This window comes from Suncus etruscus, chromosome 19 (genome assembly GCF_024139225.1).
Source record: "Suncus etruscus isolate mSunEtr1 chromosome 19, mSunEtr1.pri.cur, whole genome shotgun sequence".
Classification (NCBI taxonomy): Eukaryota; Metazoa; Chordata; class Mammalia; order Eulipotyphla; family Soricidae; genus Suncus; species Suncus etruscus.
Window position 1 is genome coordinate 19,118,920 of NC_064866.1, and position 72,089 is coordinate 19,191,008.

Consider the following 72,089-nt stretch of genomic DNA (forward strand, 5'->3'; position numbering starts at 1 on the left):
TACCTTTCTATGAATTACCAAACACACATATATGCATTTCTCATAAATAATAATGCCTTGTCTACATGCAAATACCCTGGAACCTCAGTATCCTCAAAGGTACCACAGACTGATATTGCATCTATTTTGCCCCTACCATTTTTCTCTGGTTAAGGCAAAATTCAAATGTAGTGTGAATTTAGTATTTTTAAGGAAAATAAAAATGAAAATTTAAAGCTCAGATTAGCAGTCAAAATTCTTCTTGCATAGAGACCCAAACCACAAATACCTATACACAAAAGGGACCTATACACAAAATACCTATACACAAAGGGTGGAGATGGGATGCATGCTGAGAACAGTGTTGGAGGGAAGTCATCACTGGTGGTGGAAATTTTCCTAATTCACTCTCACTATGTACCTTAAATATAACTGTAAAAGAGAGAATGGGAAAAACTATTCACCCAATACCCATCAGTAAGGGGCTAATATCTACGATATACAAGGTATGGACAGAACTTAACAAGAAAACAACATCTAACCCCATCAAAAAATGGGGGGGGGGGAGGAACTGAACAGACAATTTCTTAAAGAAGAAATACAAATGGCCAAAAGGAGCATGAAAAAATGTTCTACATCACTAATCATCAAAGAGATGCAAAGTAAAACAATTAGGTACTATCTCATGCCACAGAGACTGGTACACATCACAAAGACAAAACAAAAACTATCAGTGCTGGTGGAGATGTGAGGGAAAAGGAACTCTCATTCACTACTGGTGGGGATGCCATCTAGTCCAGCCTTTATGAAAAACAATATGGAGAGTCCTCAAAAAAACTGGATATTAAGCTCCCAAATGATCCAGCTACACCACACCTAGGGATATACCCTAGGCACACAAAAACACAATACAAAAATGCCTTCTGCCTTCATTGCAGCACTATCTAAAATAGCCAGAATTGGAAACAACCAAGATGCCCTTAAATAGATGAAAGGCTGAAGAAACTGTGGTACATATACACAATGAAATATTATGCAGCCTTTAGGAGAGATAAAGTCATGAATTTTCCTATACATGGATGAACATATAAACTGTTATGCTGGCCCTGCTGTGCCTTTGTTCACTCTGAGGACTTCAAGGGAAACTTTTCCTATGCCTGTCAGCCTGTGTTTCTGAATCCCTGAAGGTTTCCTCAGAGGCCTAGGGAGAGCACACCCAAAAAACTGCATTTTGAAGCTGCCAACTGAGAACATTCTGGCTGTGGGGGTCCATGTCCAATAAGCTGAACTCTCTGGCCTGTGGAGGCTCCTCCCTGCTGTGCCTTTGTTCATTCTGAGGACTGTTAATTAGAGGCAGCAGAAGAGAGCTGCCACTTTGCTTCGCGAGTCATGGCCACGCACTCCTTCTAACCAATGAACCCCACCACAACACGCAGGAAAAACCACACTGCAATCATGAAAATGGGAAAACCTCACAGGCAAACACCCCACAGAGAATGAAAACTAAAGCTTGGATGACCTAATATATTCCAACCACCTGATTAAGCTCTTGGATAAGGAACTTAAAATAGCAATATGGAAGATGTTTGAAGAACTCAAAGAAAGCACAGGTCAATCTGAACAGAACACAAAGACAGTATTCAAAAAACTCCAAAATGTAATAAGAGATCTGAAAAACATGGTAGCTCAACTGAAAAACTCAATGGATATCCTCACCAACAGGGCATCAGCAGCTGAGGAGAGAATCGGAGTACTGGAAGATGTGATGCAGAAAAATTCAACACATCAGAAGAAATTGTAAAAGAACTTTAAGACAAACGAACAGGCAATGGAAAAAGTACTCAAGGAATATGAACAGATGAAAGTAGAATTCTTTAATAAACTCAACAGAGACAACATAAGAATCATTGGAGTCCCAGAGACCCAGGTAGGAGATCTCCAGGAAGAATCAACTGTCAAAAACATCATCAAAGAGATACTCCCAGAATAAAAACACTACATGCAATCAAATCCTGCATGCCCGAAGAGTACCAGCTAAAAGAGATCCAAAGAAAAACACCCCAAGACACATCCTCGTTACAATGACAAATCCCACAGATAGAGATAGAATACTGAAAGCAGCAAGATCAAAAAGGGAAATTACATTCAAAGGAGCATCCCTATGACTTATAGCAGACATGTCACAAGAAACTCTCAAAGCCAGAAGACAGTGGTGGGATATTGTGACAAGACTGAATGAAATGAATGCCTCACCGAGAATACTGCACCCAGCCCGACTCACTTTCAGGTTTGAAGGAAGAATACATAGCTTCATGGATAAACAACAGCTCAGAAACTTCACAGATGATAAACCAGCCTTAAGGGAAAAACTGACACGTCTACTCTAAGACATGAGAGACCAACAAACACAGCAAACTTATCTACAAAGATGACATTAAATCCTATGACAATCATCTCCCTCAATGTCAATGGACTAAATTCACCAATTAAAAGACACAGAGTGGCAAAATGGGTGAAAAAGATGAATCCAACTTTCTGCTGCCTACAAGAAACACATCTGAATAGTCAGAACAAACATAGACTCTAAACCAAAGGCTGGAGGAAAATCATCCAAGCAAACAACAACCTCAAAAAAGCTGGGGTGGCCATATTCATATCTGATGACATCAACTTTATACTCAGAAAAGTGGTAAGGGACAAAGATGGACACTATGTACTAATCAAGGGATATGTGCAACAAGAAGAAATCAGACTATTAAACATATATGCACCCAATGAGAGACCAGCAAATTATCTAATACAATTACTGACAAATCTGAAAGAAGACATCAATAATAACACAATAATTGTGGGAGACCTCAACACGGCCCTATCAACACTTGATAGGTCAACCAGACTGAAACCCAACAAAAACATACTAGCCCTGAAAAGAGTAATGGAACAAAGAGGACTAGTAGATATATACAGGACACTCCATCCCAAAAAACCTGGACAGACATTCTTCTCCAATATACATGGGTCATTCTCCAGAATAGACTACATGATTCTCCATAAAATCAAGAGGATAGAAATTTTGCAGGCTACCTTTGCTGACCACAAGGCTCTGAAATTAGATGTGAACTACAAAACCACACAGAAGGAAAACTTTAACAATTGGAAATTAAACACCCTGCTAATGAACAACCAGTGGGTTCGAGATGAAATCAAAAAGGAAATCAAAACTTTCCTGGAAACAAATGATAATGAAGACACAAACTGCCAGAATCTATGAGACACAGCAAAAGTGGTCCTGAGAGGAAAATTTATAACTCTACAAGCACACATCAGGAAGGAAGAAGGGGCATACCTGAATAACTTAATGACGCAGCTCAAAAAATTAGAAAGCAAAAGGAACCAAAGATAGGGAGACAGAAGGAAATAACAAAGCTGAAAGCAGAAATCAGTGAAGTGGAAAACCAAAAAGCAATTCAAAAGATCAACGAAAGCAGAAGTTGGTTCTTTGAAAAAATAAACAATATTGATAGACCATTGGCAAAACTCACAAAGAAAGAGAAAGAGAGAGAAATCTGACAACCCATATTAGAAATGAAAAGGGGGAGATTACGACAGATATTGCAGAGATCCAAAGGGTAATCAGAGACTACGTTGAGAAACTTTATGCTACTAAACATGAGAACCTAGAAAAAATGGAAAAAAAATTGGACACTTATAACCTTCCACATTTAAGTAAGAAGGATGTAGCATGTCTAAACACCCAATCACTACTGAGGAAATTAAAACTGTAATCAAATATCTGCCCAAAAAGAAAAGCCCAAGCCCTGATGGATTTCTTAATGAATTTTTTCAAATCTTTCAAGAGGAGCTATTACTAATTCTAGCCAGGCTCTTCCATGAAATTGCAAAAACAGGAACACTTCTAAACAGCTTTTATGAAGCCAACATCACCTTGATACCAAAACCAGACAGAGATGCTGCCAAAAAAGAAAATTACAGACCAATATCCCTGATGAATGCTGATGCAAAGATCTTCAACAAAATCCTGGCAAATGGAATCCAATGCATCATCAAGAATATCATACACTATGACTAAGTACGTTTCATCCCAGGAATGCAAGGATGGTTTAACATCCGTAAATCTATCAACATCATACACAACATCAACAACAAGAAAAATAGAAATCACATGATCATATCAATAGAAGCAGAGAAAGCATTTGATAAGGTCCAACACCCATTCTTTTTTTTTTTTTTTGGTTTTTGGGTCACACCCAGCAGTGCTCAGGGGTTACTCCTGGCTCTATGCTCAGAAATCACTCCTGGCAGGCTCAGGGGACCATATGGGATGCCGGGATTTGAACCATCGACCTTCTGCATAAGAGGCAAATGCTTTACCTCCATGCTATCTCTCCAGCCCCCCAACACCCATTCTTGATCAAAACTCTCAGCAAGATGGGAATGGAAGAAACCTTTCTCAATCTAGTGGAAGCCATCTACCACAAGCAAGTGGCAAGTATTATCATCAATGGAGAAAAAAAAAAACCTTTCCTCTAAATTCTGGTGCAAGACAAGGCTGTCCGCTCTCACCACTTCTCCTCAACATAGTACTGGAAGTTCTTGCTATAGCGATCAGGCAAGAAAAATATAGCAAGGGAATCCAGATAGGAAAGGAAGAAGTCAAGCTCTCATTGTTTGCAGACGACATGATACTCTACTTAGAAAACCCTAAAGACTCTACCAAAAAGCTTCTAGAAAAAATAGACTCATATAGAAATGTGGCAGGCTACAAAATCAACCTACAGAAATCAATGGCCTTTTTATACCCCAATAATGATAGGGAAGAGATGGATGTCAAGAAGGCAATCCCATTCACACAAACTCAAATATCTTGGAGTCAACTTGACCAAAGACGTGAAGGACCTATACAAAGAGAACTATAAATCTCTGCTCCAAAAATAAGAGAGGACTCACAAAAATGGAAACACATACCCTGCTCATGGATTGGCAGAATTAACATCATTAAAATGGCAATACTCCACAAAGCATTATGCAGATTTAATGTGATTCCCTAAAAATACCCATGACATTCATCAAAGAAGTGGATCAAACACTTATGAAGTTCATCTGGAACAATAAACACCCTCAAATAGCTAAAGCACTTCTAGGGAAAAGGAAAATAGGAGGCATTACTTTCCCCAATTTTAAACTGTACTACAAAGCAATAGTTATCAAAACAGCATGGTATTGGAATAAAGACAGACCCTCAGATCAGTGGAATAGGCTTGAGTTCTCAGACATTGTCCCCCAGACGTACAATTACCTGATTTTTGAAAAAGGAGCAGGGAAAACCTCTTCAACAAGTGGTGCTGGCAGAACTGGTTAGCCACTTGCAAAAAAGTGAACATAGACCCCCAGTTAACATCATGTATAAAGGTAAAATCCAAATGGATTAAAGACCCTGATATCAGACCTGATACCATAAGGTATATAGAACAACACATCGGTAAAACACTCCATGACATTGAGACTAAAAGCATCTTCAAGGAGGAAACTGCACTTTCCAATCAAGTGGAAGCAGAGATCAACAGATGGAAATACATTAAACTGAGAAGCTTCTGCACCTCAAAAGAAATAGTGCCCAGGATACAAGAGTCACCAACTGAGTGGGAGAAACTATTCACCCAACACCCATCAGATAAGGGGCTAATATCCAAAATATACAGGGCACTGACAGAACTTTACAAGAAAAAAATCTAATCCCATCAAAAAATGGGGAGAAGAAATGAACACTTTGATAAAAAAGAAATACAAATGTCCAAAAGGCACATGAAAAAATGATCCTCGTCACTAATCATCAGGGAGATGCAAATCAAAACAATGAGATACCACCTCACACCACAGAGATTGGCACACATCACAAAAAATTAGAACAATCAGTGCTAGCGGGGATGTGGAGAGAAAGGAAATCTTATCTACTGTTGGTGGGAATGCTGTCTAGTCCAACCTCTATGGAAAGCGATATGGAGATTCCTCCAAAATCTGGAAATTGAGCTCCCATTCGACCCAGCTATTCCACTCCTAGGAATATACCCTAAGAACACAAGAATACAATAAAAAAAAACCCTTCCTCACACCTATATTTATTGCAGCACTATACACAATAGCCAGGCGCTGGAAAAAAACAAAGATGCCCTTCAACAGATGAATGGCTAAAGAAACTGTGGTACATATACACAATGGAATATTATGCAGCAATCAGGAGAGATGAAGTCATGAAATTTTTCTATACATGGATGTACATGGAATCATTATACTGAGTGAAATAAGTCAGAGGGAGAGAGAGAGACACAGAATAGTCTCACACATCTATGGGTTTTAAGAAAAATAAAAGTCATTTTTGCAACAATCCTCAGAGACAATGAGAGGAGGGCTGAAACTTCCAGCTCACTTTATGAAGCTCACCACAAAGAGTGGTGAGTGCAGTTATAGAAATAACTACACTGAGAACTACATAACCATGTGAATGAATGAGGGAACTGGAAAGCCTGTCTAGAGTACAGGTGGGGGTGGGTGGGATGGAGGGAAATTTGGGACATTGGTGGTGGGAATGTTGCACTGGTGAAGGGGGGTGTTCTTTACATGACTGAAACCTAATCACAATCATTTATATAATCAAGATGTTTAAATAAAGAAAAATAAATAAATGAAATAAAAATTGTGTTTATTAATAAAAATAAAAAGAGGTAGGAAAAAAAAAGAAACTATTATGCTGAATGAAATAAGCCAAAGGGAGAGTGAGATACACAGAATAGTCTCATTCACTTATGGGTTTTAAGAAAAATAAAAGAGATTATTGTAATAATCCCCAGAGATGAGGACTTAAGGACCAGCTCATGATATGAAGTTCACCACAATGAGTGGTGAATGCAGTTAGAGAAATAACTACACTAATAACCACCATGACAATGGTAGTGAGTGAGAGAAGTAGATTGCCTGTCTCGAATACAGGCAAATGGTGGGGGGAGAAGGGAGATGGGGGCATTGTTGGTGGGAAGGTGAAGGGGTATTCCTTTTTATGACTGAACCCCAACTACAATCATGTTTGTAATCACTGTGTTTAAATAAAAATATTATTAAAAATAAAATTTAAAAATAACTGAAAGACTTGTAATTCACAAATAAAAATGGTCACAGTAAAAATGAAAAAATAACTCCTTGCATAATTTTACGTAGAGAAAAGCTTTATTGTGAAAGAAAACTCTTTTAAAGGTAAGAAACAAAGTTAGCAGTTTCTACCATAAAAAGCAAAATGAAAAGAAAAACGACCTTCAATCAACTAACATTTAGACCTCTCTGTAGGAGTCGAGTATTTCTCCTAAGTGGAGAAATCAGTGGGTAGCCTTGTAATATCTATTCAATCAGCTAGAACATTTTTCTCTTTAATATAATAAAGCCTGTAAATAAAACTGAGCTTTTAGTTGGCTCCCCAGGGGAAAATCATGCAGTTTGCTTTGGTGCAATGTCAAGACATAAGGGGGACAAAAAGAGAGATCATCAGTAAACAAACACATAGAACTGAATCATTCTATTCTTTTCTTCTGGACAAATCCTTCTCTATTTTGAACCCTATATTAAGAAGCACTGCTTTTCCTCTTTATAAATAACTTGGCATTTAGGGCCTACCATTTGCATGTAAGAGCCTCTCTGTACATTTCGCCAGTCATGTACCATTGTGTCCTTTTGATTTGTCCACATGTATCTCTGTACTTGGTAGAGTTGTGGGAAGTGTGAAAAGACCCAGCAGTCATACAAAGCTCAATACCTAACTAAAAGTGTTTCTTTCCATTGCGATGATGAAAGTGAGCCGACTGCCTTCAATAGCCCAAGAAACCTAATCTTCCATTTGGCCCATCATAAAATGCATTTCTTGCTATCTCACATGCACAGATTTTAAATTGGTAAATTCAAAGAAAGAAAAATGGATCTGTTCCCACACCCTAAAGAATGTGATTTTAAGGCATTCATATCAATTTCCAAAATAAATATAAAGGAGCAGGTTAGAATACCACTTTATAAAAACTCCAAAGTCAACTGGGCAAATCATAGTAAGTTAGTAAAGCATTGAACAAAATTAACTAGAGATAATCATCTAGTTTGACCTTTCTTTCTCAACTGAAATACTATTCTCTATTCAAGAACAGTCATTCAAAGACTGGCTATTATTGTCATACCAAATGGCTTAGAATTTCAATTTTAAAAATTCCAAGGTCCAGGAAAAAAACCACATCAACTATCTTTGGAATTTTACTAAGAAAAATTTTTTTCAGCTGCTTCCTATTTTTCTTCTAAAAATATTTTAAAAATATTAAAATTAAATACACATAAAGAAATTTTTATTTCAGTGATTTTTTAAATGGTGATAAGCAACTGGTATAGGTTAGACTGGCAGGTAATAGTGTCATTAATTTGAACTTAGAACTTCAAAGTTTATAGGAAATGGGAGCTCTTTTCTATCTCTAAGGGAGCTCCTTTATATCTGTCTGTGACAACTATATTTCTTGGAACTTTATGTTCCCTTAAATTCTCACCCCACCCACACCCCTTCATGACCACATAATGCAATTCTTTCCATATTTGCCCTGGGCACATATTAAGTAATCTAACTCCTACAATTAGAATCTCACCAAAATGAATTGTTGAGGAATGCGGAAAAGGGGAATAAGAGAGGGAAGAAGACAAAGGACAAAAAAAAAAGGAGCAGAATAATAAATTGAGTAATAAAATGAAGATCTTTCATACTATTCTAGGAGAGTAAAACTCATTGTAAATGTTGGGTTTTAGGTTACATTGTTAAGGATCTAGCATTCGATAATTTTTAGCCCTTATAAAGTCTCTGCCTCCTGCGAAGAAATAACCATTAAATGTTTTAGATGTCAACTTTTTTGCCTGGCATATTTCAAAACACTTATTTTTACTAAAAAAAATCAAGATAGAATTATGATTGTCTAGAATCCAATCTGTCAGTAAGTAAAACCTCAGAGTCCTCATTCTTGATAGATGAGACAGACACATTGACAGCTGGCTCATTTCTTGTCTTGCCATGTAAATCCACTTTAACATAACTGGCTCATACCCTGGCTTTCAGAGTGATGGCTCTGCTTAGAAGCCAATCTAATTGGCTTAGAAGCCAACCTAATTGGCAACCTAATATGCTTAGAGCATATTTTCATAATGGCAAAAAAACACAGACCAAGCCTTCTAATATTTCAATAGTCCATTTGATTAAAAAAAAGGCATGAAATGTTACCATTTAATGAAGTGGCTACCTGCCAAATCAGTCAATCCCTTTATGCCTCAGTTTCCCTATATTAAAAATTAACACATTTGATGGTTTCTCAACTCACATAGAAAGATAAAACTCAGACCTAAGCAATATCAATTATATTACTAAGACACATGTGTAGAAAAGTCATTCACACAAAATGATGCCTAAAAGAAATAATAATGTTAATGTGCTTATACCATTTGACAAGCACTCACTAAATTTCTATGATAAAATAATAAGTAACCATTTGTTTCTTTAAAAACATTTTTATTTCAAGACTTTTACCTTTGCCTTATTTATTATTCTTATGTAAAATAGTTAGGTGAACATCATTATAAATATAAAGAGAAAGTAGATACAAATATTTATAATATGTACATATAGAAATAAACAACACCAGTCTTACATAATAAACTAATATATTCCTGTGCATGGGTAATTTGGTAAGGAGATCAGACTACCATCTGCTAAGATAACTGTAACCTAGGTTATTCATTTTTCTTATTATGATCTAGAAAATTATGGGACACATTATACACTTTCCCCCTTGCTTCCCTACAGTGCACCTTCATTCTTTCTCTTGATTAACTCCAGATCCACATATAAAAGGTACAGACACTCAGTTTAGCTATCATCTCTGTTTGAATGATTTTTCTGACCTTCCAAGGGCCAGAGTCTGACTTTGTGACACAGTACTTTTGACATAGTGTTTATTTGTCTTCTATTTACCTTCTGTCTTTTCCATTAAAAAGAGTCCATTGTGTCATTTATCTGTTCTCTTGCACATAATGGCATATTTAATTACACAGTCCAAAATATTTCATCAATGTCAGATATATGGAAAAATGGACAAATGATCATATCTTGGAATATTTGAGTTTCCATTTAATACTGACACTTTTTCATAATTTCATTTCCAGTTCCAAATTACATCTCTGTGATAGCTAAGCTATTTTTCAAAACATCTTAGAAAATATAGGTATAAATAGGAATATCCTTGTCTAAATCCAAAGTCTAGCAGAATTGTGGAATCAATAGCTTTATGGAAAGGTTAGCTCATCAATGATCATTGTCAACAGGTTTACTATTTTGCTATACAAAACAAATAAGATTGAAACAGAGAAAATGCATGGAGTATACAATTACTTCAGAAAATAGCAGGGGCGCCATTTAGGAGTCTTTGTGAAAAATCTAAGGCAAAAGCATCCAACTTCTCAAATGTTAAAATGTTATGATAGTTACTCTTTTTTGCTGTTCTTGTGTTCTTTTTTTGGGGGGTGGGGGGACACCTAGTAATGCTCAAGGGTTACTCCTGGCTCTATACTCATGGATCAATCCTGATGGGATCTGGAGGACTATATGGGAAGCTGGGAATCAAATTCAGGTTGGCTGCAAGCAGACAAGCACTTTACCTGCTGTACTATCATTTAAGCTCTCAATTTTTTTTGTTTGTTTGTTTTTGTTTGTTTTTATTTGGGGGATTTGGGGCTTGATTTTTGGGGGGTATTATTTTTATGTTTTCCTTCCTTTTTCTTTTTCTTTCTTTTCTTAAACTGATTTTTATAGTCTCTAAAATGACTTCTGTTTTTTACTTATTTGAATTTTTGGCCCCCTTTTTTCTTTTCTTTTTAATTTTTTTATCTTACTTTCAAATAGAACCACGTAACTTGAACTATCTTGTTGTGTCTCACAAATTGAGGGGGAAATAATGGAGGGCACCAAGACCAAACAGTCGTATGAACATTGAGTAGAAATAAAAAATGATCAGATTTACACACAAAATCCAAAGCCAACTACAACAGAATCTATACCCAATCTACAACAAGCTAGACACAGAAGGGACCACTTATACTAGCAGCCCAGGGGGCAAAGGAGGGGCGATATGGAATCCATGCTGGGAACAAGGGTGGAGGGAGGACAACATTATAGTGGGAATGCCCCTGATTCAATGTCACTATGTCCCTAAAATACTACTGTGAAAGATTTGTAATCCACTTTGGTCAAAATAATAATTATTAATAAAAATAAAAACTAATATATATAAATAATTTTATATGTTAATGGTAGTATAAAACAATGTAATATACTGAAATTCAAGTGCAAAAAAATAAACTTCAGAAGAAAAAGAAAAAATTATCTTCAAAATAAAAAGAAACAAAAATACTCAAAATTTTCAAGTTTAAAAACCTAGACCCAGAAGCAATCTAAATAATTTTTAAACATAGTTTTGGTATGTGATATCTCTTATCTTGGCTGCCATTAAATATACTTTTTATTTATTCCCAATATTTAAAGTATGACATTAAATCAACTGGTTAAAAATGAGCTTCTAGAAAAGGTGTCATACTGGAAAAGAATTTTTGAAAACACCCACATCCAAAAACAATGCTTAGGGAAGGGCCATTTCCTTACACTGCTAACAAAGGAAGGAAAGTGAATAAGGCAAACTGTCCTCACTAAAAATTTATACTCAAAATAAGGAAGCATGCTTTGAGTTCAGTCTTGGTGGTCTTTTAATCCTCTATATAGTCACACTCTACAAAAGTATAAATATCACAGTCTGGACATGTGAACAGCAAGTTGATAAAGGAGGATATGCTATACTAAACACCCACCACAGTGATTTTGATAATTTTACTCTTTTAGTTATGTAAGAAGGGGAAACTATTGTTTAAGTTTATAGTATTGCAAGAAAGAATTAATGACTTCATCACCACCATAGTATATCCATGACCCTCTACCACTGTCTTTATGTCATCTTTGAACCAAATTTTCTTCTAGTCTCACCCCTTGCCCACTGTTTGTTAATAAATTTTGTAATCCAGGTATTGCTTGATACATATATTCCCTTGTTTTTGCTTGATACATATATTCCCTTGTTTTGTCTATTCATATTTCACAGATAAGTGAGATAATAATTTTAGACTCTAGCTTATTGCTCTTGCCTAATTTAACTTATATTTTGATGATGCAGGTCAGTGCATCAAAAAAAGTCTCAATTTCTTCAATAAATTTTTACTGTGTTTAGTTAATTAATGAGTTTTGTGGAGGCTATGGCTATTTTTAATAGGATATTGGGTAACATGTTATATTCAGAAAACAGCTGCGTCTCTTATCTCCAAAAAGTCCAACAATTGGTTTAACTTCTCCATTAAGTCCAGCAGTTGTTTGACCTCTAGGAGACTCGGCCTGAAAAAACTATGAAGTTCAAAGAGAGGGTAGTACATATTCTTCCACTCTGCAAACAGCATTTAAGGAAGTTGTGTATCTATTGCATATTTATCTTACAAAAAAAGTTAAAAGCTATAAGAAATTTTTAAGGAAAAAAAATGTATATACTGAATCCAATCTTTTCTTAATAATTACTTTATTTAAGCATTGTGATTACAAAATTGTTCAAGAATGAGTTTCTGTCATAAAATATACACTACCCTTCAACAATTGTACTTTTCCCACCACCAATGTTCCTAGTTTCACTCTCATCTACCTATCCCCACCTGTCTATGGGGCAGGCAGTGTCTGTCTATCTATCTATCTATCTATCCTTAAGACAAAGGGAAACAGAGGTCCGATTTTACCATCCATGATGAAGCAGAAGTCTTCTATACACCAAAAAAGCACCAAAGGGAGAGCAAATGATCATGCAAGGAATCTATAGTTAATCCCATGACAATATACTTCAGGGGTGGAGAAACCCTGTATCTCCTAGGCCAAGGGAATTCCCTCTATAATATCCCCCAATAGTTACTGTGCCTATGCAGGGAGAAAAAGAAAAAAAGGACAAAATAATCATTTTTCCACATATAAATTTATTGATTGATCGATTTTTATTGACGTCTTTATTTTGGTGTAGATATTGAAGTTGATGTCTCCAATTTTATTTTATTTTATCTTTCTCTTTCTTTTTGTACTCCGGCATGGTTTGATTTCAGAACCAAGATTATTGTGTGGTGCTTGTCTTTATTGCTGTAATGCTTACTGGATATTTAATTTGATATTTCTTTCTGTATTGATGTGGTGTTTCAATTACCTTTTTCATGTCCTCGCTCAAACTGAGGTTGAAAGCCTCTAGAAGGACTCCGCCATTTTCAGCTTATTTTATTTTATTTTTTTATGTTTTCTTATTTTTTACTCCATTCTATTGCTTTTCTTTCTTTCAAAAAAAACCACATAACTTGAATTATCCAGCTACACCTCTCAAATAGAGGGGGAAACAAAGGAGGGTACCAGGACCAAACAGATATATGATCACTAATAGTAAGCTAGACAAAGAGGGAACCACCTACTCTAGCAGCCCAGGGGGGTGATGGTGGGAGATATGATTGCAGGAAAGGAACGGGGATGGGGGTAGGACATATTTGGTGATGGGTATTCCCCTGATTCAATGTTAATATGTACCTAAAATACTACTGTGAAAGATATCTAAGCCAATATGATCAAAATAAAAATTAAAAAAAAAAGATAACAAGTAAGTGAAATAAGATGGAGCTATAGAACCTCACAGTCCTAGAGTTAAATGCTGGTTTTACTGTGTACTGGTTATATAACCTCTTGTGAGTTGTGTAAACTTTTCAAGTATCTATTTCCCAATTTATTAAATTGGACTATAAAAATGCCTGACACCTACTAGACAATCAAATGGAAAATGATAATAAACATCATTCAACAATTATTTATTAAATGTTTGCTTAGTATTGATGTTAGCAGTTCATATACAGACAAAATTCACTTTATAGAAGTCGCTTTTTAAATAGAAAGTAACTTTCATAAAATGAGGATATTCAGAGTTTTTTCAGTTTCCTTTTCAGTGAGAAGGAAACTTTATGCCCTTTCAATTCAGTCCTCTATAATTATGAAAAGTCATAAAAATTAAGAGAGAGAGATAGAAAGAAACAGATACAAGAGAGAAAAGTCTAGATCAGAGAGTATAGTAAGTCAGGAACTTACCTTCCAGGCTGACCTGGGTTCCTATCTCCTGCATCACATATGGGTCCTGTACACAGAAGTAAGGTATGAACTCAAAAAAAAGAGAGGTCAGAAAGAGAATGATTACTAACGTTTTTAAAATTTAATTTGTACAGTCACTACCCTCAAAAACTCTTTTCATATATGCAGCTAGGACTACTTACTTTGTATCTTTGATTCCTTCCATTTTCTTCCTGCTACCATTTGTTAAGATTTTATTTTTCCTGTGGTTTTCTATCAAAATCTCTAACCTAAGCCTCTGATTTTTACTTATTTTGAAATCAATCTAATTTTTATCCCTCTCTCAAAAAGGACTTTGTATTTTTCTGTTATAAATCACCCATCCAGCCATCACCATTAAAGTTGAAATAATTTTATTAGCACCATAACAACTCATCACTCTACTTTGTCCTGAATATTTATCTACTTCTTGGCCTCATAAATTCCAATTTTCAATCATTAAAAAGAGGATCTTTTTACAGTAACTCATACTTTATCTTTTCTACCTTAATAGAATATCTTCCTACCTAATATTTTCTCTTCTTACATGTTCTGATATGAATGAACAAGTTTAATTCTCCTAAAATATAAATGTGATCTTTCATCTACATCTCACTCAATTTACTTTTCATGAAGATCTAATTCTATGCATAGAATTTATAAATAAATAAATCACACTTAAAAATGCTTGACTTTTAAGTGCTCCCACAGTGGCTCTTATGTAACTCACAGTAATTTTTTATTAGGCCACACACACTATTACTCACAATTTAATATTAGTCTTGTTTCAAAGATTTGTGCAATAGTTAAACTTGTTTTATCAAAATACATTGAGCACAGACAGGAGTAAGCCCTGAACATCACTGGGTATGACCAAAAAAAAAAAAAATACATTGACAGTTATATTCTTATCCTAAAAATGTTTGATCATTTCTTTCCTTTTAGGTAGTAAACTTCACTTTTAAAAGGATACCATCTCAGAATCTCTTAAATTCTAAATTTTAAAAGTCAGACAGCTACTTTTAACACATTCTTGTTCACGAATTAACAATAAACTATGTATTTAGTAAATGTTGGAGACAGTATCCTGTCAGAGGATCAATTTTTCTGTCTTCTGTCTTTTATGCAGCCTTTACCTAAGGCTGCCCATCTGCTGATTTTGCTGTAAGCTGTTGGACTAACAGGAAAGGTATTTCACAGCTGAAGGAGATTTTTTCTTTGAAGCCAAAGGAAAAGTGAACACCCCCAATGCTAAATCCAGATCTAGACCACTCCCTTTAGCTTCTTTCCGGAGTTAATAGCTACCTTCAAAAACCTGCCCCCTTCACAAACTGATGTTAGCCCAGATAAGCGGCTGCAGATCCCACTTTGGAGACATAAGGTCTCCATCCCTTCTGAATATTTTACTGCCCTTTGTTCTAAAAACCTTCCCGCCAAAAAGTATGATTGACATGTTCTTTTTCCTGCCCATTTCTCCTCCTCTATATAAGAGTTGCTGAACCCAATAAATTTTGCCTCTGACCGGAACTTCGCCTGGGGTCTTCTTTACTAACCTCTCTCAGATTTTTTACAGGTGTGGTTGTTCTTTTAACTCAGCAAAATAAAGGTGCGGACGTCAGAGAGCTTCCCCAGCCTCTTCCCGCTGGCCGGGCCCCTTTGGGGGGCTCTAGGACCCCGCATTTTGGCGCCCAACGTGGGGCTCGAAGACCACCACACTCGGACGACCAAGAGAGCCGGGCGAGTCCGGAGCTGTTTTGTAAAACGCAAAAAAGGACCTCACCAAGGTAAGCGTATAAACAGTCAGCCCTTGATCAAAATAAACTGCAGTATTTTCGTCGTCCCCCTCGCCGCCCCTTAATTGGCTTTTGGGGGCTTCACCCAGTGAAAACGCCATGGGTGTCACGCTAAGTACCGAGCTTAAATTCATTAAAGAGATACAGTCTGAGTTAAAAAACAGACACGTAGAGGTTACCAAAAAAGATATTTGTAATTTCTTAATATATGTTTATAATGTATGTCCGTGGTTTGTGATTACCTGTCCAGAAATTGTTGCGTCCACTTGGGACAAAATAGGAAACGAACTGAGTGCTCATTTTACGGTTAACAAGGAACCCGAAACAGAGAAAATTGTATTACAATACTGGAGCCTGCTGCGTGACATCATTGTAGCTAAAAATACTGAGGAAAATGCCAAAGAAATTGTTTGCGCTGCCGAAACGCATCTCGAGCAAGTTTCCCGTGAGTGTTCCAGGCCTGCCACCCGCTCGAATTCCCTATCCCAACTCTCATCTCCCTCCTCTTTAGCTCCCGCCGCCAGTGCGGCGATGCCTGAAACGATTAACCCTTCCCTCGCCTCTATGCTACAAACTGCTCTCAGAGACCTTTCCGACATCTCCCGCCTCTATCCCTCCCTGGCTTCAGCTCCGCCCCAGCAACCCGACCGGACAGACGCTCTAGCCCCAAGGGAGAAAGCAGCTCTCTGCCAAGATTCTTCCACTACAAAACCTCCACCTTACGCTGTCCCTGCCCCCCCATGTCTTTCATCTCTGCCTCCTCCTCCTTCCGCCCTAGACACTCAGCTCACCACAATTACCTCCATGATCTCCCAACTAGCTCATGAAGTCCATAAAATAAATCCAACTTCACAATCCTTTTTCCCTGTTCTCCTTCCTAATGGAGAAAGCCTTCCTCCACCCCCCTCTCAACAACCCCCACCGCTCCACACTTACCGCCCCCCCCCCGCTCGCTTATGAGAATGCCAATGCTTCTTGCAAAGCCCTCTTAAAGGGACGCATGGCTAACAAAACCATACATGATATGATCGACCTTTGTCGTGATGTTGATCCCTTTGCCCACCGAGTTGCCCATGCTATGGCTGTCATACAAAACCAATCCTCAGGCAAAGTCTGTTATTCGTGTGGACAACCTGGACATTTTGCCTCTCAATGCCCTCAGCGCTTAGCCCCTGTCATGCAGACAGGTACAGCTACACCCCGTCCTCCATTTTGTCCATGCTGCCGCCGTGGCCGCCATTGGGTGGCGGAGTGCCATGCCGTTAAAGACATAGATGGCAATCCCCTGCAGCCTAACCACCGCCTTTCGGGTCAGGGAAAATCCACCAGGGGCCAGCTCCGGGCCCCGAGCCGTCAATTTCAACGCTTTGTTCCGGCTTCGGAGCCCAGCCAGCCGGTCCAACCCACCCCAGCTCCCCAGGCATATTACCAGCAGCAACAGCAGCCTTGCCAGCATCAGCCACTAGTCCCCCCCTCAATGCTCCCACCTCAGCAGCCTCCCTTATCAGGGCAACCCCGGGGAGCGCAGGACTGGACCTGTACCCCGCCTCCCCACACGTATTAACCCCTGAGCATGGTGTTTGTCAGATTCCCACAGGTGTTTTTGGTCCGCCACCACCCGGACATTTCTTTATGATTATTGGGCGTGCATCCATGACTATCAGAGGTCTAATCATACAACCTTCCATAGTAGACAATGATTATACTGGAGAAATTATACTTCTCGCAGTCGCCCCCTATTACCCTGTCCAAGTACTGCCTGGGCAGCGTATAGCGCAAGCCCTTCCGCTCCCCCTCAATGCCACTTTGCCTTCTCTCCCCGAAATCCGTGGCAACTCAGATCCCGGCTCCTCTGACATATTTTGGGTTCGTGCCATGTGTAAAATTAGACCCCCACTTGTGATTACAATTGAGGGCATGCCCTTCACGGGCCTTCTTGACTCTGGAGCGGACACCACCTGCTTCTCTCCAGCTAGCTGGCCTCCCGATTGGCCCACGACTGCCTCCTTTGACGCTGTCTCTGGAGTCACAGGTACAGTAAAGCAAGTCCTCATCAGTGCCAATAAATTGGTCTGGCAAGATGAAGATGGGGACACTGGCCTTGTCCGCCCATACATTATCCCAGACCTGCCCATTAATTTGTGGGGTCGAGACATTATGGAGCAAATGGGAGTTTATATTGTCAAATGCAGAAACCCTGCTGCTCTGTCCCAAATGATGCATCAAGGCTATACGCCTTCCAAAGGCCTGGGAAAAAATTTACAAGGCATCCCTAAGCCTATTCAGCCAACACCCAATCCCGGCCGCCAAGGGCTTGGTTACCACTCTGTGTACTCCATGTCAGTTAGCTCCACACCGGCACCCCTGGCGGAAAAAATCACATGGCACGCCGACACACCTGTGTGGATAGGGCAATGGCCACTCTCCGCTGAAAAGCTACAGGCTGCTTCAGCACTTGTAAAGGAACAGCTTGAAGCTGGTCATTTAGAACCTTCCACCTCCCCCTGGAATACACCCATTTTTGTAATTCGCAAAAAGTCCGGCAAGTGGCGCCTTCTCCATGACCTAAGAGCTATTAATAAGACTATGGTCCCCATGGGAGCCACTCAGGCAGGCCTTCCAGTACCGTCCGCCATTCCCTCTAACACTTTTAAAATGGTTATTGATCTCAAAGATTGTTTTTTTTTCCATTCCTCTTCATCCTGATGATTGCAAACGCTTTGCCTTCTCCCTCCCAGTTTCTAACTGCGCAGGTCCTTGTCCTCGTTTCCAGTGGACAGTCCTGCCTCAAGGAATGACCAACAGTCCAACCCTCTGTCAAAGATATGTTGCTTCCTTCATTGACCCCTTTCGCACCTTGCACCCCTCCCTCTATATCTTGCACTATATGGACGACATCCTTCTCGCTTGTGCAGATGAATCTCTCCTACGCTCTGCCTCTTCTGATCTCATTTCTCTTTTATCCTCCAAAGGCTTTAATATTTCAGAAGATAAAGTCCAGGTGTCTCCACCCCAGCTATTTTTAGGCTTCGAACTTCTGCCCTCCCAAGTGAAAACACAGAAGGTGCAAATTCGTACCCAGCACCTCAAGACACTTAATGATTTCCAACGGCTCCTTGGTGACATTAACTGGCTTCGCCCCTATCTTAAGCTCACCACAGGAAATCTTAAACCCCTTTTTGACATCCTCCAAGGAGACTCCAACCCCTCTAGCCCCCGTTCGCTTACTGAGGAAGCTCGTGATGCACTCACTCTTGTTGATCATGCCATTCAGAACCAATTCATTACCTACTATGACCCCTCTATCCCCCTGCAGCTCATTGTCTGTTCCACTGCCTTTACACCCACTGCAGTTCTCTGGCAAACTGCCCCCCTTTATTGGGTTCATCTTCCTTCCTCCCCTTCTAAAGTTCTTTCTACATACCCTTCTTCTATTCTTCAACTTCTGCACCAAGGATGCGATATCTCTCTCAAACTTTTTGCTAAACATCCTGATCTCATCATTCTCCCATACTCTACACAACAGTTATCCTGGCTTGCAAACCAGGACCAAGCCTGGCTCCTTTTTCTCACTTACTTTCAAGGCGACCTTTCCACACACATGCCAGCCGACAAACTTTTACACTTTCTTAACCAGCATCCTGTTGTTTTCCCAAAAATTACTAAACATCAACCCATCTCCACTGCCTCCCTTGTCTTTACAGATGGGAGCTCTACCGGGACGGCTGCCTTTTCAGTTGATGGCAACCAAAAAACTATACCAACCACCCACAACTCTGCCCAACTTGTTGAACTAGAGGCCGTGCATCAAGTCTTTCTCTCTGTCCCTCAGGCCTTTAACCTATATACAGATAGCCATTACATTGCATCCTCTCTCCCCCTTTTAGAAACAGTGCCTTTCATTAAACCCTCCACTCCCGCCTTCACCCTTTTCTCTAATATACAACAGCTTATTTTACAACGCTCCAATCCATTTTATGTGTCCCACATTCGAGCACACTCAGGTCTGCCCGGTCCTCTGACTCTTGGCAACGCTCTTGTTGATGCTGCCTCCCGTACCCCCTCCTCCGTCTCCATCCTCCTTTCCAACCCTACTCCTCCCTCCTCACAATCCCCTTTGCAGCAAGCTTCTCTCGCTCATCGCCTCCACCACCTCAATGCTCAAACTCTACGTCTTAAATATGCTATCACTCGTGAACAAGCCCGAGAAATTGTTCGCTCCTGTAAATCCTGTCTTTCTCTTCTCCCTGAACCTCACGTTGGAGTTAACCCCCGTGGCATAGTGCCCGGTGAACTTTGGCAAATGGATGTCACGCATTTCTCAGCATTTGGCAAGCTCAAATATATTCATGTCACTGTTGATACCTTTAGTGGTTTTATTTGTGCCTCCTTACATACTGGAGAATCTTCTGCTGATGTCATTGCCCACATGCTTCACTGCTTCACCACTCTAGCAGTGCCCAAAATTCTTAAAACAGACAATGGCCCTGGGTATGTTGGCAAAAAATTTCAAGACTTTTGTGCTAAATTTGGCATTAAGCACAAAACGGGAATAGCCTTTAACCCCCAGGGTCAAGGCATTGTTGAGCGAGCTAATCAAACCTTGAAAAATATGCTCTTTAAGCTCGCAGGCGAAAGTGAAACCTTGTACGCTCGCCGAGGCAAGCACCGCCTTCTGCTTGCCCATGCACTTTTTGTGCTCAATTTCTTGTCTCTAGATCCTCAAAGCCGCTCGGCGGCTGATCGATATTGGCATCCACACACTGCCGATGGTTTCCAGTCTGTCCTCTGGAAAGATGTTCGATCGGGACTCTGGAAAGGGCCCCACCCAGTTCTCATCTGGGGCAAAGGCCATGCTTGTGTCCATAACACAGACACTGGTGATACCCGCTGGCTTCCAGACCGGCTGGTCAAACATTATAATCCGCCCAGGGCCCCTAGCCCTGAGAACCCCATTCCCCCTTCTCTTCCAGAACCCGACCCCGTTGATGCTGCTGCTGATGTCCCTGAAATCAACGCTGAACATGTCCGTCCTCTTGTTGCTGTTGTTGCTCCTGCTCCCCACCGCCTGCCCAGCCCAAACCAATGACCGCTATCGAGTCTTCAATTATACCTGGCAGATCATCAATGAGGCTGGTGACGTCGCCAATCAAACCTCCATCCTCTCCACCTCCATTCCTTGGCCTGTCCTGCAAGTCGACCTTTGTGCCCTCGCCATGGGTGCGAGCTCGTTCTGGGGCACCTCCGCTTTTCGCCTACCTCAACCCCATGCTGTCGACCACTACGACTACTACGCCCCTGCCGCTGGAGGCTGTAACTCCGTCATCCGCAGAGACATTCTGAGCCACCCTACCACCACCTTTTACGTCTGCCCTGGCCATCATCGTCCCCGCTACGATGACGTCAAATGCGGATTTCATGAACAGTATTTCTGCGCCTCCTGGGGCTGCGAAACCACTGGCACTGCCTACTGGCATCCCTCTTCCTCCTGGGACTTCATCACTGTTTCACGCCCCCCTCTGCCTCATCTGGACTGCGATGCTTCCTCGGCCACCCGTGGCTGGTGCAACCCCATCCTCATCAACTTCACTGCCGCTGGCCGCAAACATCACTGGACTCAAGCTGTACAATGGGGTCTCAGACTTTACATTCAGGGTACCGATCATGGTCTTCTTTTCTCCCTTCGTTTGCTTAAACAGTTGCCGGTCTCTCGTCCCCTCGTTGTAGGCCCCAATGCCTTTTTTCACCCCAATCTAGGTACCCCTTTTCGAATTCCTTCCCCTCCTCCCTCTCCCCCCTCTACCTCTGCTTCTCTTCGTCAACTCACTTTGCCCTCCGGTCCCACTCCATCCTCTCAAGTTATTCTCAACCTTATGAATGCTTCTGCTATTGCTCTTACAGATCCTGCTTATGAACGCTGTTGGCTTTGTTTCTCTCCTCAACCTCCTTTCTATGAAGGTGTTGCTGTTTTTGGCAACCTCTCATCTACCTCAGACCCCTCCCGTCTACGCTGGAACACACATCCCCAACATGGCATTACAGTCGGTCAAGTCGTAGGCTCTGGACTTTGCATCAAGCCTGCTGACTCCTTGCTCCCTAGCCAGCTGCTAGATGTGTGCAACTATACTGTGACTATCTCCAATTCTTCCTCTTCTGACACTTATCTGCTAGCACCCAATGACACTTACTTTGCCTGTGCCTCTGGCCTTACTCCCTTTGTCATTCGCTCTTCTTTTCTCCTCTCTCATGACTATTGCATTCTTGTTATTCTCATTCCAAAAATCACCATTCACTCTGAACATATCTTTCCCTCTTCTGGTACATCTCTCAATTCCTTCTCATTTCCATCCCTCTCCCGCCGACGTCGTGAGCCCTTTATCACTGTTTCACTTGCAGTTCTTCTTGCTGTTGGCGCTACCGGCGCTGGCACAGGAATCTACTCTCTTGTCTCCTCTCAATCCAACTTTCGTCTCCTTACTCAGGCAGTAGAACAAGATGTTAATGAAATCAAAACCAGTTTATAATTTCTCACTGACACAGTTAGTTCCCTTGCTGATGTTGTCCTTCAAAATCGCCGTGCTTTAGATTTTGCCCTTATGAAAGAAGGGGGAGTCTGTGTAGCCCTTAAGGAACAATGTTGTATTTTCAAAGACAAGACTGGACTAGTTAGGAACAGTGTTCAACACATTGGTGATGGTATGAATGAATTTCTGAGCCATTTTAATCAAGAACAAAGTTGGTACCAGGGCTGGTTTTTCTCTTCTCCTTGGCTTCACACTATACTGTCCACTGTTTTGGGACCCCTCATTAGCCTCATGCTGCTCCTTTCCCTTGGCCCATGGGCTCTACGCAAACTCACGGACCTTGTTAAAAATCTGGCAGATGATAAGGAAAAAACCTCTGTTCAGGTTCACTGCCAACTAGCCCCACGTGCTTCCTGTGAAAACTTGGCTATAGTCACCAAGCCGCCCCTCCAGCCACTAAGTTTCCAGGAGATTGAGCGCATCGCTAACAGACGGAGCTCGCTCCGGTCTTTGTGCTCTCGGCTGTGGAGATGCCTACGACGGGATTAGTAGGGTCCCAGTTAGGGCATGGCCCCAAAAGGCTACGGCGTATAATTCGGACCTCCGTGCACACCCACCGCGTCCGTAGCCATCATTTTAAATGCGGCTGATGGCCATGTCCGACCTGGTCAAACCCTGCACGCCTAAGACAGGGTCTTCCACCCACGCACGACTTTCCTTCTTTTATTAGAAGAGAAAGGGGGAGATGTTGGAGACAGTATCCTGTCAGAGGATCAATTTTTCTGTCTTCTGTCTTTTATGCAGCCTTTACCTAAGGCTGCCCATCTGCTGATTTTGCTGTAAGCTGTTGGACTAACAGGAAAGGTATTTCACAGCTGAAGGAGATTTTTTCTTTGAAGCCAAAGGAAAAGTGAACACCCCCAATGCTAAATCCAGATCTAGACCACTCCCTTTAGCTTCTTTCCGGAGTTAATAGCTACCTTCAAAAACCTGCCCCCTTCACAAACTGATGTTAGCCCAGATAAGCGGCTGCAGATCCCACTTTGGAGACATAAGGTCTCCATCCCTTCTGAATATTTTACTGCCCTTTGTTCTAAAAACCTTCCCGCCAAAAAGTATGATTGACATGTTCTTTTTCCTGCCCATTTCTCCTCCTCTATATAAGAGTTGCTGAACCCAATAAATTTTGCCTCTGACCGGAACTTCGCCTGGGGTCTTCTTTACTAACCTCTCTCAGATTTTTTACAGGTGTGGTTGTTCTTTTAACTCAGCAAAATAAAGGTGCGGACGTCAGAGAGCTTCCCCAGTCTCTTCCCGCTGGCCGGGCCCCTTTGGGGGGCTCTAGGACCCCGCAAGTAAAAATTAATTTAATAAGATATTTGGTAGCAGTAGAGCTTATTGCGTGTATACTTTATAGTACTGAATTGTTCTATAAATGTACATTAAATGCTTTTATAAGATCTAGTTCATTAGATTTTACTATTTTGATTGTAATTCAAAATGCTTTGTGATCCTTCTTCCTTTAATAAAAGTAATTCAATTTTATAAAGCTAGCTGAGATGTTTTTCCTAAAATCCAAAATCAAAGATCCAGTTGTTTGCTTATATTTTCATGCAGATAAGTAACTGGTTTTCTCAAAACAAAGATTCTGTCATCTACTCACTTCCACTAATAATAACAACAGTAATAATAATGATGATGATAATAATAATAAAACTACTCCATCAACTTCTCCATCTCAATTAATAATAAATTCCACTTGCTTCTTTTTGAGTCAGTTATTATCCATCCTCTTTCTCCCAAGCCCTATATTAAATTACACAAAATTGTGTTGGCTCTAGTCTAAATGTATCCACAGCTCAACCATCAACCAATTCCCTCATTTCTCACATTTGGCTTTTGGCCACCATCATTTCACAACTATATTACTGCAATAATATGATACCTATTATTTCCACTTCCATTATTATGAAAAGTGCCAAGTCATGTTACTTTTCCATTCAAAACATCTCAGTGATTTTTTTACCCTAAATAGAATAAAAGCCAAAGTCCTTATAATCTCTATAAGATGACCTGGTTTGGGATCTGTTTTCAATTATATCTTTTATTATTGATCCTTCCCTCTCTCAGTCCACCCACTCTCTCCACAATAGACTTGCTCCTAACATATGACAAATACATGTAAGGCCTTTGATTAGAATTTTCTTGATATCATCTCCCCATCACTAGCTTTATGATTAATCCCACACTTCATGAAGGCCTTATTCTCATACTTCTCATTGAGGTTACCATGATAACCTAATTCTAAATAACCTCCTATATTCTTAGCAGTCTTTATTCTCTGTGCTCTATTTTTCTTCCATTGTGGTAACCAATGTGGCTTTCAGAGAATGTGTTTCTCAGGCATCCAACACCAGAAGCTTAATTGACAGAAGATATTAGCTGTTGTATTCTGAAATCCTTCCTGATTTGCATTAAAAACCATGTTTCTCAGAGACTATTCCTAGCCAATGGTTGAGCATGGCAGGAATGCTAGTACTCAGTCATTCTTTAGAGATACAGAATTCTCTGGTAGCCAAATTTGGTTGCAAAATTCTCTGATGACCTTTCTGTACTCACTGTGGACTAAATCTTTTTTACCTTAGTTTTCCTCCCTCTTTCCTTCATTCCAAATAGATTATTCTCAACTCCCACAATTTTTCATAGCTCCACTCTCTTCTTCCTATAACCCCATTTTCATTTATATATAGGCATTCCCTAACAAAATATATTTTTGTATGTGTGATGTCAGATCTCAAACCCAGGGTATTATATTTGTAAGGCAAATTTTATATCACTAATCCACTTCTGCAATCACAAAATCTAATATATTTCATTCACTTTGATAGTTTTCTCAGAGTATACAACTATCATTTGGGCATAAATGATAAATATAGGTAGTAGTGGTAAATATAGTAGCTGACATAAAATCATCTACTATATTTTGTTTACTAATTGTGCTTATTTTTTATCTATTAGAATAGAAACTTCAGAAAGCAGAAATTTTGTTTATTTATGTAGACCAAACACCTAGGACACTACTAGCATATTATAGGAGAGAAATCAATATATGCAAAATAAATAACAAATGTTTAAAATCATTAGCAATTGTTAGTATTATCAACAAAATAAATAAACATCAGATGATGTGACTCACTTGTCACAACTCTAGTCCTTTCTAAAGTCCCTGTTCGTTTTACTTTATCTAGCACTTGTCTACAGGAGAACATCCTTGGGTTTCTCAGAGCAGAATGAAATTTGAGAGGTAAATTGTCTTTAGGAAAACATCCAAACTAATAATTGGACAATTGCCCATCGGTTCTGGGCAGCAAATATGCAATTCTGACTGAGATATTAATCACTATTGCTCTTTCGTCTTTTATTTCTGCCAGAGATGCAGATGAACAAAATCAGAAATATTTTAAAGTTTGATTTTTCAAAAATAAACATCCATCCCATAGTAATCAGACTTGGAGTGTTCAGGTCCCCTTTTCTCTAATTTCCCTTTCTTCCAGAGATGTACAATCATGGGTAAGAACAACTCTCAAAACACTTTCAAACTCTTGACACTGATGATTTTGTCCAGGTTTAGAACCTCTAATAAGTGTACTTAGTTATTAATGGAGAAGGAGCTGGAGGCTGAAAGTCCAAGACTTTCTCAGACCCTACCCTACCCTGGCCCCAAAATAAGTCAGTCTTCAGCATGTACTCACAAGTTTTCTTGGGCAAACTATTAGAAAGTCAAATCCCAAATTCCAGATTGGCTTTACTATGATTTTTTTTGAGACAATTAACTTCTTTGCTACTTAGTTATCCCATTCGTTTAAAATACAAATAATTAATGTGTTACCTAGATGAGTTGATGAAAATCAATTAAAGTGACAGTAATAATTTTACAATATGTATACTCACCCTAAATTTACACAGGCTAGCTTTTCAATTATTACTCTTCTAAACTAGATAAATATGTAATAGCACATATTCCAGCATCTCAGAAGAAATATAGGATGCATTTTATTGATGTATCTAATATCATTAATATCCACAATACTAAGAAAATTGAGCTATTCAATCCAAGCTTGAGGGGTTCTTTTAGTCTTTCTATTAAATATTGATAAAAGGTACTTGATAGTACCGAGCACAGCAATAAATTTTGTGGTAATTAGACTTTACTACAGCAAGGTTGAATTTGTGGGATTGATTAGAACATTCCATATTTAAAACTCATCAAAACATTGTAAGTCACAGTTTCTTAAAGAAAAATCTTAAAACATAAATGGTAAAGGAGAGAGAAATGACCTTTGTAAACTTTCCAGGCTCTGCCTTGCCCTAAGAGTTTCTTTCATTGGGCCTGCCTTCCTTTCTTTAAAGGACAAGGGAAGACCCACACAGAGTGAAACTGCATGCCTCTCAGGCTGGCCTCATCCCTTTTCAAAGGCTCTTCTTGCATAACTGCTAAGGTCAAAATGGGCAACTTCCCGAAAAGGGAGAGTGTCATTTCTGAATAAGGTCCAAGAAAGAACTGCATTCCATAAAATCCCACACGAGGAACAACAGAGGGTGGTGTTTGGCATTTGAACCGCAAAGAACATGGTTGGTGGGCCAACTTCTTAAACAATCACAATTATCACCTTTGGTGTCTCCCCTCCCTGCACCACCCCCCCCAAACCCCCCCCCCGAAAAAAAGATATCACAGTTGGCAACTCAAAACTTGGAACAGCCAGTGGAAGGGGATGGAAGAGGGAGGGTAGATGGATACATGCAGGACCTTCTTGCATGCTAAACTGTAAATTTTATCATTATTATTAATTATTAATAATATTGTTGTTATTATCAATAGGAGGAAGAAAGGCAAGTGAGTGGCTTGGTCCACTAAGATGAGGGAAGCTCTGTTTGTAAACTCCTGAGCAGAGTGCAGGTAAACAAACTAACTTTGGAAAAGTTCACACAGATACCCAGCTCCAGAGAGGTGTTGGGTCTTACAGTGGAGTTTGATTCAACACTCAGTGCATGCATAGGCTTTCAGTGCCCACTCTTGGAAAAGAATGAATTGGGAAAGGAACGGTTAATAAGAAAATGTGCCTTGCTAACTGCACATTACAACAAAGAGCTGGCAGCTCCTGAAGGAAAAGGGCTTGTGCTACTGCCGTTCAAACTTGTCAGTCAACTCATGCCAGCAGCCTCAGCGTCTGCCTCCCCAGCACACCCTCATTACATGTGTCTGTCTGGCCTGATCTGTACATCTGCTCAGAGAAGCTCCTGCCCCGGTGGAGTCCGGGAATTTCTGCTTTCCTTACTGGTGCAAAAAAAATTAAAAAGGGAATTTCTCCTTCACGTCTCCTCTCCTGCTTCCCAGGATCCTCACTCCCAGGAGGTTCCTGCTTTTATGGTCGCTTGGATTCTTCCCCCAGCTGCCTGTCCTTGACTTCTAGAATGGAAGAAGCTGAGCTGGTGAAGGAGAGACTCCAGGCCATCACAGTAAGTCCACCCATGCAGTTCTAACTCATGGAGGTGATTGCTTTTAGAGGAAGGGCAGGCACGTTGCCGGCTGCTGTCCCTGCCGCAGAGCTAACTGTAAGTGGAAAAAGCAGAACTGTCATCCTTCATGGACACATCTCTGTCGCTCTCTTAACCCTGGTGACCCTCTGGAACTCTCTGTGGCAGGCAGAGCCTGAAATAGGGCAAAAGGGCTGGATTTTTTTTTTCCAAATGTACCGGTGTCCTGGTTTTTGGAACAGCAACCAGAAGCTTTTAAGGCAGTGTGGTTAATTATCTCTCACCTTCTACATAGCATTAAATGAAGTTTTTCCTTAAATTTCTATTGGGTAGAATACAGATTTCCAACTTGGAAACTTCTTTATAAACAGCTAAAGTACCAAAAAGGGTTTGGTTTGTTGTTGTTTTTTTTAATCTTGTAAAAAGAAAGAAAAAAGAAATGACCTGGACTATTTTATTTGTAGTGAGACAGTCTATTTCAGAAAGCTGGACAGAATGAAAATGAATGTTGTACTTAAGCTAAGCATTAAACAAGAGAAAAAGCAGGTAAAAGCACGTATCAGATTAATTCTATGGTATCAGTTTCCAGCAGTCACAAACTGAATAAGATCCCGATAAAGGAATGTAATGCATGCAGTCCAATGGGTTTGGAAAATATTTCGCTAATACTGGGAAGAATATGCTGGATTTTTTGATGTTTGTTCTGGTGAAGAGTCCAAGGGAAAAATAAATGATTTTCCTTAAATGATCCAACTTTTCTTTTGATTTTATAAAATTTTCTTCTTGGCAACAGCAACCTTGAAATCTGTGGCACAACCATTTATCATTAGAATCAAGTTATAAATAATAGTTTAAGAACAACTTTGAAGAGCAGTGTTTCAATTCCTCTGTATTTTCAGCTACTATCATTAGCAGTCAGGAAGAAATGAACACTATTTTTAAAACTAGCACAGAAGGTGTTGAGAAAAATATTTTTCGTTGCTCTTCCAGTCTTGTAATGTAAATAATAATGCTAACTACTTTGTACAATTTTATTGGCTAGAATGACTCAATTCCACCCAGAAATGACAGAATGAATTGATGTATTTTCTCAGCTTTTAGGCAAGAAGCAGAAGTCCTACTATAAATTGCAGTTTTCCTTTACAACAATGTTCTGGAATTGTCCGACTTCTAATTAGTCTAGTCCCCTTCCTTTAGGAAACTTTAGTTTAAATTGCTTGTTTTTTTTGTTTTGTTTTTAATCTCTTTTCTGTTGTTAAACGCAGCCACTGTTTCAGCTGTCCTGCTTGAAGGGACAGGAACTCAGCCCTTGCTCTGTTGTTTTTGGCCTGGCCTTTTGCAGTACAGCTGTTGTCTAAAGGTTATTTGATTAGACTGTGTGAGTTGTGTGGGCACAAACCCCCCTTCTTTTGACGCCTCACCCCTAATTAGCTAACTTAAATTATGTATTCCATAAAATGTACATGTAGGCCCTTGTTCCACGTTTTCCTTTTTTGAATTGAAGCCAACTCTTGCTTAAGTTTTTACAGCCTCCAATGTACCTGAGAAAAGTTGACTGAAGGAGCAACTTTTCTCAAAGAATGACTGAACTCAGCTATCTAGGAAACTTAGGAACTTTCACTGAGGTTTCCATATGCAAATTGAGAAAACAAGATTCAAAATGTGTTAAGAACCGAACAACACAGGAAGTAGGTTTTTGAATATACAGGAATGTGGTTTTATAATGATCAAAAACAAAAACGCACATTTCTTTGGACTTATTCTATTACCGAAGCATATACCATTAGAAAAAATTAAGCAAATCTCCAAAATGAAATGACAAAGTAAATCTATCTTTGAAACTTTCTAATTTCTTGAAAAGAAAGAAAGTATATGGGGACAATTTTCTACCACGCCTATACCTCAACAGGTTCAGTTCAGTCACAGTTGTCATAAAAGAGAGAAAATAGAGAAATATTTCCATGGAAACAACACATCAACTCGTCTCCCTCCTGGATACCCTGGAAATGCCAGTTTTCTCCACCCTCCACCTACCAGGAAGCTGTCTCAGCCCTGCCCTTCCCTCTGGGAAAATTTAAGCTCATGGCATCCAGAGAGGGGGTCTGGGGGGTATTTGGGTGTTTGGTTTTTTTTTAGTCTTCAGAATAACTGACCTAACAAAAATTCAGTGGCAACTCTCATTTAACTATTTTTCTCCTTTTTCACTACGCTAAAATGACTTTTATATACATTTAAAAAAAATAAAAGCCAAATGCTTAATATACCCAAACACAGAAATTAACTGACCATATTTTATTAGTAAAAAGAAAAATTTTTAGAATTTTAAGATCTATTCAATTTAATATTAAAATTAGTTCCTCAAATTCCTGGATGTGAAATGAAATACACTTCACTGTTGTATTTATTCCGTCTGGTTTTTAGTGTCAAAAAAGTCATTATTTCCATGGCAACAAATTGTAAAAGCAAATGTAGATGCCTAGTACTCCACAAAAATCAAGCACCAGATTTCTTGATCCTCTAAAAAATTAAAATATTAAACATAGTAAATAGCTTGACTACAGTATTTAGGTTCTCAAATTGAACACAGAATCACTGTGATATAGCATTCACTCTTCATATGAGTAAGTTGAATTTTAGATTAGTCAGAAGCCTTCTCAAAGACTAAAAACAATATTTGTAGGGACCAGAGAGAAGTACAGTAGAGAAGGCACTTGTCTAGCTGACTTTGCATCCCATATGGTCCCCAGAATCTCATCAGGAGTGATTTCTGAGTGCAAAGCCAGGAGTAATCCCTGAGTTGAGAATCACCAGGTCTGGCCCCAAAACAAATAATAATAATAATAATAATAATAATAATAATAATAATAATAAACCCAAGGAAGGTACTTTAGTTCCCATGCAAAATAAAAGGATTTGGATTTTGCTCATTTATTCTCTTGTTTCTCCATATGACTTTATCCACACTGCAACTTTTTCTAACTAATAAGTTAATAGTCTAAGAATCTCAGTCAAAAATTGTTTTCAAAAATTACTCAAACAGCTTTTCAAGCCGATTAAATATTACATCAAGTAAAATGCCTCTTTAGGTTCTTTGCAAGTTAGTGTACTTTTTTTTGTTTTTTTGTTTTTGGCGGGGGGTCACACCCAGCAGCGCTCAGGGGTTACTCCTGGCTCTATGCTCAGAAATCACTCCTGGGCCCGGAGAGATAGCACAGCGGCATTTGCCTTGCAAGTAGCCAATCCAGGACCAAAGGTGGTTGGTTCAAATCCCGGTGTCCCATATGGTCCCCTGTGCCTGCCAGGAGCTGTTTCTGAGCAGACAGCCAGGAGTAACCTCTGAGCACTGCCGGGTGTGACCCAAAAACAAAAAAAAAAAAAAATGAAATCACTCCTGGCAGGCTTGGGGAACTATATGGGATGCCAGGATTTGAACCATTGTCCTTCTGCATGCAAGACAAATGCCCTACCCCCATGCCATCTCTCCTGCCCCTAGTGTACATTTTGACTAAAAAAATTTATACAAAAATATGTTTAAGTACATATTTTTACATCGAAGGGGGGTTATTTAAATAGACAAGTTGTTTCTTTTATTTCATTTTGTTTGTTTTGGAGCTTCGTTCAGTTTATGTGCAAGATGCTATGTGTAAGAGACTATGTCATGCTGTGTGTCCAGTGAACCCTGGTGGTGTTTGGGGGAAATGTATGTAGTGCTGGGGACAGTAAGGGTGAGCCACATGCAAGGTACATCACTTTTGTACTCTCTCTAGACCCTAAATTAGTCATTTGAAATTGACTTTAATATTATCTGAACTGATTACACCAAGGTCTCTGGAGATTATATCAAGGTTTCTGGAGAAAACCAAGATAAAGATCCCATAGTTAAACCCTCAAATTTCTTGACTGAAAGTAAGCATGTCCCTGAGTACCAATGGAAAGAGCCAAGTAAAATCTCCTCCATAATATAAAGATATCCTTACTACAATGATATTTTATATGTTCTTGACATCCTCCACTACAAGGGACACACTCTTTTCCTCATGTCTACAAATTTTAAAAAATTTTTAAACTTCTACAATATTAAAAACGTATAAATTACTAAATAATTTAATACCACTAGGACTGGAACCACTAAAATGTCTAGAGGTCAAGTTTTGTGTAAAAAGTAGTTTTAGAAGTGGGCTCAAGTGAATTCTTCTAAGAACCAGAACGAATTTGTACCCAACTGAGGAGAAAAAAGTTAAGAAAATAATTTATATATTTCTAAATCAAGGTTTACCTTTAGACATTAAAAATGCATGTTATCATTTCTTTCTCTTATTCCTATACTCAATAAAAAGTTACCAAGCACTTAATATGTGTGAAGCCTTACCATCTTAAAGGAGAAAGAGTAGATAAGAAGAAAAAAAAAGTGTTAGTAATAGGATAAAAGTGGCTTGCCATTTGCACCACAAAGGTCCAAATGGGCTTCAGATGCAAGGTAACTCTGGGATATAGATGGGAAGGAAGTTAACTTTGTCAAAAATTAGACAATAGTAAAAATCTCAAGAATAAGTTCCTGCCCAGGACTAACTCCAGGTGAAAGGAAGTCACCTAAAGTCCTGAATCTGTATTTAAGCAACAGCCAGATTTGCCAGGCAAAACTGTACATGATGCAAAATAATAAAGCGCACTCACATTACTCTAATCCACTCCCTATTTCTTCCCATTCCTGAAAAAATTTTTTCTACGACTGTCAATATCTTAAATACAATGGCAATTACCTCAAAACAGGAATTGATGGGTCTGGAGTGGTGGCACAAGTGATAGGGCATTTGCCTTGCATGTGCTAACCTGGGACAGACCACGGTTTGATCCCCTGGCCTCCTATATGGTCCCCCAAGCTGGGAGTGATTTCTGAGCACATAGCAGTCAAGGGACCTAGAAGATAGCTGCATAGGTTAAGGCATTTGCCTGCCAAGTGCAAGGACAAGAGTTCAAACCCTGGTAATGCCCCCATGTTTTAAGAGCCCAAAAGCACTCACAGCACTGCTGTTAAAGTGAGAAAAGACTCCAGAAGGTGAATTAGTGGCATAAATAGTGCCTAGAGAAAGAGTAAGGATCAGAGTTTAATCTCTGCTGTCTCACATGCCTCCAAATGATCCAGGACTGGGATCCCTAAAAAGGAAAAGTAAAGATTGTGTATGTCAGCAGGGCAACAGCAGAGAATTAAAATAAGTGTTGTGTTCTCCTAAACATGATTGTGTTCAAACATAACACTTTGCAGGTTATATGCCCAAGAGACTAGTCTATTCTTATTTCAATCCAAACTATCCATATACATTTTTCCTGTTCTTTAGGTCTGTAGAAATAAAAGAAAATAAGTAAGACTAATATTGACTAAAGGTAGAACTTTACCTGTGCTGCACTCTTTAGAGTTCTGCAGACATATTTATGTTGGAAGAGCAAAAAAAAAAAAAAAAAAAAAAAAAAAGGCATATTTGTGCAGTATGCCTCAGAGGTATGTCAAAATTACAGTAAGAATTTCAAATTTAGGGGCCGGGCAGTGGCGCTAGAGGTAAGGTGCCTGCCTTGCCTGCGCTAGCCTTGGATGGACTGTGGTTCGATCCCCCGGTGTCCCATATGGTCCCCCAAGCCAGGAGCGACTTCTGAGCGCATAGCCAGGAGTAACCCTTGAGCGTCACCGGGTGTGACCCAAAAACCAAAAAAAAAAAAAAAAGAATTTCAAATTTGTTATGAACATCCAATGGCATTCATCTAACAATGATACATGGAGATACAGAGGATGTAGAAACCTTTTACCAGGATATTCCAATAATAAAATGCACAATTTTACACAGCACTGAGCTAAGATGACACATTTCTTCCAGAGAGGGAAAGATTTCTTTGAGCAAATGTGCAGTTATACTTTTCTTTGCCAAACATAATAGCCCACCCACAAAGAATACTGTGTGATGAGGTATTATAATTATGATAGCTTATTAAGGAAACTCCTTTTTGATTACAGGGGAAGGTTTTTCCAGTGTGTTACAAAATGATTAATGCTATTTTGCAAAGTTTTCTACTGACAGGCTACCCATGAACTTTTCAGAAATTACTTGTGGTCAGAAAAAAAAAAAAAACTACTTATGTAGAAAGCTGTGATTTAAGCAAATCAAATGTAAGCCCCTACCTAGAATTTAAACAAGTGCAGCCTACTCCAGTGTTAAAACTGCTAAAAGACATCCACATTCTAATCACAAATTTCCTGGATTCTCTTAAAATATTTATATATTTTTTATTTATTTTGATGGGCATGGTATCTGAGAAAAGGCACCCTGAAAATTTACACTCTTTGAGGAATACCCTCACCAAAATTCTGTGAGATGTATATTTCCTAAGGTACACACTTAGAACAGTTTGAACAATATATTCATTGACCATCTTTAAATAAAACTCCAATGACTGAGAGGATTCGGTCAAGTTATTTAAAATAAAACATAGACTAGGTTATCCTCTGAAATTTGGAATAGATATCAAAACTAAACCCTTTCCTAAGCACCAAGTTTTTGATGTTTAACTAACTGCATTGGTAATTGGCATAGGTGATACAACACATTAAATTGATTTCCAATATCTAATAAATATTCATTCATGCTAACAAAAAAAAAAAAGAAAGAACATCTCAAGTCTTTAAAAGAACAGCATCTGTTGAAGTGTTTAGTCTTTTGAAAAATAAAGGCTGTTTTCCATTCCATATCTCAACTACCCAAGCAATATTTTAAAAACTCGATGTTATCATTCCAATTTTATAGGTGGTAAGCAGAAGGCCAATTATAGTCAAGGGATTAATTAAACAATAAAATTTTAATCCATTCTACTTGCTGGATTCTCTCACCACATCACAAAATCTAATCAGAACCACAATTTTGCCCTCATTCAGAACTGTCTTTGTTGTTCAGACTTAGAAATGGAGTTTGAAGTAGAGCAGAAAACTATGAAGTTTCTGCTTCACTTCATTCACTACATTTTATAATCCAATCCTGTCTTCTTTCCAGTCCATCTTTTACAGTCTCTTCTCTCTTTCCCAGTTGGCAAAGAGTAGAAGTAGAAAAGAGAACAATGCAGGCCCGGAGAGATAGCACAGCGGTGTTTGCCTTGCAAGCAGCCGATCCAGAACCTAAGGTGGTTGGTTCAAATCCCAGTGTCCCATATGGTCCCCCGTGCCTGCCAGGAGCGATTTCTGAGCAGACACCCAGGAGTAACCCCTGAGCACTGCCCGGTGTGGCCCAAAAAAACAAAAAACAAAAAAAGAAAAAGAAAAGAGAACAATGCAATGCTATTTAAGAAGTCTTTGCTATTTCTTTAACAGGATAGGAACAACATCAATCATTTCAGAGCCTTTGTTACCTTCTCACCACTCACTTTATTCAGTCTCTTCCTCCCAAACAAAATGTCTTAAAATAGGACAACAAAACAGATACAAGCAGCAACCTATTTAGAGATCCATTAAAAGTTGTCATAAGATTAAGATTATGATAAAATATAGTTTTTATGTTTTGTTACTGAATACATGAAGTTATTTACTAAATGAAAGTTATTCATTTTACTGAATAAATGAATAAGTTACTGAATAAATGAAGCTTAATAAATGTGTACTTTTTAATTCACTCTCAATTTTTTGTGATAGCCATGTCTCATTCTTATGATTAACTTAAGATTCTGAGCACTTCCAGGCTAGTGAGATAAGACAGCAGCCAGGGTGCTTGTCTTGTACATGGCTGATTTGGGTTCTATCTCTAGCATCCTATAAAGTCCCCTGAGCACTGCCAGGAGTGATTTCTGAGTGCAGAGCCAAGAGTAAGCCCTGAGCACCACTGGGTGTGGTCCAAAAACAAAACAAAACAAAAATATTCTGCTATATGCAGAAATAACTATAGGACCATTAGAAAGCTTATCAAATCTTTCTCCATAATCCCATCCTCCTTGCACCATGCTCGAGATGTTCACCTAGCTAATCTTTGAATGCATCCAATATCCTCAAAAGCAATATCTCTCAAAGACTGTATTTCAATTGAAAACAACTCTCAGTGATAAAAAAATAAATGTGGCATAAAGTCCTAAAATTCAGTTTCCTCTAACTTCCATCCAACCATAACGACTTTAACCACTGAAGCTATCCAGCTTTTCACTTTTTTTAACACAGTTCATTCTAGACATCCTTAAATGCCAGGGTCACTCAAAATTTCATGCTGAGAACTGAACAGAAATCTCTGACCCATACTAAGCCTTTAGTGTAATAACATCTGTTGTTTGGGGAATTGTATCCACTGATATATTTGGGAAGTGATAAGGTATAGTATAAAAAACTTAACCTTTGGATTTAGAGAAAATTAGGTTCAACAGCAATCCCAACATTGAACAAACCATACAATTTGGAAACTCTGGTTCTCTACTTCATTGTCTCTAAACTTGAGGATAAGATTTAACTGAAAAGTTCAGTAATAAGATATCCAACGAGTACACAAAAATCCTAAGTATAATCCTAATTAGTAAATGTGCAGGATTGATAGGAAAGAAATTTTATACTTTTATACCTACTATAGATTTGTGTGTGTAATAAAACTTAATAATATATAATAATAATAATAATAATAATATATAATAACATATAATATATGCCTAAAGAGGCACACCACTTTCTGAGGTAAAGTTAGAATACCACACATTATCATTTCCAAATTTATTTTAAGCTTAATAAAATGTCAACCAAAATCTATTTTTTTAGCTTTTATTGAGACCAGTGTGAATTACTGTCATCCACAGTTCTATTTTAGGTACATAGTAACAGTGAATTAGGACCATTCCCATCACCAGTGTTGAGCTCCCTCCACCATAGTTCCCAGCATGCATCCCATACCTCCACCCTTAGTCTCCTGGACTGCTAGACTAACAGGTCCCTTTTATGTATAGCTTGTTATAGTTTGAGTCTCTTGATTCTATTGTTGTTGACTTTGGTTTGGGCATTTAGGTCTGACTATTTTTGTTTTGTTTTGTTTTGTTTTGGGCCACACCAAGTGGCACTCAGGAGTTACTCCTGGCTTTGCACTCAGATATTGCTCCTGGCTCTGAGGACTTTATGGGATTCAGGGAATCAAACCCACATCCATACTGGGTCAGCAGTATGCAAGGCAAATTCCCTAACACGGTGCTACTACTCAGTCCCCAGTCTGAGCAGTTTTTATTTCCACTTAATACCCCTGAGACCATTTGGTCCCTGGGTCCCATCCACTTTTTTTTTTTCTCAATTTGTAGGATGACATAGAAATAGGAAGCAGAAGAAGATGATTCATGTTCTATGGTTCTGTAAAAAAACTAAAAGTAGGACCCCCCATCTAGAAGCTATAATATAAATTAAATTAAAAGAAAATAAAAGAAAAGAGGGAGTCAGAGTGATAGCACAGTGTAGGGCATTTGCCTTGCATGCTGCCGATCAACCCAGATTTGATCCCTGGCTTTCCATATGGTCCCCCGAGCCTGCAAGGAATGATTTTTGAGAGCAGAGCCAGGAGTAACACTTAAATGCCTCTGGGTGTAGCCCAAAAATCAAGAGGGGGGGATAAAAAATTGGGGAGGGGGAAGATGTGGCAAGTTTTTGGTTTTGTTTTTGCATAGGTGCAGTAAACATTGGGGAAATTAGAAAGGGAAGTCCCTTGGTATCTCTACCCTTAAATCATACTGTCATGAGACTGACTACAGGCTCTGAGCATGTTGTCAAACCCCAAGGTCTTTCTTTAGGGTGCCAGGAAAAGTTCTGCTCAGTCACAGTTGTCAAAATCAATCCTCTGTAATTAGAAGCCCTTGTTTATGCACAGATCTGAGGATGAAGCCTAGAATAGAGTCTTTATGGTACCAGGAAAGGTTCTGCTCAGTCACGGTTGTTGTAGTCAGTTTTCTGTTCTTAGTGATCTTGGCTTTTGCATAGATCAAAGGGCGAGTGTCTTCTGATTTTATCTCATTGTTAGGTGATGAGGTAGGGCAACCTTCCCTTAGATCCAGTTGTTGCTATTTCCTCATTGTCAGGGTGTCGTATGAACCTACCCTGGCACAAGTTGGTGCCAGAGGGGCAACCAAAATCTCTTAAAAAGGCATCTGTATTCACTGTGTTTACTGTTGACAAAATTCAGTATTTAGCAAATTGAAATTGCTAAAACAGAATTTGGTAATTGAGATAAAAAAAATGTTATCCTGGGCCAGAGAGATGGCATAGCTGTAGGGCATTTGCCTTACAAGTGGCTGACCCAGGACCAGCAGTGGTTCAAATCCCAGCATCCCATCTGGTTCCCCAAATGTGCCAGGAGCGATTTCTGAGTGCAGAGCCAGGAATAACCCCTGAGTACAACCAGGTGTGGCCCAAAAACAAAAAAATAATATTATCTTATAACTAGAATTTCATTAAGAATCGGGGCCGGGCGGTGGCGCTGGAGGTAAGGTGCCTGCCTTGCCTGCGCTAGCCTAGGACGGACCGTGGTTCGATCCCCCGGCATCCCATATGGTCCCCCAAGCCAGGAGCGACTTCTGAGCGCATAGCCAGGAGTAACCCCTGAGCGTCACCGGGTGTGGCCCAAAAACCAAAAAAAAAAAAAAAAAAAAAAAAAAAGAATAAACTTACACTAAAAAGTAATAAATACATACAAAGATGTATACCTAGTACATTCATAAGAAAATAATTTCTATATCACAAAATTTAAGCAAGCCCAGTATTCAAAAATATTAAGTCAATGAATCAATATAGTTTGTATATATGTAGTGATGTAATGAAATACTAGGCAGCTTTAAAATGTAGATTGTTGAGGACAGGGGGAAGAAAAAATATGATTGTTTCATATCATAGTATGTTATGTTTGTTATAATAACCCAAAAACTAACCAACCAAGTTATGTTATATAAAAACAATTCTAATTTTGGAAGTGATGATAACTCGAGGTACAGTACTTGAAGACTTCAATGTTCATTCCCACTATCATGAGCAGGCCCAGTCCCAATAGCATCATGCATTGTTCCTCTAAAAAATTAAAATTTTAATTTTATATAAACTATAACATACAAAATGTTCTAACTCCAGTGCTCTCTAGATAATGATGGTTTCAATTAATAATAATTTTTAAGACTGGGAATGTAGTTTAGTGATAAAGAATTTGCCTTGCATGTGAGAGGCCAAAGTATACAAAAAATAAGTTACTTTTAAATTTGTATACTAGATTTTTGATGTTAATTTGGTTGTTTAGTTGGAAAATTAGTTAGGTAGTTGATTAGGGTTTTTGGTTCAACTGGGATATAGGGTAGGATTGAAATTTATTCATCATTTTTAGGTTTCTTTTCTTAGACTTAAGTAACATGAATTCCTATTAGAAAAAAAGAACTATTGCTAATCAAATATATCTTAGGTAAATATACTTGAAGAGGATTGGAGAGATAGTGTCAGAGGTTAATACATTTGCCTTGCATTCAGTTAAGCCCTGTTATAACATTGGCACCAAAATTGGCTGCCGAAGCAACACCATTCATCCACCCTGAACATAGAGCCAGGAGTAGGCCTTACATACCTCCAGGTATAGCCCTCCCTGCCAAAAAAAATAAGCAAATGTACCTGATAAAATGTTAATTTACTTCGCTGAGACCTAATATAAACTATGTAGATATTAAAAGCAGTATCAATTATTAAAGTTACTAAACAGATAAGCTGGAGGCAGACCTTAGTGTATATTAAAAATTAGTAATTAATGATAGTTGGTAGATGATAAAATTAGTAATTAAAAAACCTATGAAGTAGTTAATGCAGCACATAAAACATGTTAAAATAGTCACTTTCAAATAACTTTTCTGTTCTTATTTACTCAAATTTCAAAAAAAGAAGAAATTTAGCAAGCTAAAAATAAGATATACTGGACTTCGATGAACTAGATAAATATCTTTCATATTTTTTTCACTGACAGAAAAAGAGATATATTTGGAGGCCAGAGTGATAGCGCAGCATGGTGGCATTTACCTTGCATGTGGCTTATCCAGAACGAACCTCGGTTCAATCCCCAGAGTCCCAAATGGTACCCCAAGCCAGAAGCGATTTCTGAGCTCATAGCCAGGAATAAGCCCTGAGCGTCACCAGGTCTGGCCCAAAATCCAAAAACAAAAACAACAACAACAAAAGAGAGAGTTACATATTTGGTCCCTATGTCACAGACATTCATAGAAGATAGATTACTTATTGCATTTATATGTTTTAAAAAGTTTCTTGGTGTCCCATATGGGATGCTGAGCCTGCTAGGAGTAAGTTCTGAGCACAGAGCCAAGAGTAACTCCTGAGTGCTTCCAGGTGTGCTCCCCCCAAACCCCCCAAAAAAGATAATGAGCCACAAAGAGAATAAATCTGAAATTATTTGACTCAGCTCTATAACAAATTGCATCTGACAGACTCCAAAGTAAACTCCTACATAAATTTCCTTTACCTGTCTCCCTAAATCACAGGTGACTTATAAATGATTGGTTCTTAGACATTTGTTTTTTTCCAAAAGTGTCTTCTGTCACACTTTGATAGTCCTTGACCTTAGCTTTCTCTTCCAAAACTCACACATCTTTATCTCTATCTCTGATCCCTTTTCTGATATTCTCCACCTTCTTTCTAAGTAGATTTCCCTGGTTGTCTAAAAGACACTTAAACTGCTGTAAATACACTATCTTCCGATCTACACTCACTCTTCTTTCTCCTGAATTTTCTATATCTGTTAGAAGTTCTGCTCTCCTAGATATTCCCTATTCCTGCTATTTGCCTATTTCCTCTTCTATACATGTATGCTGTCAAATATTGTCAATTATAAACCATTGTATCTTTAACATTCATTCATACTTACTTCAAGCTCTTGTTCAATCACCTTTCTTATACATGCACTATAGCTTGATTTTCCCCTCTCTCAATACATAAATGCTAAATCCCTTGTCTTCCACTTGGAATTTCTATTGACAATCTTCATATTGTACTTTTTTATGTTCTATTCTTTCCTGTACCAAAACTAAGAAATTAGATTTTGAGTCCCAAATAGCATCCTAAATTTTTATATCCAGACCTCTGTTCACACTAAGTTTTTGTCTTTACTCTTTTTAGTAAAATATTTACCTTTACAACAATAACAAAAAGGCTTATCAAACCCTGATTCTAGAAACAATCTCTCCTTGCATTCACATTTCTCTCAGAATATCTTACTTATACCCTAGTAGTGGTATATACCATTTAATTTCTTAGGCTATTATTATTTGTACAAATATTTTCTTTTTAAGAAAGTATAAGCTCCTTATCAAAAAGTGTCATCTGGATAATTTTGAAACATTTCACAATTTCTAATATTACATTTAACATAATATTTATCTAATTATTTGATGAATTAATGACCAAATAAATGCAGATAAATCCTGCCTTCTTGATACATTCAAGCATTTTAGAATTTTAACTAATTTATTAATAATATCTATAAAATAATTATACCACTAAGTATTTTATTGCTTTCATCAAGTATGTGATTGCATTAATATTAACTTGATGATAGTCAAAAGTAGATTGTTATTATTATAAAAGGTAAATATTTTCTAGAATTAGAATTAAAGTGCCAGCTGGTAAAAGAAGATACGTTAGGGGCCAGAGAGATAGCATAGCAGTAGAGCGTTTGCCTTGCACGCAGCCGATCCAGGATGGATGGTGATTCGAATCCCAGCATCCCATATCATCCCTTGTGCCTGCCAGGGGCAATTCCTGAGAACAGAGCCAGGAGTAACCCCTGAGCACCACCAGGTTTGACCTCCCCCCAAAATAGATACCATGTTAGACATTTCAGATTTAGGCAATTGTCTGTATAAAAGTCTTTGTTAACTGAACATTGAAGAGTTAAAAAGTGACACGCTATTTCTAATGGTTAATATAAATAATTGTCAGATGTACCAAATTACAGTAGGTGCCAATCTTCCTATTTCTGGATAATTTGGGGATAATTTGGACAGCTTCCACATACATTAATACATAATTATTTTGCAAAGAATTATATAGCTGTGATAACTTTTGGTACACTAATAGTAGAGCTAGATATGAAATTTTGGGTGTTTTTTGCCCAGGGTTCTGGGATGGTTGCCTGTTTGTTTTGGCTTTTTTGAGGGGACACACCCAAAGGTATTAAGGTATTTGGCTGGCTCTGTACACAGAGATCATTCCTGGCATGAGTCAGGGGGCCATATGGATTGCTAGGTGCCCAATATGATTCAGCTGCAAGTAAGCAAGAACACTGTGCTCTCTCTCTCTCTCACTCTCTCTCTCTCTATTTATCTCTATCTATCTATCTATCTCCCTAAAGGTTGTTTATGGCTTATTCTCCCATAATAAATTTTCAGTTAATCTATCAGGCAATTCATCAAAAGTTTCATAATATTTATCAGTAGTGCTTCTACTGATAAAATTTAGCAAAAGCATATCTTCTACATAAAATTTAGCAGAAGAATAATAATAACTTGCTGGTGGTGAATATTTTCTGAGGAAAAAAGTATAGAATTCATTTTGAATAGAATTGCATCTATGACACATAAAATTGCCTACTTAACTAGGTAGACTGACAGAGAGGCGTCATATTATCTCAAAGAAACAAATATTAGTAGTCCGTAGCAACCCTTCCATAAGTCCTCTGTTGCCAAAACACTTCAATTGCCCTGCTCTTCCACAGCTTTCATCACATTTATTACTAACCCAAGATGAAACCAGTCCAGACAGGTCAAAGGTGGGGAAGTATGGCTGGCTTCAGCAGTCCCTGTCATGTATGCATAATATTCTCTTTTCTAAAGACAGTTGTAAGAGGTGGAAGAAGGATGCTCACACTCAAGACTGAAAAAAATTTTTTTCCTCTTCATCAGAGGTCTGCTCTCATGGCAGCTACACTGGTGCTACCTGCACGCTACAGTTGTCATGAAGGAAAATCTGGACTAATTTTCCATTCAGGGAAGTAGCTTAGAGGTTGGGGGTTGAATTCCAATTACCCTGTAATAGTCCTATTCTTGCCATTAACTTATAAGAGCTTCAACAAATTAGTTTATCCCTTTACATTTTTATATCTTATTTAATAAAATAAAATTTTTGATATATCTTTTCTCTATTATAACTATTAGGTGAAATATTATAAATTTTGCTTTACAACTACTAATTAAAATAGCATTGGTAAAATATTTGTCAAAGTGTTTGACAATATATGCAAACTATTATTGATATTTGTGTAGTAATGGCCTATAAATATAGTAGGAATCAGCTCTCAGAAATTTTTACAGCTTTTATTCCCAGTGACTGGAATTTATTCAAAGAAAATAACTATTTCTGGGGGCTGGAGAGATAGCATGGAGGTAGGGCATTTGCCTTGCATGCAGAAGGACGGTGGTTCAAAACCCAGCATCCCATATGGCTCCCCGAGCCTGCCAAGAGCAATTTCTGAGCTTAGAACCAGGAATAACTCAAGAAAGAAAGAAAGAAAGAAAGAAAGAAAGAAAGAAAGAAAGAAAGAAAGAAAGAAAGAAAGAAAGAAGAAAGAAAGAAAGAAAGAAAGAAAGAAAGAAAGAAAGAAAAGAAAGAAAGAAAGAAAGAAAGAAAGAAAGAAAGAAAGAAAGAAAGAAAGAAAGAAAGAAAGAAAGAAAGAAAGAAAGAAAGAAAGAAAGAAAGAAAGAAAGAAAGAAAGAAAGAAAGAAAGAAAGAAAGAAAGAAAGAAAGAAAGAAAGAAAGAAAGAAAGAAAGAAAGAAAGAAAGAAAGAAAGAAAGAAAGAAAGAAAGAAACGAAAAGAAAAGAAAGAAAAGAAAGAAAGAAAAAGAAGGAAGGAAGGAAGGAAGGAAGGAAGGAAGGAAGGAAGGAAGGAAGGAAGGAAGGAAGGAAGGAAGGAAGGAAGGAAGGAAGGAAGGAAGGAAGGAAGGAAGGAACTATTTCTAAAGATGTATGCTTCTTGCATGGATTATATTTTTTTTTACCAGAAGGGTTGTTTATGAAACATAAAAGTAAAACTGGGACTGGAGTGATAGTACAGCAGTGGGGCATTTGCCTTGCACGCAGCCAACCAGGGATGGACCTGGGTTTGATCCTCAGCTTCCCATATGGTACCTCAAGCCTGCCAGGAGCAATTTTTGAGTGCAGAACTAGAACTAACCTCTGAGCACCACTGGGTGTGCCCCTCCCCCCAAAAAAAGTAAAACTGATGAAGTCATAAATTCTTTCAACTTAAAAACATACAAAAAGAGTCACGTGACATAAAGTTGGAAAACAACATGTTGTTTTAATTCAACAAACACACCTGAACTCATACATCAAAGAGGAGTTTTTATCTTCAAAGGAGTCACAACGGAAGCTTTTGTTTATTTCAATAATGCTGCCAAATATTTTCAGAACTCTTCTTTCTAAATCACTTTTGGGGACTGCTTCAAATTCTTTTGTATGTCTTCATTGGAAAATAAAAATGTATTGGGGGAGTTTTTCATTATAAAAGCATATTTTATTTTATTTCCTCTGAGAACAGAAATTTTTTTATTAAATATCTTTAAGCAGAATGATTACAAACATGTTTATAGTTGGGTTTTAATTATAAAAAAAAAAGAACACCCCCCTTCTGGGGGATAATATCATCTTTGTCAAAAACCAGGAAATAAAAGACGTTTGTATAATTTGTAATATGTCATAATTCCAAGTCAGAGAATCGCTAAAACATTTCAGAATAATAGAAGAATGAACATGTTGCTTTCTGTTTGAATCTCAAGTTATCTCTTTAAATAAGTGCAAATCTAGCAGGACAGTGGCCATGGAAGTCGGAATCCGCTAAGGAGTGTGTAACAACTCACCTGCCGAAAAAAAAGAAAAAAAATAAGTGCAAATATTTATGTGCCAAATATAACTTTAGGAACATTTGCATATATTGATTAATGTAATGTTCATATCTTATGAGACAATCTTCTTAGTAGGTCTACTTTGCAGATAAGATCATTGAGGCCATATAGAGATGAAATTATACCTGGCTATTTAGTATTAAAATACTAAAATTTAAAGTTTTGTATCTAAGAACAACCTTTATATGTTACTAGTTATGCTTTTTTTTTTTTGAGGTAATGCAACTTAAACTTGATGACTGACACTATGTTGCTCTCTTACCTTTTTAACATTCAATTAAAAGGCCTTTTAATGTTAGCAAGTTTTATCTGATCATCTTATTCTCAGTCGTTCTTATAGCAAATTATGTAGTGTCCTACTCCCTAGCATCCTAGTGTTCTAATGCTCTGTCAGCTATCTGACTTTTGCAGAACTTTTACCCAGAAATTTCTTCAGCCCTGTGCCAAGAATAGTCTCTCTCTTTGCAGTGTTTCCTCCTGTTTCAAACTCCCTCAAAAATTCACTTTTCCTCTGCATTACTCAGAGGCTATAACACTAGTTAAAGAGGGGAGTAGAGAAAAACGCATTAAAATATTATCTCTCTCTCTCATCTGGGTGCTCAGGACATATTTCTAGCTCCATGCTCATTGATCTATCCTGGCAGGGTCAAGGTTGCCATTTATTGAACCCGGATTAGCTAAGCACAAGGAGAGCACCTTGTAATATCCCTTTGGTGCTTAAATTTTCTTTTCAAAAGCAGATTACATAGGTTTCTACCGGGAAAATGGCTTGACTGTCTTGTTTTACCTTTTTCTCCGTGGCTTTGAAATATGAGTTTCAAAAATTTTATTCATACCAATTCTAAGAGCATACCACTATCTAGCCAGAGAATAATGACAGAAAATGTAATTAAGCAAGTTGAAAATAATAAATTATCCTTGAACCTTTTTTTTTTCAGGATAAAAGAAAAATACAGGAAGAAATCTCACAAAAACGTCTGAAAATAGAGGAAGAAAAACTACATCACCAGCATTTGAAGGTAATTTGTGATTACTTTCATTTCAGTGATCTCATATTTTAATATTCTAATGATCTTCAACATTCAGTAGTAAAGATGTTTTAGGGAAAAAATATCCCCTATGGTTCTTCTAGGCCCTAATAATCATTTGGGGGAGGCAAAAAAGCTAGTGGCATATGCATGTGAGATTAATACCTTCTGGCAAATAAGGAAAATTGAAAATATGGACTTACTTTATCCTTTGTCTGAATTTCCTCACATTTTGGAGTAACCTTGAGACTTTAGCCTGGATAAGTTGGCCCTGAAAACAGTCTTACTTAACCTCCCTTGGGAAGCCGTCTAGCTAGGAAGTCCCTTTTGAAATCAATGAAAGGCCAGTGTTTCCCCAGGGGGTGCAAAACAGATTCTGTCTGGCCGATTCAAGGATGCTTGTCTTTAAAAGCTCCACGCAATGAATCCAAGTTGTGGAGTATGGTTTGGGTTTTGTTTCATTTGGTTTCGAAAGAACATGAGATCATAACCAGAAATAAACCTCCCATTTTTAAAATCAGACTTTACATCTCTCCTGGGTGTGGTCATTTTGTAATTAAAGCACTTTGAGTTTCAACATTTTATTACATAGCTCAGTCACAGGATACAACCAAATGACAAATATGAGCTTCTTGTGGATGAGGCCCAAGCAGGAAGCTACTTATCTGGCAGGATGACTATCAATAGATTTAATGAATCCTTCATTCAAACAATGCCTCACATTCCTGGGGTCTACAAACTCAAGAAATACTTGCTGGATTCAGCGACTTCTATCTTTCTGATGGATCAAGTAGCCACCTCTGAAAAGAAACCATTTAAGATCTTAACTAAGCTAGTGTCTGTTCTTTAGATTATGTGCTTCTTTGCTACTATGCTAATGGACATTTCTGACATTTGATGGATAATCTCAAAGCCTAGTTACCTAGTTAGCCTTCTGTCCTCAGAGTCTATCTCACTGAATTGCCATGAATAGTAGAAAGGACCTAGAAATACAATGTATACTCTTGGGGAAGCACAATTTTGTGCACTGCACAATTTTACCAAATTTGTGCAGTGTAGCTCAACCAAAATCAAAATTCTCACCTCAACAATTATTTAAATAGATTTTTCTAAAACCATAATCTCTCCCTAACACCCCTCTATTTAGCCTTCCCTCTACACAAACACACACACACACACACACACACATACACACACACATTTATGTACAAAGTGGTTCTCACTCTGAACCAACAGTGTCTGCTTCTGAGTCATCTGATATTTTTATAATATTAAGCCAGTGTTATCCTAACAGATGGATAGAGAAACTAAGTAGACTTCACAGTAGGAAGAAGAAAAGAAGAAGAAGAAGAGGAGGAGGAGGAGAAGGAGAAAAAGGAGGAGGAGAAGGAGGAGGAGGAAGAAGAGGAGAAGGAAGAGGAGGAGAAGGAGGAGGAAGAAGATAAAGAAAAAGAAGAGGAGGAAAAGAAGAAATAAGCAGAAGAAAAGAGGATAGAAAAAGAAAAGAAGATGATATGAAGGAAGAAGAAGAAGGAAGAAAAAGAGGAGGAGGAAAAGAAGAAAATGATGAAGGAAGAAGAGGAAAAGAAGAAAGCAGAAAGAAAAGAGGAAAAGAAAATATGATGAAGGAAGAAGAAAAAGAAAGAAAGAAGAAGAAAAGAAGAAGAAGAAAAAGAAGAAGAAAAAAGAAGAAGAAGAAGAAGAAGAAGAAGAAGAAGAAGAAGAAGAAGAAGAAGAAGAAGAAGAAGAAGAAGAAGAAGAAGAAGAAGAAGAAGAAGAAGAAGAATCTGTCTCAGCAAATCTTAATGAAAAGTTCATTTTCAAGTAGCACCTTATTTTTTTTTTTTTTTTGGTTTTTGGGCCACACCCGGTAACGCTCAGGGGTTACTCCTGGCTATGTGCTCAGAAGTTGCTCCTGGCTTGGGGGACCATATGGGACACCGGGGGATCGAACCGTGGTCCGTCCAAAGCTAGCACAGGCAAGGCAGGCACCTTACCTTTAGCGCCACCGCCCGGGCCCGCACCTTATTTCTTTATTGGCCAAAAACACTACAAAATGCTTGATCTTTCCTATTAGTGTGCTTCCTAGAATCCAGGGGAGTTCTTCTCAACCAGTCCAATCCAGTGCATCATCTTGGACTACTGTATAGTTGTAGAGATTTCATATTGCACAGACACACAAGAGTGATGTCCTAATACCTACTCAACCTGTTCTGTGGTGTCCTGTGCACTGGCACATGGCAGCTACTGTCTAAAGATGAAATAACATGTCATCCCACCTTCCCAAGCTGTGTACCAAGACCGAAGAGTCAGATGATAAAGTCACCACCTTGGCCTAATTGGCATACCAATGCCCTGGAGGCCAGGAGTATCACAGAGGAGGGTCACAAGAGGGCTCAGCGCTTTCTGACTGTAGCTTCCTTCATGGGAAATTTAAGATTAAACAAGTATTTAAGAAAGCAGGGCCAAAGTGATAGCTCAGCAGTAGGACATTTGCCTTGCACGCAGCTAACCCTGGATGAACCCAAGTTGGATCCCTGGCATCTCATATGGCCCCCCTGAGCCTGCCAGAAACGATTTCTGAGCACGAAGCCAGGAGTCACCCCTGAGTGTCACTGGGTATGGCTCAAACACACACACACACACACACACACACACACACACACACAGAGTAAATGATAATGTAGTCATATTTAATATGCATATAGTATAGGTAGTCAATGGTTTCTATTGAAGATGTGTGCTTTTAGCTGTCTAAATGAATAAATAGATATTATCTAGGTGTACATGGTGTCTTTTGATGAGCAAATATTTTCAAGCACATATTAAGAGCAACATGCAAGTGAGCACTACAAATAAGAAGTAAATTTGATCTTTGTTTTTCTTTAAAATAGTAATAGATGTAGTGCCCAGTAAGAACTAAGGTCAGTATGCATAAGCTCAGTCATCACAACAATAACAAAGAAAGGAAGGAAAGTGGGTAGCAACTGGCACACACATTCATAATGACGAATACTGTATGTAACACATAAACAGCAGGAGGGACATTGAGCTAAAGCAGCTGATCTCAGTAAATTCTTCAAATTGTCGCAGAAAATGGTTGGCGATTCCAAATTGTACACAAAAAGCTTCAAATATGTAGAAGCATTTTAAAAAAAAAATAGCTTCAGGAATGTGCACAGAAGCAAGAAAGATCTATTGACTTCCCAACATGCCAGTCTTTGTTCTATTTTCTTCATCTATTTTATGCCCTCTGGTGACTATCCTTGTCACTTTCCTAATTGCAAACTATTTCATGAGACTTCAACTACCAACTTTAAACAACAGAAATTTTAAAACTGCTCTGCTTGTAGCAATCGTGCTCAAATTTCAAAATAGTTATACTTCCTTTGATATTCATTAACTTTACAACCTAAGAAATTCACAGATGAGGTGCTCAAATGTGGAAGATCAGAGAAATAGTTCTGTAGGACAGGAAAGCCTGCCCGGTTTAAATCCCTGGCATCTTATTTGCTCCCGAGTACAATCAGAGGTCACTCCTGAGCACAGAGTCAGAAATAGGTCCTGAGCACCTGTGGCTTTGACTCTACTCCCCACAGAGTATTTAGGGAACATTGTTAGGATTTGAACTTATAGACATATCTGAGATTTGTCTACTCTGGATTTTACTCAGAAACATAATAAATATCTAAAGTCATAAAGAATCACAAAATTTGGGACTGAAGCGTGGCTCAGTGGTAGGGCATTTGCCTTGCACACAGCTGACCTAGGATGGACCACAGTTCAATCCCCAGCATTCCATATGGTTCCCCAAGCCGGGAGCAATTTCTGAGCACATAGCCAGGAATGACCCCTAAGCATCACCGGGTGTGGCCCAAAAAACAAAAATTAAAAAAAGAATTACAAAGTTTACTCTCTATTTATGAAACTGTTTGAAAAATCTACTTAATTCATGGTCTGTAAAACTGTCATGACCCTTTCCTAATGTCTGCTATAATTGTGTAGAATACAAAAGTGCTTTAGTAGAAGTTTTTTCCTATTAAAAAATTGTTAGCGGCACTCAAAAGACGCCACATGCCAGGACTTCTGGGTGTCTTCCACTGGTATGTTGGGGCTCTGAGCAGGACAGCTAGTCATAGGCCCCCTGGGCTGACCACTTAGTCCAGGGGACTGAGATCCCCTCATGCCAGACTGGTCTTCAGGGCTGGACCTGGTAAATCAGGCCCTGAAGGGAGGGTTGGGAAACAAACTCCTGCCATATGCATGCTGGACCCCATTCAGGGGTTCTTTTCTTACTAGTATTCATTTTCAAAAGTGTGCGAGTGCAAATGCGCCAGCGTGACATATATACTTTTTAACTTCACCCAAAAATGTTCTTAATTCTTGATTGTTTCTAGGGGAAAAAAATGGAATGCTCTGGATTTGGAGGATAACATTCAAATAGGTCTCTAAAATCAGTGCATATGTAGATGTGATTTCCTATACAGTGGTCCTCTCTTACTGCCAAGCCTAATCCATAAACAATTCATCTGTATATAGCCCCTCTGATATATTGCCCCTCCCCCACACCAGAGCCCCTTCTACTCCTTAATCTCCCAATCCGGATTCGTTATCTTTCTCTTAATTAACCCTCTTTTACCCTCAGTTCTTTAACTTGTTAGGCACCAAGACCAACCTCTTGCCCCAACAGATTCTGCCCTTTCGCACACCCTTACAAAGCTCATTATAACTCCTTAACTCTCTCACCCCCAACCATCAGTACCCCACATTTACTCTTTTTAACTTCAGTACTGCACAGTCCTAATCACAAACCAAAAGTCTTGCATTGGATTAACAACCCCCAACTATTTCAAAAGACATAAAATGGACACATATGTCTATTAAATATTTTATGTGTATTTTTCTTTAACAGCTATAACTCTTACTAAGTATTCTTTTACAGTGATAATTTTACCCACTCTTTATCTTGTCTTCTCTTTGTGAGCTGTTCAATAAGGAATTTTGGTGAAAGTGTCCCTCAGTTTAATGCTTATGATTGAACCATGTCATGGGGTTGTTGGCCTTTTCTTACGGCCCCCATATGCGCCAATAACGCCAAGTGGCACTGTTCCTTGTTTTCATAGGCACATTTAAATGGGAAAATACTATACATACAAATAAGTTCTTATCTAATAGAGATTGGAACACACAAATCTTGTAGTGCAATGGGACCTAACACCTTGAACATTGATATAATGACCAGGCACAGGCCTCAGAAGAATGGGCATCTTCCATTCACCCCTGAACCAGGGAAGCTATCTACGAAACACCCAAGAAGCAATCCTCTACCAGGGAAGACCCTACCACTGCTCTGACATCGACCTGCTCAAAAGAGACTTCCCTTAACACTAAGAAGACTTGACAACAACAACGACCTGCTTACAGGACAGGGCTCTCTGCATTGCCCTTTAATTGTGAGATGAACGAGAGGACACTCTGCACCATCCTGACTGCAATGTAGGATATACAAATTCCAAGATCTTTAATACAGAAACATGATACCAACAACAGAGACTGTGTGAAAAATAAAAGTGTAATGGCACTAAAGACAATGACTTGGATTGGACAAACTAGTTTGCCTGGAGTCTAGAGTTGGTCTTATGCCAGGAAACTTCAGGGGTAGGATCTCCTTGTATTTAGGCCAAGGCTTTTCCTTTCCATGTCCCTCATATTTTGGTGGGCCTATGCAAATAATAATTGCCACTCTAACACCATTTTTACTGTGCTCCTTTGACTCTAATCCTTAAGAAAAACAACCCACTTAAACTTTTGTTAACTTAAACTAATATGCATGTGTATGGAAATATAAAAAAGTACTTTGCCTTCAATGTTTAAGGAGTTACATAAGTTTATGGCTTTAGATTGCTTTGTGTGCTGCTAAGAAATATTATGTATTACAATCTGGGGACTCTGGGACAAAGTAATTGTACATGGGTTCTGTTTTATTTTTCTTAATGTTCTTTGGCTGAAAGTTCAAAGTTCAGTATCAGCAAGGGGATTTCTGAGAATTCTGTTTATGGGTGATTGTCCTTTCACTGTAACTTTACCTTGTCCTCTTTCTTTGCATCTTTGTTCTCATAATTAAAAATAAAAAATTAAAAAAACTGTTAGCATGTCCATCATCTGCATATTGCTTGCATTTTTATGCAGTCATATGTAGACATTTTGTCCTGAATACCATAGTTGTAGAATAGATTTTATTATGTTTATTAGTACCATGTTCTAAAGCCAAATCAAAATTGAGATGAGAAAAAAAATACACTTTTGATCATTTTATTATAATTTTTGTCATTTTATTATTATTATTTTATTGTTGAGATTTGGATTGTACATTATATTTTTATCAATTAAGGCTCTGTAATTTACAATACTGTTAATGATGGTTTCTCATGCACATAATTTCAGTACCACACCCATTACCAGTGTGCCTACATCCCTCAACCAACAACACTAATAACTCTTCAAATTGCATTATACATTTAGTTACAAAAAGTTTCTGTTGGGAGAATAATGATTTCTGAATTTCAAACTAATTTTTGTAAAACTAAACTTGAAATTATTTTCTCTAGCTAAACTTCAGATCAAGAATGCACCCCCAACTTAAGCTGATCATGTCAAGAGAATCATTCTTTGCCCTTTGCAACTCAGCATCACAAGACTATCTCCATATGAATGGTTCTTAGAATGATATAACCTACATGACTGAAACTATCCTTGTAGGTGGTTTGCAAGAACTATAATTTACTTTGATAGTTGTCATCTGTCTTCTTTACTATGATTACCTATCATATGGGATCAAATAAAAATAAATTAAAATCAAGGTAAATTCTTAAAATGCTGACATCTTGGACCTGAGAAATTAAACTTGACATCTTTGACCTCAGAAATTAAACCTTGACCTCTGATAATATTTGCTATGTCTATGGAAAACAGTTTTTACAAACATCTACACAGCTATAATTAAGGTGTAAGATAACACTGAGGGAAAAGAATCTCTGGCTACATACCTGAATAACACAAACTGCTCTTGCAAGGCAAGTTGTCTACAAGCAATTGCTTGAGATTCTAAAAAGGCAAACACAAAATGATGATATGGGGAAGGCCCTTAATTCAATAATTTTCATACTGTAATATATAAGTATTTATAGACTTTCAGGTCCTCCTCCACATATTTTGCATAAGCTAAAGGAGCCCAGGATTTTTCTCTTCTACAAATTACATCTCCAAATAATATTCATTTATCATCAATGTATCCCTTTCTAATGGCTTGAAAGTTAACATAAACATCTTGGGCAATTATTTTGTACATTATTTTATATTTTATTTAATTTTTTAATTCAGAGATAATTATTTTCCAAAGGTATTTATTCTAGCACCCTTTCAAGAGACCAAAGTATTTCTTACTCGCTCTCATATTTATTATAATGTAGGGAAAATCCCAGGAAATAAAGTTTCCACTTCTTTTTGCACATTGTATGCACTAATAGATTGCTGAAATAAGAGTTACTTTTAATACTTTTGTCCTTTAATCTTTTTCATCTCTGTGCTTTTTGCTTCAAAGTGCTCTGAATCTGTATCTACATGCCTTCTCTGATATATGTATTCTTTCATAACTTAGTATGTCACTGGGTAGCAACTTTTGTTCCCATGTGAGAAAGTCCTGTGAGCGTTACTTATGAAGTAGTTTTAGTAATGATTTACTTCCAGTTTATATAGTTAATGCCCAATAAATAATTTTTCAACAAATACTATATACTCGAGTATAAGCTAACCCGAGTATAAGCTTACCCCCTAATTTTGCCCTAAAATCTGAGGAAACTTAATGACTCGAGTATAAGCCTAGGTGGAAAATGCAGCAGCCACTGGTAAATTTCAATAATAAAAACATATACCCTTAATATATATATACAATATTTGAATAATCAATAGGTTATAGTTTTTCTATATTTATTACTAAAGAAAAACTGTAAATTACAACAATAACTTTGAAACTTTAAAGTGCAGAAAACCATAGCTTAACAGGCAATCAATCTAAATCACAAAGGTTAAAATCCTTCAAAACTGGATTCCTCCTCTTCCTCATCTGTATGTCCAAACAGAGCTTCAGCTGTATCTGATGGGAGGGTATCTGCATAGACATTGTCATCATTACTGAGCTTGCAGATATCATCATTACTGCTGTCAGTCTCATACAAAGTGCAGAATATTGTAGGTTAAATAGTTCAGTGGCATCCAGTTCAGTTCAGCTGCCTACTACTCTAGCTCAGCCATGACTTGGAGACTGAACTGAAGCACCCTGCCCTCCGGCAGACGGCAGAAAATGACTGGAGACTATGTGCATTGGATTTGGTGCAAGCACACCAAATCAAATAACCTGTACGACCCGAGTATAAGCCGAGTTCAGGTTTTTCAGCACACATTTTGTGCCAAAAAACTTGGCTTATACTTGAGTATACATAATAATTTACAGAGGCAGATTGTCAAAGCAACCTTTCCTTGGGGGAAAAAGTTAGAAAAGGCAATTCTGAACATTTAGATAGCCTCCACTTTTCAAAAGTTCCAGTTATATAATTTAGCTTTTCTGAAAGACTTGCATTAACACTTGCTATTACTACCTGAAAGAAATCCATGATGATTTTCTCATTTAGAAGTCAAATCAAGGGGCCGGGCGGTGGCGCTAAAGGTAAGGTGCCTGCCTTGCCAGCGCTAGCCTTGGACGGACCGCAGTTCGATCCCCCGGTGTCCCATATGGTCCCCCAAGCCAGGAGCAACTTCTGAGCGCATAGCCAGGAGTAACCCCTGAGCGTTACCGGGTGTGGCCCAAAAACCAAAAAAAAAAAAAAGAAGTCAAATCAAGGCCAGAGTGATAGCACATCCAGGTATGGTGTTGGCCTTGCATATGGCCAACCCTGATTCAATCCTCGGCATCCCACATGGTCTCCCAAGATTGCTGGAAGTGATTTCTGAGTGCAGAGCCAGGAATAACCCCTAAGTGATGCCAGATGTGGACTGAAAAACAAATAAAAAAAAAAACACCACTGAGCATCATCAGTGACCTTGGGAGCCCCTGACACTTCAGTGCCAGAGGAGCACTTCTATAGTCAGTCCCTCACAAAAACCATCCTCCTAATGGTTGAGAGTTATCACTGGGAAAGGCCTACTGACTACTGAGCACTGCTTATGAGAATGCCCACCTGAAGAAAGTAAAACTAATGAACAATGCTTGTTCTGCTACAGCCACTCTAAAGGTAGTTTCTTGCCTTGACCAGCTAGAGGGTTCCACTTAGCTTCTTCCCTGATAATTACTTAGAAAGACTGCATATTTATCATATTATTCCTGTTTTACCACACACTAGTTGGTAATGTACTTTTTAAACATCATATGTTGTTTAGCATGATTATTTTTCAGGTGATTTCCGGGGTTTGGAAACACTCCAAAAAATCTACCAAAATTAATCATAATTACTACTTGACCTGGTGCCATTGTCATAGGTGTTTTCTGCTTCCAGATAGTGGGGAAATCTAGAAGTGACTTATAGTCTTTACCTGAGGCAGGACAGGATGCTAAAGCTCCTCCCAAACTTGTCGGTGTCTTTCATTGGCTTTAAAGTTTTGAAGTTCATGTCTAAGTATGTAATATTTTCATGAAACTTCAAGATTTTGATTTCACTAAGATGAAACATAAATTTCATTATTGCATTATTATCAACAAAAATTAAACTCACAAAAATTAGACAAATCAGTAAACTTTTACATAGTATTATTGGAATATTAAGAGAACTGAACTAAAAGTAACTATCTAGAATCAAAAAGAGTCTCAAAAATAAAGACAGGATATTGGGCAGAGAAAAACTTACAAGTAAGCTGCATAGCCTGACAGTTTTGAGTTTATGATACAGTAGCAATCTTTGCCTGCCAAAGATTCCAGCTAATCCTGCATAGGATATTTTGAACATATGTGAGTTACCACTAAGATAAAAAAAAAATGGCTTCAATCATTTTTCACTTTGCCAATAGCATATGATATATCCCCATAAACCAGATAAATAAATCAATTATTAAATGATGATGACCTGGGGCCAGAGAGGTGGCGCTAGAGGTAAAGTGTCTGCCTTGCAAGCGCTAGCCAAGGGAAGACTGCGGTTCAATCCCCCAGCGTCCCATATGGTCCCTCCAAGCCAGGGCCAATTTCTGAGCGCTTAGTCAGGAGTAACCCCTGAGCATCAATGGGTGTGGCCCAAAAATATCAAAAAAAAATGACGATGGCCTATTATATAAGTACTATAACCAAAAAGTAAACAATGTATGTAATCTTCATAGAAAAGTTTCTACTTTAACTAGACCTTGAAGAATAATGAATAATTTACTCACACAAAAAAAAACTGACTTTTTCAGGGTTCACCAAGAGAACAGTGGAAAAATAACAGATTCATTCAAGCAACAAAGGATAAAACACTATTTTTCCTCGACATGTGCACTGTTAAATTTCATAAGATATTAAAGAAGAAAGATACTTTGCAAATTGCTAACTAATATTAGAACCTATCTTTGTTTTCTGCTACCAGAAAAAAGCCTTGAGGGAAAAATGGCTTCTAGATGGAATCAGCAGTGGAAAAGAAGAAGAAGAGATGAAGAAGCAAAATCAACAAGATCAGCATCAGATTCAGGTTCTAGAACAAAGTATCCTCAGGTAAGTCCTCAGAGATATTCCTCAACGACTTTTCTACATGTAAAAGAACCATTTGATGGCCAGAGATATAAATCAATGGGGAGAATGCATGCAAGCAATGTAAGTTTTATCCCCATCACTTTGTATGGTTCCCAAGTCCTTCCAGGAATGCTCCCTGAGCACAGAACCAGGAGTAGTCCTGAGAACAGCCAGGTATGACCAAAATCTAAAGGGAAAAATAGAAAGAGCTTTACATATTTTTATAAATGTATAATAACATCTTCCACTTAAATTTCTAATAGAAATTTTATCCTAAGTATTATATACACATTGTAACACAAGACAGTTTTAGGAGGGAGTGGAATGCCACACCCAGAGATACTGGTAGTTATTCCTGGCTTAATACTTAAAAGTCATTCCCTTTGGCTTTCAGGTAACCATGAGGTACCAGGATCAAACCCAGGCCACCTATATGCAAAGAATTTGCTCCACTTATTGAACCATCTCTCCTGGCCAAAACATTTTAAATACACATTGGTTCTTTACTCATAGATTTCTGAACTTATTTCCTAAGTAATAAAATAGTAGTGGCATCACAGTTTTTAAGAGTTGTAGAGCAGATTAAAAAATCCAGTTCCTAAGGGCCGGAGCAGTGGCACAAGTGGTAGGGCAGCTGCCTTGTACACACTAACCTAGGACGAATCGAGGTTCAATCCCCAAGTGTCCCATATGGTTCTCCACGCCAGGAGCAATTTCTAAGCGCAAAGCCAGGAGTAACCCCTAAGCGTCACCGAGTGTGGCCCAAAAATCTAGAAACAAACAAACAAACAAAATCTATTTGCTAAACTCCTCACAATTATCTGAAAAAATGCCAATAATCAAATAGCCCAACCCCACTCTCACCATCAGACAACTTATGACTCTCAGAGTATATTTACACTGTCCTGTTTTCATACTTTTCCCAGATCCTTCCCAGGTAAGAGGAGATTTTAGGTATACTGCACAAACAGTTACTCAATTCTTTGTCCTTGATTATTTTGTCACAGATTTTGATTTAAATTATCATTACATCATTGGAGAGGCCTTAGTAATTCCAATGCCACAAGACCCAAGCAATACCAAATTCTGAAGTCTACATAGATCACCTGACTCTTTGGGCAAGAATTACAAGGAGGGCCTTCTGGGCCTCCTGAAAGACACCTAAGAAACACACTCCCCCAAAAAGAGATAGCATTAAATAAAAAGATATTTAATATTTAGAATCATTTCTCTCCTGTATATGGATTAGAAGATGGGGTTTATTATGATAAACATTTGAATACAAATGTTTCAACCTCATTATTGTTGGCTTTTATCTTTATTGATAACTATAGAAAATCTTCTAAGATGAACATATCCAGTAGCAGGACCATGTAGCTCATCCAAGCACATACCTTGCTTGCACCATTTTGATCTCAAATAGTGTAACCTTGAAGCCTCTGGTTCCTAAGAGCCAAAGCAGCATTGAATCCTTAGGCACTCACATTGAAACACTGGTTCAGTTGGCCAGAAATCCCTGGGAATGAACTGCTAGCCCCAAATACCACTTGATAGGAACCCCTCAAATCAATCCAAAACTATGTATGCTAACAGTAGACCTAATTTTTATAATGGAAAATTTTCACTTTTTCTACTCATTATTAGATTTGTTTATTTATTTATTTTGGGCTTGGGGGCACCCAGTAGTGCTCAGGATTTTTTCTGGCCCTGTGCTCAGAAATCTCTCCTGGATGGATTGGGGGCCCATATGAGATGCCAGGGATCGAACCCAGCTCAGTCCTGAGTCAGCCGTGTGCAAAGCAAATGCCCTGCCACTTGTGCTATCGCTCCAGTCCCTTAATTAAAATTTTTATTAAAATATTTTAAAAGTAATATCTTATCATTGAAATCAAGAGGTTGAGCCATACACAGCAGTGAGCAGTGCTCATAGGCCACTCTTCTCTCTGTACTAAGGAGTAACCTGTGGAATTGTTTGGGTGTAACATGGGATTCTAATCTAGGTTGGCCATGGTGCCAGGCATATGCCTTAACCCTATAATATTTACTGACCCTGTGATTGAAATGTTTACATTTATATATCTGTCACTCTTTCTCAAAAGCTCTTGAATTGTAGATAATAAGTATTCAAAGTCAATATATAACTACAATTTGAGACATCTAGTTCTATTTTAGCACATCTTTTGGCAAGAAATTCCTGCCAATGTATGATTTAGCTGACAATTATTTTGTTCATTCCTCAATACAGAATAACTATCTCTGAAAAAGCCTTGAATTTATTCTCTGTAAATTTTTAGTTTGCACAAATACTTGCTTATTTTCCTCAAAATCTCTCGTTTAGAATGTTAGCAAATTCTGTACACCTATGCTTTCTCTGTAGTTGATGAGAACTGAAATGTCTACAGGGACTGAAACTCCATTAGCAAGTTTGGACACTATTCTGAGTAATCCCAGAAAACGTATTAGGACCCTATTGATTGCTTTTAGAACTTTCGTGGATGCATTATAAAGCACATTAGGATTCCAGTAGCCTGGAAAGGGACTTTGACTACTTAGATCTCTTGGCTCACAAAAATGAAAAGCATAAAACTGGGGCTGGACAGATAGCATGGAGGTAAGGCATTTGCCTTGCATGCAGAAGGTTGGTGGCTTGAATCCCAGCATCCCATATGGTTCCCTGAGCCTGCCAGGAGCGAATTCTGAACATAGAGTCAGGAGTAACCCCTAAGCACTGCCGGGTGTGACCCAAAAACAAGCAAACAAAAAAAGCATAAAACTAAAAAAGAGGAAAAGAAAGCAAGATAGAAATCTTGAAAGTGAAGAAAAGAGAGAAAGAGAAGAAAGAAAGAAAGAAAGAAAGAAAGAAAGAAAGAAAGAAAGAAAGAAAGAAAGAAAGAAAGAAAGAAAGAAAGAAAGAAAGAAAGAAAGAAAGAAAGAAAGAAAGAAAGAAAGAAAGAAAGAAAGAAAGAAAGAAAGAAAGAAAGAAAGAAAGAAAGAAAGAAAGAAAGAAAGAAAAAGAAAGAAAGAAAGAAGAAAGAAAGAAAGAAAGAAAGAAAGAAAGAAAGAAAGAAAGAAAGAAAGAAAGAAAGAAAGAAAGAAAGAAAGAAAGAAAGAAAGAAAGAAAGAAAGAAAGAAAGAAAGAAAGAAAGAAAGAAAGAAAGAAAGAAAGAGGAATATATATGTATATATATACTATATAGTATAAATGCTCTAGTACCTATTACTTGTAGCAAACTGCTTGGTTTAAGGAATAATCCTTTAAAATAAATGTGTTTTCTAAAAAATAAAAAATTACTGTGACCCATAAAGAATGTTTATCTTATTATGCAGGGGACAGAATACAGATGGCAGCAAAAAATAAATAAATAAAATAAATCTGTGTCCAGGCTGTAGTAAGCAGTCTTCGCTGCTCCCAACATTATGGAATCATGCTGCCAAAGCAGCTTCACCCAATAACTGAACATTTTCTCTGAGATAGCAAAAGCTGCTATAGAATCAGGTACATGTTTTTTAATTCAATCTTTTCCGTAAAAAAGAACCACAACACAGTGCTTAAGAAGCTTTCATTACCAGTTAAATAAACTTCATTTTTCCTATTAATGCATAATAGCCTCTTGATATTAAACCAGGCAAAGCTACCCTTTCTTTCCTGAGCAGGATTAAGTATCCCAAACCTTGAACATGATTTTATCACTTAATTTTGTTGCTTGCTCAAGAATGACATTTGCCATCTGCCAGGCCTCTCTGCTAGAGGATAAGATTTTTAATAGGAATATTAAAATAGAAATGTTGCTATTACCTCCGAGATTGTAGCAGGATCAGACTTTGCTATGAAGCATTTATTCCTTCCACTGCCACAGTTTTGTGAATCCATCTGACAGAGCAAAACCTTTGGCATTCAAAATCCCTGTCAGTCGACCACAGTCTTCGATCTTGTCCTGCTTCAATTTCTTTTGGGGAAATTATCCCCTAACTAAGTTAGAATAGGCTCCAGGGCAAAAAACAGTGTAGGTCTTAGAATATTAAATGCTGCAAAAGTATGCCAAGGCAAGAGTGGAATATAAATAAAAATGGGGGGCAGCAAAAATTTATCCAGAAAAAAATATGATAAAATATTTTAGATTTTCTAGTTGTAAAATGAAACGTGGGCAAGAATATAATAATAAAAAATAATAATACTGGGCCGGAGAGATGGCATGGAGGTAGGACATTTGCCTTGCATGGAGAAGAACGGTGGTTCAAATTCTGGCATCCCATATGGTCCCCTGTGCCTGTCAGTGGCGATTTCTGAGCATAGAGCCAGAAGTAACCCCTGAGTGCTGCCAGGTGTGACCACCCCCCCCAAAAAATAATAACAATAATAATACTGGGCCGGAGAATTGCATGCAGAAGGACGGTGGTTCGAATCCCGGCATCCCATATGGTCCCCCGAGCCTGCCGGAAGCAATTTCTGAGTGTAGAGCCAGGAGTAATCCTTGAGCGCTGCCAGGTGTGACCATAAATAAATAAATAAATAAATAAATAAATAAATAAATAAATAAATAAATAAATTATACTGTCATGACCTTAGTTTATCTTTTGTGTGTTTGTGATTGGTTACACTGTGTAAACTATTCCAGCCTCTATTCTTCATGTGCCCATTGAATTTTCATGTGTTTTTAACTGTCCTTAATGTCTCTTGCAATTTAAACAATAATGTGTATGCTGGGAATGAGGGTGGTGAGAAATTTTCCAGTTTGTAATAGTGAGGCAAAAGCAGCCAGAGAGATAGTACAATGGGTTAGATGAATAAGGAACCATCTTGAGTTCAATCTCTGGCATCCCATATGGTTACTGGAGCACCTCCAACAGTAATTCCTAAGTGCAGAGCCAGGAGTGAACCCTGAACATCACCAGGAATGGTCCAAAACCGTCCGCCACAAAATATTTAAAAAATTAGAAAAATAAATTGAGGCAATGATTGACTCTTCATAGGACTACTATGAATCCTAAAGCAAGTTCAGGAACCTTTTACAGAGTAGATGTTTAAATAATATTTGATAAAATTACACAGTGACTCACATGTAATCAAAGAAGAATACAGCACAATGTTTTACCAATGCTTTATTTTTTTTGACCAGAATTTTCATTTCTTTATTAAAATACAAAGAATTTTTTTCCTTTGAAGAAATAGAGATAATTACCCAACTAGGATTCTGTTCTTTTGGAGGTGATTGATAAATCTTCTTTATGACTTGAATGCTAAAATGCTAATAACAAGGATTCATTTTTGCAGAGCATTTGTTATTGACCAGGTACTATGCAAAGCTCTTATAAGAGCTATAACCGATAAAAGTTCCCCTTTCGCAACATTTTATATTTAATCCATGATATAACTTACTTCATCTTCATCGTTTTTTCATAGACATTCATGTGCCCCTTTGCCACATTTAAAGCATTCAGATGTTCCCTGACTCACACATCACCAACTTTTTAATTCATCAAGTTCCTATCATCTTCTCTTTTTTTCTTCCAAGGAGAATCATCATTTCAGAAAATAACTGGATTTTAATAGTTATTGTCCCTTAGTTTTAGAACAATATTATTAAATATTATGCCTAATTTCTGATTAATGCCTCAGGAGAAAATGTTTCCAGAAGAAAAAAGTTGAACTCCTTTTTTGGTACCACTTTATTTAAATAGAATTTCAATTTGCCTCACAAATGGGCCTAGGCCTTGCACTTTAGCTATTGAAGCATATGCTGTGTGACTGTAAGCACTGGTGCAAATAAGCACTGATCTTAATCCACATGTCTACATGCACAAATTTATAAGATTTATTTATAAATTCTGTTCTATCATGTCCAAGATTTACCTTCATCTGACTTCTCAAATCACACCCCAAGCATCCTAAAATGTAGATGTGAAGAAGCTATGTTTTCCATTCTAGATTCTTCTTTTCTATTCAGCTGCCTGACAATTCTCTTGACCTCCCAACTGGCCTTACATCCAGCTCATCTCCAGACACTTGCTACTTGTTGAACCATGTCCAAAGACCTCTGACTTTAATTGGAGCACATAGAGCGCTTGACAGAAATGTCATAAGCATAAAATGCAAAAGGTTAACTACCAAGGAGACTGATGCAAATACACAGGATTCCCTTTAAGAAGGCTAATCTACTTATAATTAAATGTTCTCAAGTAAGAATTTATTTTCAATATTCCAAATCCCCTTCTGACCCTCTCTCTTGCCTTTCTTCCATTAACTTGTACTTAGATAGAAACTGACTGCCTCCTCTGGTACTCTGAATCATGGAATCATGAATCATGAAATTTCTGTGTGATTGTATGTCCTGAAAAAATTTGGAGTGTGCTGTAAAAACCTCAATGAACATCCCCACATAACTTAAGGAACATTGTTCCACAAATGGAGATAGAATACTGAAATGGACATTCTCCTCAATATCATAAAATCAATAATCTACTCAGTTAACACCAATAAAATAGCAGGCAAGATTCCATTTAAAAAATTGATGTAGAAGTATAAAGGTTAAATTATTGTTGTTTCTGTTACAGGTTGTGTTTTATCAAAGATTACCTTATAATATGATTTCTTTTTATACATTTATTTAAACACCTTGATTACAAATATGATTGTTGTTGGGTTTCAGTCATGTAAAGAACAACCCCCTTCACCAGTGCAACATTCCCATCACCAAGTCCCAAATATGATTTCTATCCAAGCTCAATTCACACCAGACAAGGAAAATAGCTTAAAGAGCTAAGGTTCAGGCTTTGCATTAGATGCCAGAGTTTCATCCCTCATGGTCCCTTGAACACCACTAGATGTAGACCAAAAACAAACAAAATGTTTATAAGTTTAATCCAAACCTAATACTCTTACTGATATGTACTTGTGTCTTTATGAGTGAATGTCTCTTCAAACATAGACAAGGCAAACTGCATGAAAATGATCACATTCAAAGTATTAATTTCTTCTGAAACCTAACTAGCCATAGCTCACATCACATCACAGGAGATAAATAAACTGCTCTTTTATGACAATGTATGAGAGACAAGAAAGGGAAAAATGACTCAAAAAAAGGAAAAAGAAACACCATTTGTTTCCTCTTAGCTGTTGCCTAGATACACTCGATAAATTATTCTGAAGCAATTATATGAGTCAAAATCATCCCAAGCATGTTTTTCACTCTCCATCATTGACTAATTAGTTTACCATATTTTTAATATTTTGTCTGTTGTTGTTTTTAATTTTCCAGATATTATGATTGTTTTTAATTTAAGAAAACTATGTAACCCAAAATCTGTATCTATCCCAAAAAAGAAGACACATGCATCCTCACAAATAACACATAATACAAAAATATACATATAACAATGCCTAGTATGAATATAAATACCTGTGAATATTTAGCACATAAATAAATGTTTACTAAGTGAATGATTATTTACTAAAATTAATTATGAAGTGGGCAATGGATGATTTAAATACATTACCTATTTAAGGGCACCAGATAAAATATTACTAATTTATTACTTAAATATTTATTCACTAGAAAAACTTTCCCATTTTCCTTAAATGAAGAATAAACACCTACTTTTGTCTAATTTTTATTATGACACTGTGATTTACCAAGTTATTCATAATACAGTTGTTTCAGACATTAAATATTCAATAACCAATACCAATCCACCACCAATGTTTTTGTCCTTCATTTCACTGGTTTCCCCAATCTCTACCCACAACAAATTTATTTCATATTGTTTATTATATCATATAGAATCATCAAAACTGGGGCCCGGAGAGATAGCACAGCGGCGTTTGCCTTGCAAGCAGCCTATACAGGACCAAAGGTGGCTGGTTCGAATCCCGGTGTCCCATATGGTCCCTGTGCCTGCCAGGAGCTATTTCTGAGCAGACATCCAGGAGTAACCCCTGAGCAATGCCGGGTGTGCCCCCCCCCAAAAAAAAAGAATCATCAAAACTTAGGGGCCGGAGCGGTGGCACAAGCGGTAAGGCATCAGCCTTGCCTGCACTAGCCTAGGACAGACCACAGTTTGGTTCCCTGGCATCCCATATGGTCCCCCAAGCCAGGAGCGATTTCTGAGCACATAGTCAGGAGTAACCCCTGAGCATCATCGGGTGTGGCCCAAAAACAAAAACAAAATAAAATCATCAAAACTTAGGTCAATTTAAAAACACAGGTCAATTTAAAATGATTGTTATATCTCTGCAGGGCATTACTAAAATCATTGTCTAAGGATATGGTCAGTGATTGACGCTAGTTAAGCTTTCTGTATTACTGTTTAGGCTACCTGAGGTTGGTAGATTACTCTGCAAATCTCCCATCAGATTTCCTGTGATATTGCTGTACTGACAATGCTATATGATAGTGAAGTGTCCAGGATTTACAGATCTAAAAAGTATTGGTGGTTTGGAGTTTGGTAAGGTTAAGTTGAGGGGCTAAGCTGTTTCTGTTGGAATAGGGGGTGGAATTGGGCTGCTGTCGTTCATGCAGGAGGGGAAATCTAAACCAATCCCCTTTCTGAGAATGCCAGAGATATTAGCAAAGACTGAACTACTGCACTTAGGAAGTATTGGTGCCATTGTATTCTTCTGGAGCTTGGTGGAGGAGCCAGCCTTTTTCTCTGCCAGTAAGATGGCAGCGGTGGTCAAAGGCTTCTGGGTTTTCTGGTGGCAGAGTGACACCTAACTATTTTTGAATCAAGAGCAGAATTATGTGACAATGGTGGCCCTAATTTTGTAAAGGAATTGCTAAAAATATGTTTTGATGTCTCTTTGCCATTTTATTTTCTCACTTTTTTCCTCAGTCATACATTGTTTTATTTCCTGATCACCACCTCCCAATCCCCAGAGTTTCCTCTTTCTCATCCTTAGCAATTATCATATGTTGATAGAAATAAATATTAATTGGTTAGCCAAGACAAATTCCCTACATAGTACATTAAAATATAGATTAGCATAATCTCTGAAAGCTCCCTCTTCACTCCAACCTCAGTTCAATAATAATAACAGCTATCTTTTTTTTATTATTTTTATTTTTTTTATTTTGATCATAGTGGCTTACATATCTTTCACTTTAGTATTTTAGGTACATATTAACATTGAATCAGGGGAATACCCACCACCAAATTTGTCCTCCCCCCTTCCCCGTTCCCTTTCTGCAACCTATATTCCCCACCATCACCCCCCAGGCTGCTAGAGTAGGTGGTCCCCTCTTTGTCTAGCTTACTATCAGTGATCATACATGTTTGGTCCTGGTGCCCTCCCTTGTTTCTCCCTCTATTTGAGAGGCTAACCTAGATAAATCGAGTTATGTGGTTTTGTTTGAGGGAAAGAAAGGCAATAGAATGGGGTAAAGATTAAGCAAAAAGAAATTTAAAAAAAATTAAATAAAAATATGCTGAAAATGGGCAGAGTCCTTCTAGTGGCTATCAGCCTCAGTTTGAGAGAGGACATGAAAAAGGTAATTGAAACACCATAACAATACAAAAATAAATGTCAAATTAAATATCCAGTGAGCCCTACAGAAATAAAGAGAAGCACCACACAATAGTCTTGGTTCTGAATTCAAATCATGCCAGAGTGCAAAAACAAGAGAAAGATAATATAAAATAATATAAAATAAAAAGGAGACATCAACTTCAATATCTATACCAAAATAAAGACGTCAAAAAAACAATCAATCAATAAATATATATGAGGAAAAATTATTATTTTGTGCTTTCCCCCCCCTTTTTTTTCTTTTTCCCCCTGCATAGGCACAGTAATTATTTGGGATATTATAGAGGGAATTCCCTTGGCCTAGAAGATACAAGGTCTCTTCATCCCTGAAGTATACTGTCATGGGATTAACTATAGACTCCTTGCATGATCATTTACTCTCCCCTCGGTGCTTTTGTGGTGTATGGAAGACTTCTGCTTCGTCATGAATGGTAAAATCAGTCCTCAATAACAGCTATCTTTTATAGAACACATATTATTCAATAAACTTTATTCTGAGAAACTAGTTTAGACAAAACACAAAAAAAAATAATTTAATCTTAAACTCAAGTCATGTGTCACACACAGATCTTTCAAAATTCAGTGTCTTTCCACCATGCCTCACCTGACTATTCTTGATCCAATTCAATGGATATTTAGTGAGAATATGCTGCATGTTGTTTTTGATCTTTTAAAGATTCAAGGATCATAAGTCCTCAAAATAAAACTTTGATATTATTGTTTGTTTGTTTGTTTTGAATTCTTTAACTTCTCAAAGTGTTCTTGCTTTGCATTAGTCATTTCATTCAAAATAATACTCAATAACTTAAACCATTCAAGGCCATTTTCAGGGATGTCATAGATCTTCACCTCTTGAAGGCAAAGAGAAGGAACAAAGGGTTGTCCTTGAACAGACTTAAAACTTTCAGTGATCTGATTACTAAGAAAAACGTTCAAAGAAAAAGTGTCTGTGCTGCTGTTACAGGGTCACAGCTTCCACCGTTTCCAGGAAAACACTCCCACTCTGGACTAATTTTCAGTTTTAAAAACCTCTACATGCACCACTGAAGAGCATCTTTTGACTGCTTTTGACAAAAGTGACTGAGTCTATTTAGACCATCCAAAGATAACTGGTCCTTGCTGCTTATCTGTTATAATAAGGTTGAGAATTGTCACTATTGGTCTTCATATCATTAATGGAGTCCTAACCATGGTTATTTACATTGAAAACAAATAAAAATGGGGCTGAGAGATAGCACAGCAGTGTTTGTCTCACAAGCAGCCGATCCAGGACCTAAGGTAGTTGGTTCGAATCCCGGGCGTCCCATATTGTCCCCCATGCCTGTCATGAGCTATTTCTGAGCAGATAGCCAAGAATAACCCCTGAGCACTGCCAGGTGTGGCCCAAAAACAAAAAAAAAAAAAGAAAGAAAGAAAAAAACAAAGAAAAAATATAAAAATTAAGTGCACAGAGAGTAGCAAATACAATGACTATTCTCTAATATTATCATATATAAATAAGGGTAGCAACACACAAAACGAGTATTTTAAAATGGCTACATGCATCACTGTTTGGTCATTCTGTTATATGGTTACAAGTAGTTTATTGGCTAGGAATGTTTCTTCCTACAACTTTATTTTAAAGAGAAAACAACTGTCCAAAACCATAGATAAGCACATCCATTGTGGCTACAACTGTATTTAATGATCTTTTGGAAAACTTGTGTTATCCCTTCTAGTGGACATGTTCATAATAATTAACAGTTAATAATAAGCTAATATAATTTGAGTTATTATTTCATTGATTTAGCTCATAGTAAATGTTTTACCAGTATTACAATATTCTGCACAGAATAAAAAAAAAACATTTGAAAAGCCAATTTGCATTCCCTTAAAAATTCCATTTGTAGCTTGCCCATGAAAGCAGCAAATTCTCTGAAAATTAATTTGGCTTCTTATTTTTTCATGGCAAATGAAACCTTTACTTTACAAAATATTATTCTGATTAAATGGGTTTGTCATTCTACAATATTACCCTCTCCTAATAGTACCTATCTACATGGTAGTTTTACATTATCTGTCCATAAGGTAATTATCAATATTTATGGAGTTCTGTTAGGATCTGGGACTCACCCAGGCAAAAGATGCTCACATGTAACTATAAATTATTCAGTTTTTCTAAACATCTGCTCTGTTCTCAATGATCAGAACAGACTGAAACTTGTCTCAGTGTCACTGTTGGACAGCTTTTGGTTTTTGCTATTCTGAAGCTGCTGCATTGTATTGCTAGTTCTATGCTCTGAATTAGAGGCAGAAGATTTGTTTCTGGGCAACCTTGATGTTTTCTGTCTGCCAAATTTCCTTTAATTCTCTGGCATTCATCCCCATAGAATGTGATTTCTTACACTGATGAGTTTGGTCTTCCCTCTTACATGCATACCCTTGGCGGGATTTAATTGAAAAGCAATTCTTGATCTCTTTTTACATCTAAAAATGTCCTTCTTCCTTATTTTAGATACTTTTATTTTAAGTTTTGTGAATAAAATATGTCTTACATATAGTCAGTGCTTAGTTTTAATGTTTGATGAATTTCACTGGAATAACAGAATAACCCACCTACCAGACTACATACCCTCATTTTATTGATATATAGATTTTTGTTTATACTATATATAAACTTACAAATTACATATAGGAGATAATATAATTTTAAATTTTGACCCATAGGAATAATTTATCTGCCCCAACACACTGCAATTGGGATTAACTGAGAAAGTCATCAACTGCGTGGAGTTAAATATATCCATTATGTTCCCAGAACAATTCATTTAAAAGAGCTATTCCTAAAAATATAAAATTAAAATATTAAGCATAGAATCAAAAATAAGGTTTTAATAGAAACCTTAACAATTCAATATCATTTAGCTAATTCTAATATAAACCCTGTAGAAGCTGACGATATATCATTTAGAAAAGGACATAATCTTTAATCACCAAGAACAAAAACTGATTCTTTTGATTGGTTGGTTGGTTAGTTGTGTGAAGGTTAAAATGTTAATGAATAATTTTGTAAGCCAATGAAAAGTTTATAGAAAAGCTTATAAACTTGAACCCAATAGGATCCTCCCCAATAAGGTTATACACGATTATATGCTGGGTTTGAAGCTTTAAAAGACTCGGTGTTAGCAGCAATTTAAAAAGATTAGAAAAATTTCTTTTCTTGCTCCTTCACATAAATAGCCTACATAACTGACATTCAAGAGTAGAAAAATGTTAACATGGTATGATCTAGAAACCCTTTTCTTTTCTGTCTTGTTGCTTTGCTGCCTCTTAAGGGATGGTCTTGATTTGATGCTCAAAGAGCTCACCACTACCCCATCTGCATTTGAGCTTAGGAGAGAAAGTTAAATGGAGGATAAATGACTTTGTTCAAGGATACATCCTGAAAGTATTAGTGGTTCTTCTGCTGGTGTTCTAGTGCCAAAATTTAGTTACATTATCATTGAATTTTAAATGATACTGGGAAATGGAAGCCAGAGAGACACCTAAAACAGAGACAAAAGAACTGAACTTCTAAAGGGATTTGCAGGTTGTCAAAAATGGGACTTAGTCTTTTTTATTAATGGGTATGGAGGCTCCTAAGTTGTGCTCATGAGGTTTAGGTATCATTCCCAAGAATGACTGAGTCCACAAGTTCAATGTTAGGAACCAAGGATAGGATGATAATTGGGCTGTTTAGTGCTGGGTAACACAAGAACGACCCTGGCACTGGGTTTTAGGGCCATACCTGGAGATACTTGAGATCTCCAGAAATACACCCAGAAATACTCAGAAGACAATATTTTTCTAAAGATGCAACCCAAACTTAGTACATACAAAGCATGTACCCTAACCCCTGTACTAGATCCATAGCCCCAAGTCTTATATTTTAATAGTTATCATTTATTTAATAGACAACGTAACTTTCTGTCTAGAACAATATTTTTAAGAGGATATGTCCCTAAAGCCATAATAGCACCAGGCTTATTTAAAATGACTGATAGTAAAATTAAATATTTCAGGCCAGGGTGAAGACAGCAGGTAGGGTTCTTGCCTTGCATGTAACTAACCCAAGTTCTATCTCCAACATGCCATATGGTTCCAGAGCATACAAGGTGTGATGCTGGAGCAGAGATAAAGCCAAGAGTAAGTCCTGAGAATGGCCCCAAAACAAAATGAAACAAATATTAAAAATTTAATCTCAAAATAAACTAGTAGGTTTGCTTTTCCTGGGGTTATTAAGCATAGCTCTTTTCTCCCAAGCAGAATGTAAAGAGAATGAGATAACTAATCATTTGCTGGAAATACATCTACATTAAGCTCTGGTTTAGAGGCTTACAAACATTTTCTCTTACACTGCTTTAAGAATTCACCAAGAGTTGAAGCTTAAAAGGGTTCATTCATTAAGCCAAGTATGTTGGCTTTTCTATGGACTTACTTTGTGTTTCCATATCAAAGCCAACATATTTGGTTTAATATATATATATATATATAATGGTTTTTGGGCCACACCCGGCGGTGCTCAGGGGTTACTCCTGGCTGTCAGCTCCGAAATAGCTCCTGGCAGGCATGGGGGACCATATGGGACACCGGGATTCGAACCAACCACCTTTGATCCTGGGTCGGCTGCTTGCAAGGCAAACGCCGCTGTGCTATCTCTCTGGGCCCTAATCAGTATATTAAGTAGTAGTTTGGAACAGAGGTAACTGGCCTTCATACAAAAATTCACAAAACATAGGTAAATCACTAGCATTCTCTAGTTGCCCCAATATTCATTATTCAAATGCAAGATATTTCTAACTCAAAGAGCCTAAGTTCACAGATACTCACTACTCCAATTTTAATGCAAACAGTAGAGGCAAACAAATTCTGAGGATCTGATGAATTACTGAGAAATGTAATTCGTGTGTGTGTGTGTGTGTGTGTGTGTGTGTGTGTGTGTGTGTGTTTGGGGTGAGGTAAGGATGATCCAAACATTCCATCAATAGGGCACAGACTTTTTCCTTTCATTTGTTTTGGGGTTTTTTGTGGGCCACATCATCTAGCTGTATCTCAGAGACATGCACTGTCAGGCATCAAACTTGGGGTGGCCACATGCAAGGCAGGAACTTTACACATTGTACTCTACTTCCCTGGCATTGATTGAGTCAAAGACTTGCTGACTCAAGTTATCCCAGAAATGACATGAAGCTCTCTCTATAGAAGTAATAAATCTTTCTGAATTTTAATTAGAGAATTAGGCTATCACAACACAGGTAATTTAATTATCCTTTCCAAGTGCATAGCTAAAGCTAGTCATAAACTTTATTGGTGATTACATATAAACGGCAATATTCTCATCAGAAAAGCATTAGACAGCTTTCTACAACCTAAAGCTTATATAACTTTGAACAATATAATCTTGTAACAAGCAAAGAATGTCTATAAATGGAATAGTTTTTGAATAACCCAACATTTGGAAGGAACCTACTCCGAAAAATTATACCCAAAAAAAATCTACTTCTAGGTATCACAGAACAAAACAACAAAACTTGGATTTTTATTGTTTGTCTATATGACTGGTCCACTAAACAGGGAAATTCTCAGCATGACAAAGTCATTCTAAGATCAAGAGAGAAAGAAATACACTTTTATATCTAATAGGTCAGCACTTCTGTCTGTTGATAGACTCCAACAAGCATTTTAATCTTTGCTCTCATTTTCATCCTCATGTAGAAGGTAAAAAATGACTTTATGC

At 37.8% G+C, this 72,089-nt stretch overlaps 1 long non-coding RNA gene across 1 annotated transcript; it reads left to right on the plus strand.

Annotated features, from left to right (window-relative positions):
- The first annotated feature begins 27,931 nt into the window (after nucleotides 1-27,931).
- Nucleotides 27,932-56,759, plus strand: LOC125997423 (uncharacterized). Its single transcript, XR_007491654.1, has 3 exons — nucleotides 27,932-28,100; nucleotides 45,975-46,055; nucleotides 56,669-56,759. It is a non-coding gene; the product is annotated as an uncharacterized LOC125997423 (long non-coding RNA).
- The last annotated feature ends 15,330 nt before the right edge of the window (nucleotides 56,760-72,089 follow it).